This window comes from Fundulus heteroclitus, chromosome 23, assembly GCF_011125445.2.
Source record: "Fundulus heteroclitus isolate FHET01 chromosome 23, MU-UCD_Fhet_4.1, whole genome shotgun sequence".
Taxonomy (NCBI): Eukaryota; Metazoa; Chordata; class Actinopteri; order Cyprinodontiformes; family Fundulidae; genus Fundulus; species Fundulus heteroclitus.
Window position 1 is genome coordinate 30836791 of NC_046383.1, and position 72089 is coordinate 30908879.

Sequence of the window (72089 nt, forward strand, 5' to 3'; positions counted from 1 at the left end):
GCTGCGAATGCTGTTTAAACGTAACCCCGCTAATAGACTGGGTAAGGAAGCCGTTGGGTAACTCCTTAGCATCCAGGCAAACAGCATGCAGACAGCCACAGCGGAGGGGGGGGGGGGGCTGATCTTCTGACAACCATGAAATCAAACGCTGCAGGTTAACTGAACCAAAATGATTTGTGTCTTTTAGGGGCTGGGCCTGACGGAGTGGAGGAGATCAAACGACACGCTTTCTTCTCCACCATCGACTGGAATGTGAGCACAACACACACACACACACACACACACACACACACACACACACACGAGTTTCTCTCTCATTTCTCACGATCCCACATATACGAGCACACATGCAGCTCCGCAGCTTCTGCTGAGGCTTCACACCTTCCAATCGTTTGGCTTCATGACTGGTGGCCATCAGTCCTGGCCACAGCAACTAGGTTTGTGTGTGTGTGTGTGTGTGGGAGTCTGGGCAGCTGTCCAGTTCTCACTGTGTGCGCACTAATAGCCCTGTGTGAGTGTTTAAGAGCCAGCTGGATGCTATTGGCTGGACCTAGCTGTAGAGGGGATTGCAGGGGGTTAATCTGCGAGAGCGCTTGACTTCTCTTGAACGCATGTTCACACTCTCCATCCAGCATGTGTTAGGGTTTGATTTCTGACTCCTGCTTCCTGTGTGTGTGTGTGTGTGCTCCTGCTTCTTTTTTGCCAGAAACTGTTCAGGAGAGAACTTCAGCCTCCGTTCAAGCCCGCAGCCGGTAAACCAGATGACACTTTCTGCTTTGACCCCGAGTTCACTGCAAAAACGCCTAAAGGTAGACGCGCACACACACACACACGCGATCTCGCACATATGCCCTGATTATAACGAGCAGCAGCTCCTGCAGTCATGGAAACAGCACCGGAGTCCTGTCTGTAACTGTATGCGCTGTCTGTCTGTGTGACAACTCGTTTGTATGCTCAGACTCCCCAGGCATCCCACCCAGTGCGAATGCCCATCAGCTCTTCAAAGGCTTCAGTTTTGTTGCTCCAGCTCCGATGGACGAGAACAAGAGCTCCCCGTTGCTCAGCATTCTCCCCATAGTTCAGGTGAACATCCTTTTTACCTTAGCTCTGCTTAAACTCTCCATCATACCTTCACACACGTTAATTAGAAAACAGTGGCCTGCAAAATTTAATTCCAAAAGTCAAATTCGATCAGATTATACAGATTGGTCAAAAAATGTCCCATATAAGGGAACCAGTTGATTGCTCCAATGTCTTGACAAGCAGCAAAAAAAAAAGCTGTAGTTGAACATTGTAAAGTGGGCGAAACATAATGCATTGACTTTTGATTTATTGGAATTAAATAATAAAAATCAGTTTTGGCTTATTTTTTGTCTCACTCAAAGGTAACGAATGAACACTGCTGGGTTGTTTCCAGACAAGTCTTGTCTCATGTTGTTGTGACGGCTGAAGGATGTGAAACTCACTGCCGTCTACTGACTGCTGCCCGTTGCAGGTGCATGGAGGCTCAACCAAGTTCTCTGATCTGTACGAGCTGCAAGAAGACATCGGAGTTGGTTCTTACTCCATCTGTAAACGCTGTGTTCACAGGGTCTCTGGAGCAGATTACGCTGTGAAGGTAACTGCGTTCATGTTTTTAGTCAAAGTCTTTAAGTTATCAGTTGGCTATGAAAACATTACTTAGAAATTTCAGGGATTTGCATAAACTAACTTCATTCATTTCTATTTGAGAGCACAGCTGCTGCACCTTGGCAGTGGATTCATGGCATTAGCACCGTTTTTGAACCTCTGTTTGAACCTTTTTGCAGTAATTATTAAATCTGGTTGTATGAACAGGACCACCAGTAGAGGGCAGTGTAGATTTAGTTTCCAGGAACACTTTAGTGCTGCTCAGTTGCAGAAAAGGTTTCAGCCTTTGTCTGTGCGTGTTTCCCACAGATTATCGATAAAAGCAAGAGGGACCCGTCCGAAGAGATCGAAATCCTGATGCGATACGGACAACACCCGAACATCATCACCCTGAAAGACGTTGGTCACATTTATCTGTGAACTTTCTGAGACTTTTAACAGCTAAGAACAGCCTGATCGACTGACGGGTGTGCGGATGTTGCAGGTGTACGACGAGGGCAGGTATGTGTACCTGGTAACGGAGCTGATGAAGGGCGGGGAGCTGCTGGACCGCATCCTCAGGCAGAAGTTTTTCTCTGAAAGAGAGGCCAGCGCCGTTCTCTACACCATCACAAAGACTGTCGACTACCTCCACTGCCAAGGGGTGAGGCGACGCTGCTGCTCACACATACACATAAGCTGAGGGGGGGTCTTTCGACTCGTCTAAAGTTTCCCCTCCTGCTTCCCCGCAGGTGGTACATCGAGACCTGAAGCCGAGCAACATCCTCTACATGGACGACTCTGGAAATCCCGATTCCATCAGGATCTGTGATTTCGGGTTTGCGAAGCAGCTCCGAGGAGGAAACGGGCTGCTCTTAACCCCTTGTTACACGGCCAACTTTGTGGCACCGGAGGTGAGGGATTAAAAATTACAATCAGGTCCTTAACAGAAAAGTGTTGAGATCTCAGGTTGTTAACGCGTTGTTCTCTGTTTCCGGAAAGGTACTAATGCGGCAAGGCTACGATGCCGCCTGTGATATATGGAGTCTTGGAGTTTTACTATACACCATGCTGGCAGGGTAAGTGTGTGAGGAGGAGTGGCGCACAATGAACAGCAAAGTTATTGCCAAACAAACCAAAAAAAATAATGTTTAGCACTAATTAAAGCGCTGAACGGAGAACAATGAAAAACATTAGAAAATCACCAGAATAAAATAGGTGTCAACAAGAATTAACAACTTAGACGTGGGGGGAAAAAAATCTTGTAACGGATCATTTAAGCAGAATCGTCAAATGCTTGCGTTGTTTTTCTTGGTTGCGCTGCTGTTTTTCTACACGCAGAAGGAAAGAAGCTGAAGTTGAGTCATCAGCCTCCACTTCTCACCTCCTCTTGCTCTGCAAAGGCTGCTTCAGTTGTTAGATCGTTGTGCGGTCGGCACAACGGTCGGGTTTGTCTGTTCAACCTCTTCCTGATTCATCAACTTTACGCAGGTTACGGTCGCTGCTTATATGGCAAAACAATCAAAATAATAACAGTTTTATGCCGGTTAATGTTCATTTTGAGTATTGTTTACGGCTAATATAGTTGATGCTCCCAGAATTCACTTTCTATGAAAGCTCCAGTCTCACATAAGAGACATGATTAAAAAGAGGATTTTTTAATATCACATAAAATGTTGGCCTTCTGAAAAGTATGTGCAGTCGGTACTTGTCCTGGGCTTCTTTTGCATTATGGCACTGCAGCGTGGCATGATGGGAATCAGCCTTTCGGGTTTAGCTCCGGATGGTCTGCTGGTCATATCAAGATCGATAAGGCAGGCACCAAGTTTAAAATCAGCGTCTCCATAAAGCTTGTCAGCAGAGGAAAGCATCAAGTGCTCTGAAATTTCCTGGTAAACCAACTATGGACTTCATGAAAACATTTTGAACCAACAGCAGTAAATGTTATGACTCCCCAAATCATCACTGACACTGGAAACTTTTCACTGGACCTCCACCAGCTTGGATTCTGTGGCTCTCTGCTCTTCCTTCATACCTTAAGACCATATTTTCCAAAAGAATTACAAAACTTACCATCATTATAAAAAGAGGACTTTGGACTAGTGAGCAGCAGTGCAGCCCAGGTTTAAGTGGTTGAGGCGTTGTCTGGGATCCAGGACGCCTTAACAGCAGTTTTAGCTCGTGTCTTGGACACGCCGGTGTCTGGCAGATCTTTAGCCGCTGACTCCACCTTGTTAATGTCCTCTGAACAGTTGAATGGGCTGCGCTTCATAACCCGCTTCAGCCGGTCTTTTTCTTTGTTTTACAGCTTTTTCTACCATGCTTGGTTCTTCCACTCAACTTTCCGTGAATGTGCTAGAACATAGCACCCTGTGAAGAGCTAGCTTCTTTAGCAATGCCGTTTTGTCAGCCTCCCTTTAGAGGGTGTTAATGAGTCTGCTGGACGTCATATCAGACGTTTTCCCCGTGGCTTTTAGGTCATAAAATGTTTGTATTTGACCTTTTGTAATAATCAAATATATAAAAAGCCTTAGTTCAGCAAAGCTTGAAATACACAAGTCTGTGTGAAATAAATTTATTTGACTTTCTGGTTTTGAATATGACTTCAATCCTGGTTTTCAGGTACACACCGTTCGCTAACGGGCCAAAAGACACACCAGAGGAGATTCTTCTGCGGATAGGATCAGGAAAGTTTGCTTTGACGGGTGGAAACTGGGATACGGTGTCAGACTCCTCAAAGGTACGCCGACAGGCACTTCTCAGTTCACTGGCACCTCACCTTCTCAAATCCATTTCCCTTCAGTCTACCCCTAATCCACTCTTTACACCGTATTTGGATATTTTGTCCTGTATTATTTTATATATTTATGTAACTGATTACTGCGAAGGCTGCCATCCTGGACTCAGATATAGGGAGATGGCTTTTAAAGCAAGGACAGCCTGCTCCTCTAATGTATCTAAATGAGGAACGCTGTTCTCTGTTGGGGGAGGGGGAAAAAAACACCCATTTTGTAAATTTGGCAGCGCTGCTGGAACAGGTTGTGTTGTTCCTCGTGCTGACGGAACTGGTTGTTTGTTACAGGACCTGCTGTCCCACATGCTCCACGTAGACCCCCACCAGCGATACACGGCCGAGCAGGTTCTGAAGCATTCCTGGATCACGTGCAGAGATACGCTACCACACTTCCAGCTCACGCGCCACGATGCCCCACATCTCGTCAAAGTGAGTTGCGTTGGAGCGCCCCAGCTGATTGGCTGACTGTTTGACTGCGTCAGTGGTTTCAGATTAAATTACCACATCGCAGTATTGAGCTTCTATAAGAACTAGTTCACGTGAGTTAAAGACGACCGCTCGGCCCGCTGAGCCACAGTCGTGGCTCCTAAACATTTTTACATGACCAACAGCAAAGTAGTCCACAAATGTGATACATGGTTTGAATAAAAAAATCTGAAAAGCTTTTTTTACCAAACATGGCATTTTCCATGTAGGTTAAAACTGCAAATGGGACTTCTGTTGGCTTTCTTTCAACGCCTTTACAAAAAGGTCAGATTTGTTGTTTGACAAATGGTTGTCCTAGCAGCAGATTGTCCAACCTGAGCGCTGGATGTCTACAACTCATCCAGCGATAACTATAACCCTGTTGGCTGTTTCTCTGATTAATGCGCTCCTTGTCCCGACTGTCGGGTGTCAGAGTAAAGTGGGCCGACGAGTAATGAACGTCACACCCTGTATCGTTTTCCTTCTATTTTAGTTTTGTGTTTTTGTCTTGGTTGATCATGTAAAGTCTTATTTATTTATATATATTTATATAATACAGCCAAATACTTATTATTGACATGAAATCTTAAAGTTATGTTCTTCTTTATCCTTAAGTACTTTTTTTCCTATGCTTATTTTCATAGTCTCTCTTTTTTTTCTGATCCTTCATTCCTATTTGCTTCTGATTTTTATTTATTTTTTTTCACAATTAAAGCCTGAACACTATAAAATATAATTAAGTCAGTTACTTTTTAAAAAAATCATTTAGCATCTAAAATGGGCAAAAAAGACAGAACAACACGGGTGGCATGGAAAAGTCTGGACTTTGTGCTTTTCTTTTCATAGTTTCTGTCTTTCCTCGCAGGGAGCCATGGCAGCAACGTATTCAGCGCTGAGTCAGAAGACGAGTCAGCCGGTGCTGGAGCCGGTGGCGGCTTCCAGTTTAGCCCAGAGACGCAGCATGAAGAAACTCACCTCAACAGACATGTAGACACACGGCGCCCATCCTCCGGTTTTAGCCTCCTCCTCCTCCTCGCCAACGCGAATATGCCAACACATGGGAGCATGCAAGCACTCAGAGCCTTGGCCAGTCCAAACCTAACATCTGTTTTTAAAAAGCTATTTATTTGACCCATCGAGCATCAGCACTCACACAAAAACAACAACCCTGCATTGAAGTTGGCCAAAGAGGCATAGAGGACACTCACATATCTGTTACTGCTGGGGAGACAGACCTGTATTTATTTCCACAGCTCTCATATGCACTTACCCTCCTCGCCTTTCATTCATTCTTCCTCATGTCGGGAAGAAACACACCAGCTGACGTTCTCCTTCACTGTGATTGGCTGATTCAAAGCTGCTTCGTCAAACTGTGCCCCCACCCCCTCCCCCAACTGCTCTTCATCATCACTCTGTCATTCCTCTCCCCCCCCCCCCCCCCCCAATTCCCATGTTAGCTTTTCCGCTCTTGAACTTGTTTTCTTCAAAATGAAGTAATGTGTTGCGATGAGGGTGGTGGCAAGATGATATTGACTGAGGTACATATTAAGACTTGTTTCCTCTATGAGACTAAAAACAACAAAAAAAAACATGAAAAGGTTTCTGCTTGTGGCAGATTTAAAAAAAGTCCCTCAGGATCAAAATCAATTACCAGCACTTTTGGGAACATAAATGCATGTTTGAACTGAACTTGTGTTTCATTTCCCTTTCAAACTCTCCATTTGACTCATGTTTGTGATACAACCGAGGTATCAATAAAGGTTACATAAGCTGCTGATGGATAGATGAAAATACCAAGAATTTGAAGGTTATATGATGTTATAATTATAACAGAGACTTTTGAAAAAAATACGAGTGTCTATATAGATATCTATATATAACTATGAATAAATGTGTGATGATAGAGATGAAGAGCATATGGTGGAGGTGGAGGGATTTCTCTGGGGGGGACGGGACGCACCCCGTCGAACCAGAGGCCGAGTTAAAGAAAAATATTTCCATTGATCTCTCTTCAAAAAGACATTGTGGAAATTGTATGATATTGTATTTATTTCATTTGATTTTTAAAATTCTATTTTTTTCTTTCAAGTTCTGTATATATTGACATTAAAGATCATATGGACATGCTTCTGCTGTGATTTATTGAGACAAAGTGTCGTCGATCTGGCAGCGGTTCTGGTTCAGAGAGAGATTTGGTATAATAGTGAGGCACATACAGACCATTGCTTCAAAGACTAAACATTTAGAATTAGCCACAAGTTCATCTAAATAAAACTAGTGCCTCCTGTAGAGATCTTACTTTATATCAGTTATTGAATTTAAAAAAGGGAAACTGGTGGATTTATTCAGCGACTGCACGGATATTTCAAGCTTAAACTGCCGTCGTGCTGCTGTTGAACACCCACAATGCTGCTCATCAATTTAGTTTTACGTATGACCAATAAAATGTTTCTTCATACAGCAATGTTAGGTTATGGTCTACAGATATTGGTGAATTGGCAAGCTGGCTAAACTATCAATCGTTCAGATCCCCAACAAGGAGGTGAAGTTGTTAAAGATGCTGCTTGTTCAGTTATGCATGCAAGAACGTTCCTTAGAAATCTAGGTGGGACAAGGTGCATGAACATCGGGGTTAACTCCAGATGAGGGAATAGTGCAGCAAACCCACTGAAGAGTTTGGGGTGGAGGTGTGGTCTGTAGCTGGAGTCAAGAGCCTCCACACAGACGGATCCTGTACGTGGGGTTGAGCTGTTGCATTCCTTGTGATAAGATGTTTATTAAAAAATATGTCTAAAGCGCCTTACTTGGGGTGGGGGGGGGGAGTACAATACTGTTGATCAGTTGTCCAAAGTCCTCTTTTTTTATTTTGGATAGATCTAATCTCGCTATTTCATTTGGAGAGCAGAATCTGGAGGAAGAGTGGAGAGTCAGGACCCTGGCTGCTGGTGGTCCAGTCTGACGCTTAGTAGAACCCTGTCATCTGCTGGTGTTGGTCCAAGACCAAAGCCATTGCAGCCGTCTACCAGGACATTTTAGAACCCCTCCTTGTCCCCCGTGCTGACAAGCAAATCAGGGTTAGGCTGTGATATAATGGCCCATCCTTTAAACTCCAAAATCAAAGTTGTTACAATATTTCCATGTTGTAACTCTGGAGGAGCTGCAAAGGTGCATAGCTCGGGTTGGAGAATTTGTTGTCTATTCAACAAATCTGACTTATGTAGGAGTGACAAGGTAAAAAGCCACACAAAGTCCCCCTTCTTGATCCATGAAGTAGCAAATGTGGAAGTACGTGTCCTGGTCATAGATCCAAACAGAAACATTTTGGCTTACACCGTATGAGGTGAAAAGCTAACCCGACACCATCCCTCCATCCGCAAAGTAAAACACCCCCACCTGGCAGCACCATGACGGGGCGCTCTGCTTCAGCAGGGACAGGACACACAGACAGAATCAGTAAAGGTCTATCCTGGAGGAAACCCTGCTAGATGCTGCGAAAGACTTGAGACTCGGGGGCAGAATCACCTGACAGGATGACGACCTTAAACAAGTCAGAGAGGGGTGTTAGAGTGGCCCAGTCAAAGTTCAGACTTAAAGGATCTGTTGGAAAAACGTTTAATAATATATGCAAGTATTGTCCAGATATTTTTAGAAGGATAAAGCAGCAAAAGGTCTTCCCAACCAATTTTTGTATCAAAAAATTGTAAAAGCCATTTGAGTTGGCCAGGCATACTGAAGTCATAATAAAACACATGGTTTCAATGTTTATTTAGATGAAGTCACCAATAACTTCATCATTACTTTTATTCGCCATTAGGTAAAAGTTCAAGCGGATCAAATGTTTTGAGATTGCAAAGGGGAAAATTCAGTTTAACTGAGATTCAGTTTTCTGACCTTTGGGGTGTGCGCTCCCCAAAACCATCCAGAATGGCAGAAACATGCACTATATATATATATATATATATATATATATATATATATATATATATATATATATATATATATATAAACGTGACATTTTGTGAGGCAAATATTCTACATGAACGTTTACGGCGGAATCAATATGTCAAGGTCCTGGGCATATCAAATGTTTTACAGGGAGTGAACCTGAAAGAAGCAGGAAATGTGTGCAAGGCGCTGACATTTCTTCTTGTAAAGAAAGGGCGAAGAACTTCTTATCCGTCTTTATGATTTCCAATGAAACAACGATTTCCAGTCTCCATGTAGCTGGTATTTTGCTTCTTCCTGAGGCAAAGTTTTTGGCTGCTGGCTGCATGCCTCGCCCGCTTGTTGCCCGCTTTCACTCAGCTTGAGTTGGAGCTGTGGATAGTTCTTCTAAAAGGAGACAGATGCCAGCAGAGGTCAAAGGGTCACACCTTTCATTTTAGCAGTTAGATCCGTCTTATAAATACATAAGTAAGCTCGGGTTCAGTCCGTTTTGCGAAGACTTGTTTTTGTTGTCGTTTTCTGGGATTTTCAGGCTTCGTTAAAAAAATGAAAGCACATGCTGATGAGCCTCCTCCCCTGCCTTTGTTTCCTCCTGATCCTGTGCAGATGTAAAAGGAGCTGCAGCCGCCACTAGGTGGTGTCACCATCCAGTTCATGGTCCAACACATCCTCCTGCCCTGGGCCTGCTTCTTATGGAAATGATCAGTCTCGCCTGCTTCCATTTTGTCTGACCAGTGCCGACCCCCCCGCAGCCCCCCCAACAGCCAGCACCCCTCCACCTCCCTGAAGCCCCACGAGTATCTGAGCCCCTCTAAACAATGGCTCCCTAAAGGACCGATGTGTGCGTTTGTGTCAGAGCTGTCACATGCAGACAGCAGAGGACACGGATGTGGTCGGCCAGGAGAGCAGATGGATTGACGGACTGCTCCCGTCAGTGCGCAAACACACCGAACACACACTGCGGCCTGGAGAGCAGCTGTTGTCCCCCCACCCCACCCCACCGCTGTCTTCCCTTCCTCCCCTGGATTAGATGCATTTCGCAGTCAGCCCAGGAGCCGAGAGGTAAACAGTGGGGCTAATTGCTTTGACATACTGCTCTTTGTTTTGGCCTCCTGGTGCTAATCAAGCGCTCGCCTAATAAGTCTGGCCTGGCGAGGCAAAAGCGCCATCCGCCGCCGTCTGCTAGGGGCTGCGAGGAAGGACGTAAGGGGCCCCGCTCTGCAAAGTGATGCAGGGTGTGTGTGGTGGGGGGGTTGCTCATCACTCAGGGTTCCCACACTGCTGCTGAGGCTGGGTAGCGCCCCGCTCAGGTGTGAATCTATTTATCCTCATTAACAAGCCTCTCCCCGAAGTCGGCCAATTAACACGCGGCTCCTAATGAAGCCATTAGCTGTCAGATGAGGTAGAGGCAGCGCTTGTCACCGGTCCACTCTCTCTCTCTCTCTCTCTCTCTCTCTCTCTCTCTCTCTCTCTCTCTCTCTCTCTCTCTCTCTCTCTCTGTACGTGCGTGTGTGTGTGTGTGCGTGAGAGTGCGTGCGTGTTGGTAATAAAAGCAAGGGAATTAATGGAGTGAGCGTGTGTGATAATGAGTTAATGTGGAACAAGCAGGACGAGCAGTGATCATCCCTCTGTTTCAAATGAAGATATCAGACACAGTGATTTACTCACTCTGAGCCACAAACAGCAACCGTCTCCATCTCTTAGGCTGCGTGTGTGTGTGTGTGTGTGTGTGTGGGGGGGGGGGGGGGGGGGGTTAACAGACGTGCTGGCAGTCTGGCGACAGATCTCCTCTAAACACGCTGGTTAGATATATGACCTCTTAATTTGCGGGCGTGCAGCCGTGTGTGTCCACCTAACATCAGAGCGGAGCGTGCAGCCTCAGAAGAACAAACTGTAGTTGTCACTTTGGCTTCCCCTAATGGAGCAATCATGATGCTCGCGCACGGCGGCAGCAGCGGTGGCGTTTGAACGGTCGCGCTGATTGCCGAGACGCGTGCGTGCGTGCGCGCCACGGCCTCAGCAGCCAGAGATGACGGGACTACAGAGGCCGCCGGCCCCTCTTCTGAAATCGCAGCAAAGCGTGAAGAGATGCGGCGTCCCGAGGAAGCATTTCAACCCCTAAAACACTTCCATATTTGATCACCTTACAACAAAAAAAAAAAAAACTTCACCCATTGTTGAGAGAGACCAGCACAAACTACAGTGCTGCTTAGTTGTTAGGTTGGAAGTGACTTAGGAGCAGGAATCCTTAAAAAGGACTTTTGTCCAGAGTTAAAGTTTTGGGGAAACTCACAGCAGTTACGTTATGAAGCTTTGAAGATCTCATGGAGCGCTGCTCAATCCATCAGTTGAAAGTGGAAAGAGCTGCAAACCTACCAAGACATGGTTGTCCACCGGAGCTGACGGAGGCCGGGCGGGGGGAGCGCTCGTCAGAGGAGAGGCCAGGAGACCGCTGGTAACTCTGGAGGAGCTGCAGAGCAGATTGTCACGCCTGCAGCTCATAGGTAAAGACACGACATCAACGCCGCGAGGAGCTCCGTTTAAAGTTTGCCAGATCCCGCGTAGAGGACACAGCCAACATGCAAGAAGGTGCTCCGGTCAGATCAGACCAACTTTCTGGTCGACGGTGCTGTTATGGTAAATCATTTTTTTCTGGTGTGTCCCGCTTTGCTTCAGGAAAACCTTTCTGGATTATCCTCTCTTTCTGCAGCCGTCGCTCTCTGCCAGAAACCAGCTGTAGTTGGTCAACAGTCCACCCTGTGTTAGTGCACAAGGCGGTGGCAGCGTCATGCTCTGGGGACGCGTTTCTTCGACAGGTACAGGGAGGCTGGTCAGAGTCGACGAGAAGATGAAGGGGGCAAAATTCATTAATCTTGAAGGAAAACCCGCTAAAGGCCGTCAAAAACGTCTCACAACAATCCTAACGTCACAGCCAGAGCTAGTTGTCTCAGATTAAAACACATTCATATGATTAAGGGTTCAAGTACAGCGCTTTATCAAGTCCGACAACCCCGAAGCGCTTTACAGTGCAATCAGTCACACATTCACACCCTGACGGTGGTGAGCCATGTTAGGAGCCACAGCTGGCCTGGGGCAGACTGACCACCGCCAGAAGGTAATGCAGGTAAAGTGTATTGCCCAAGGACACAATGACCGAGATGGTCGGAACGGGGGATTAAATCGGCAACATGCCAGTTACAGGACACCGTCGTCCCTAAATCAGGACAAGACTCTGTCCTGATCCAAGGCCCCGATTCAAGACAAGACCTGAATCAAATTGAGAACCTTTGGCAAAGTGGGGAATTACTGAAACATTCTCCGTCCATTCTGAGGAAGCTTGAGCTATTTGAAAAGACGAATGGGCAAAAATAAAAGCCTTTAAAAGCAAAAACTACAACAACAACAACAAAAACAAACTTGGATCCATTCGCTTCCACTCCACAATCACGCATTACTTTTAACTGGTCTGTCGTAGATAATCACAATTAAGTGCAGCAACGCTGATAGGGTGATAAAATGTGAAATGATTCAAGGGTGTGAATACTTTTTTAAAAGTGCTTTACATGTATCGGGGTCCTGCAGAGTCATAGAACCCCTAGAGAACCATTTCTGACTATTTTATTCTGCCACTTGTTTCCGCTGGATTTTGATCCCCTTCTCTCACTTCCTCTGGCCTTAAAGCTTGTCGGCCCCCGTCAAAAGATGCCAGCCGAGGACATGAGATTGATTTTAGGCTTCACCATTAATCCTGTTGCTCAGCTCTCTCCATTTCTCTCTCTCTCTTCTTCACACCTCCCTCCTCCCTTTCTCATTCACACTGCTTCCTTTCCTCCTGTCTTTTCAGTTACACTTGATTCAGAGCCAAGTCTCTGCTCATGCATTATAAATACAAAAAACAAAAAAAAAAACGACAAAAAAAAAACAGCTCCTCTGCCCTCAGGTCAGTTACCAAGTTTGGTGTTATTCGCCATGAAGCTGATTCCACGCTCTGCTCAATTTTTATTTATTTTTTTAAGTCAACAAAAGAGCACTGACAGTATGAAGACTTGCTGAGAAAGTGCACTCATCGCCCTTTGCAACAAATGGGAAATATTTTACCCAAAGACGTGTGTTTGTATTATTTAAACATGTAACTAGTCATAAATCTGTCACTCCCAATTGATTGTAAGTGTCACATTCTCACACTGGCTAAACGAGGAAAAACAAGGATTTCTTCACCATCGAGTCTTGGGAAGGTTTTGCCTCCTCGCATGAATGGTAATGCTCGGATTTCTGGAGCCGTGTTTGGAGAGTTGATGGTATTTGATGTGTAACAGCTGAGCTTCTCTTGTCACGTTGTGTTTTTAATACATGACGTAAGATTTAGTCTCCACTGAATGAACGATGTTATACTAGAATGAATGAAGCAGCTCTGTGTTTTTGGAAAGCGTTGTAATAACTGCATCATAACACTTGTTTTCCTTCAATCACAAGGAAAAATAGATTGTTTTTCAAACGTGTCCCCTATTTATGGTTCGAGGCAAACACTATTATGAGGTTCAAGATTGCAGAATGTGCGTAACTTTTAGCTGTGATGACTGTTAAGGGACTCCAAGAATGAAGGATTTTTCCTTTGTACAATGACAAGTAGTATATTTGTCAACCATTGGGCCACCATTCAGAAAACTCTGGTAGAAAACAAAACACGTACCGTATTTTTTGGATTGTAAGTCGTTCTGGAATATAAATCACATCAGTCAAAAAAATGTATCATAAAGAGGAAAAAAATAAGTCACTACTATAAATCACACCGGACTATACGCATTTATTTAGAGATTTGTTTCACACAGTCCAAGACTAAAAACTGATATTTAATCTGGATAGCCAGTTTATTAAATTGCACAGCTGCATTCACAGCTGGCTGAACATACCTGGGAGGTTGAATCGGATAAATTAGCACAAGCCAGCAACTGCAGCTGGGCAGGTTCTTGTTGGCGCATTTCAGCGTAACGGCTCATTATGTTGAAAGTTATGCTGAAATTGGACCGACAGCGTGACGGTGCTACGTGCTAAGCTAACAGTATGACTATGATGTTTCAGAGCAACATAAAGTTCACGTGCATCAGTGAAGTTTTAAACCGCTCAGACAACAGCCCGGGCTAACACTAGTATAGCTGTTATCAGCTTCACGGACAGCCCAATAACAGGGTTCTATGGCGGTCTGGACCCTTCGAGCTGCGTGAATCCATACTGAAACAGCGAAAGCACATCCAAACGTGTGTTCAGTCTTTGTTGTCTATAAGTTAATATATCACATAATTTTTAAGTGGTACAATAGCAGCATATAGTTTCACAAGCCTAGAAAGCCATCATGTGGCTATAGAGGGTAATGTTTACTTGTTGGTTCATGGTTAATATGAATTAGCATATAAAATGGATATATAAGTTGCAGGAACTATGAAAAAAGTGTGACTTATAGTCCGAAAAACACACTATTTTGTTTTTGAAAAAATTGGCAATTAATGCATTTAAAAAAAAAATGTTTTGAGCTGTTAAAAGCTCTTGGGCGCCCCCTGCTGACCCGGTGCTGCTCACTTGTGCCACTGGCCGTTGGTGTTTTGGGGTAGTAAATAAGTGAGAACATTTTTTTGCACATTTTACTAGCATAATGAGCACTTTAACGTAAAATGAGGACCTTTTTTTGGTCCACAACGTTTTTATGGGCTAGGGGTAAAGGTTAGGTTTAGGGTTAGGGTCAGTGTAAAGCCTGCTTTATGCTTGACATAGCTACGGGGTCTGTGCTGCCATTTGACGTCATTTTTGCATCCACGCCCCTCCGTGTGGCCAAAAGTTTCCAATTCACGCACTTAGGAAAAGTCTTGACTAGACAGACAGTCCAGCGTGGAAAGAAATGGTGGACGAGCAAGCTTCTGGTGGAGGTGCGTAAATACAGACATCTTTATGATTTAGCTCAAAAAGATCACCGTGATCAACAAATTGTTAACAATTCCAGGACAGAAATGCTAGAAACGACTGTGTTCTACTTTTACGCATAGTGGGGTATAGTACGCTTGGCATATGGGCGTAACGCTGCCCTCTAGAGTCTAGGAGAATAGTGTTACTTCAGAGGAAAAGCCGCACAGCGCATTAATGCTGCATACGTGCTCCACACGTCAAGCATGGAGCAACCTTGAAGTCTAAGTGTTGTACCGAAAAAATATCCTGAAAACCGTTGAATAACTCCCGGAACAAGGTAAACTTTGAATATCCATGTATCAAAAGTGTTCAAATTAAGTTTAAAAATGAAATATCGCACATGTTTTACACCGATTATGGTATTTCACGTTTGAGTGTTGCCTCCGTTTACGATCGGCCATTTCCGACGTGTGACGCCAGTTCAAGAACACCGAGAACGCGCGAATCAAACTTGCATAGAAACACACATTGTTTACATTGTAAAACCGGTACGGCGAACCAGGATATATATGCATGTTCTTTCACACACCAAATCTGCGGATCCACGTGTACTTTGAGCAAGCGCTTATAAAAAATATCGCCAAACTAATTACAAGATAAAATGCCTTCTAGGTGCGTAGTTGTTGGCTGAAGTGCAGACCGCGGTGAAGTTGGTTTGACATTGGACATTCAAGCTCCACGGAGTCAGCGGGATCTAGCTCACGGTTGATCCGCTTGAAGGACTCCGATTTCGGCCAGCGTCTCTCAGCTGCTCCCTCCTCTCATACGCGGTGGGACCGTCAACAAACCTGATTTGGTTTTTGTTTCTCAAGAGTGCGCCGCTGACTCCGCGGAGCTTGAATGACCAATGTCAAACCAACTTCACCGCAGTCTAGTGCAGGCCAGAAAGTAGCGCTACATACTTGGCCGGTGGATCAAAATGTCCGAAAGAAATGGGATAAATTCGTAAAAGAAACATGAAAGGACTGGATTGCCGGCAGTGACTAAAGTGTTTTATGCAATTCACACTTCACGAGCGAGGAAAGTCGTAGTGTTAGCAGACAGTGTTATTGCCGGATGCATGGTACTCGTTCTGTGTGTGACGTCTCATGCCAGATCGACTGATTGAGCAATGTTCGGGCTCATTCGCATATACAGCAAGTTTTATCGAAATTACTTACAAACGGCGCACATAATTCACATATAATATACATTTCTTTACTCTGGTGACTATTTGAATGCATCTGCGTTAAAATACATTTTACGTGTGACTTAGACTTTAAGATGTGTGCGTGCGTGTGTGCATGTGTGTGCGCACAATGGTTTATGGTAGCATAGAAGGAGACCAAACGAAAGCAGATCCTGTACTTTGATTTTGAGACATATCAAGAAGGTTTCCTTAGGTCAGAGACGACAGAGCGAGTTAAAACAGATTTCCCAGTTTTGTAGAACTTGGATTAACGACTCGCAACTAGCAACCTGCCCGCTGACTCTCTCAACCTTTTACTACTGTTCAATAAACACTCTTTGCTCCTATCTAATTAAATAGAAACAGGATGTTGTTTGTCCTTTCTTTGACCTCCTGCTTTGTCTGTTGTACTGTAAACATCACAGTACATAGGTTCCCCTCAGGCTCTCTGGACCATCTTTGAGATGCTGTGCCTTGTCATATCTCTCGTCATAAAGCTCAGGTCAGATGTTTTGGGGAATAAAAGAATCTTTAGAACAGGTTGATGCTCTGCTTTTCAGACTACATTTAAATGCAACAATATGCATAAATAAGATGTAATCATGAAAATGGCTTCGAGTCAGCCTCCGCCTGTAAACAACTCTGCCAGTACTTCTGACTCTCTGCTGCTGTACTGTCCTGTCTGATCATCAGTCACTGAACATCTGATTCGGGCTCAATTACCTGCTGAAGAACGGAGCTGAGTCATGCAACTTGAAGCATTTTGAAAAAAAAAAAAATAATTAGCTGAAGGTTATCATTTCATGCCTCTGAAGTATGCTTTCATCTTTCACCTGTTCTTGTTTTCCTCACGGTTCTCTGAAGTCAATCATTTTTCCACTGGTGAGTAATTCACGTGGAGAGGCTGGTTGTGTTTTAAAAGCGCGTTTTGGTGGTTGTGGTTGAGTTTTTTTTTCTTCTTTTTTTTTTTTTTTTTTTGGTTTGCTCTTTTAGATCCGGGCTGTGTTGGAGATGGAAGAGGCTCAAGGATACTGCAGTGCTGCCCTGGACCTTGGCTCGCTTTGCTGTTTCCTCGGCTCTGCCTCCTCTCCCTTCCAGGGTCATGTTGTTTCGGTTCGTCTCCTCCTTCTTCCACCCTGAGAAATCCAGGATTATTTCAAACTAAAACAGATGGATGGAATCAATCAGCCATGCTTTTACTTTTCTCTTCTTCTACATAACCGCCCTCTTTCACCTCCACCCTCACACCCTCTCTCTGTGTCTCCCCCACCCCCCTCTCTCAGGGCTGCAGACTGAGGAGATGCATAAATTCAGACACATTAGTATTCCAGTCAGGCTCTCCATTTCAAGGCAAGGCCTAGCACCCTTCCGCCTTCCCTCCTTTCCTCTCCTCTTCTCCTCTTCTCCTCTCTCCTTCTTTCTCTCCTTCCTTCTTCACCCCTCCCCTCCCCTCCTCCGGATCTATTTTTGAATGATTTAAGCAGTCCTGCATCCACGGGTCGACTTCTTCCCAACACCATCCCTGAATTATTTTTAGCCAGCATCTTTATTTATTTATCTATTTATGTAGATTCTGTCTGTTTCGCCCTTGCACGGCCAATTATATACACAGCTGTAGTCTTTGAAATGAGATTCATCTGCTTCTGATTGTGTGTGTGTGTGTGTGAGAGAGAGTGTGTGTGAGTGTGTGTCATTGTGTTTTTTGCTGTCAGGCCCAGCAGCCCAGGCGATAAATCACGCATGTCTGATTGAGGAGGGCAGAGGGCCCGGACAATAACATTTCAGTGGAGCTGCAAAGAGAGCAACGTCTGAGATTTAGCTGTGACCAAGGTCCCATCCAACCGCTGGAACATTTTAAAGCTGCCCGTCATATGACGGTTTCACCTTTGAGGAGGTTTAAAGCAATAGAAATAAGTGGCTGGGTTCGTTGGATTTTTGACCACATCATTTAGGAATAAGTTCAACCTGAATTGTTTTATTTGGATTTGTCATCGATTTGTGTTTAATTCATTTATATATTTTATTTTGTTCGCCCTTATTTTCCCGACCCAGAAACATGTTAAAATATGTATGTAATTATGATGAGTATTTAAAAGCATTTTTTTGGAAGAAGAAAATTTGCCATTGGTTTTATTCCATAATTAAACAGCAATGATAATAATAATAATAATAATAATAATAATAATAATAATAATAATAATAATAATAATAATAATAATAATAAATGCTATTAAAATATATTTTAAATCATGAAAATACTCCTGTACTGATTATATACTTTAAATTAATTACAAATGCTACTTCTACTACTGATAATAATATTAAATGTTCAAGAAGTTTTATAATTCAAATAGAAGTCAAGAAACAACTGTACGAATTCTATCCTACAAACAGTAAAATAAATATATTTCAGAAATGTTTATCATCAAAGTTCAAAGCATTCTGTGACTAAAGCAGTCCTTTTTTCTGATTTCATTGTATAATGATATTTACATTTTGACAATTAGCAGTTTTAAACTACATAATTTCTAAACTGAATCGTAAACTCATGAAAAGTTAGCAACCTTGAGCAAGGAGAACCTACTTATTATTATTATCAATAATAATAATAATAATAATAATAATAATAATAATAATAATAATAATAATAATAATAATAATAATAATAACTTAACTTAGAAATCCAATTTTCCTTTAGACAGTAAACCATTGTATCAGGAAATTGTTTATTACAACATACATCGTTTATTTCAAAACATAATACAAGCTTTATACTGAAAATAAATAATTACTCGAGCTGTCATCGAAATTTTGGAATAAAAGCGCCCAAACGGTTCCATCTTACTGAAAATAGGCAGTTTTTTTCTTCTTTCTTTTTTTCTTTCTTTCAAAACATTGCTAATTAAGTGCATGAATAAACTAACATAATTTGCTTAAATTAATGACTCGAAAGGGTAGATATATATATAAAACTGTACAATATCAGAGAAAAATACTGAACCGAGTATAACAGGAGTATTGGAGGTTATAAAAAATTTTGGGATACTGATCGTCCAGTAAAATTATAGGCAGGTGTACAGCGTCGTTAAAACCCCCCCTACGTCTTTTGAAATCGTCCCGGCTCTGTTTGTTTCACAGTCCACGCACAGTTTTTATGGTCGGAATGAAGAAAACCAAGAACAAAACAACAAATTTAAAAAAAAGAAGAAAAAAGCTGAGAATGAGGGAGAGGTGGAAATAAAACAAAACAACCCTCCAAGTGCTCTTTATGTTGCAGATTCACTACATCTTATATAATGTTTGCATATGGGAAAAAAAAAAAACATAATTACCGTTTTGTTGTAATTAAAAAAAATAGCAACATATCAGTTAACTGAAAAGTGATTTTTTTTTTTTTTTAGTCTGACGCCACTGGTGATCCAAATAAAACACAGCATGTGTGGGGAAAAGCCCAACAAGTCAAAACAGGACATCAGTTCCCATGTTAGCAATTATTATAGAGCTGATGGGAGATGGTGACACAAACCAAAGGCGCTGGCAGGTATATAATCAGGCACATTTTTGTATTTATATCCGTGATGGAGGAAACAAAGCGAGCTCCAAAAGGGATCTGAAATGTGATGGAGTAATGCCCTCATGACAGTTAGAAAAAGGACGAAGGCTGAGCGGGTTTCTCTGTCACTCTTATCGGGATTCAGTGCTGGAGGCAGCGGCGGAGGCTGCGAGCTGGTCTCGCCCTGCCCGTGCGTCCCTTCGCTCCAGAGTCCGTAACCGGGGCTCCTCCGCGCGCGCGGTCAGAGATCGTGGCACGAGGACGTGTCGCCCGCGCTCCCGCTGTGCGAGTAAGGTCCCTCGTGCGGCGGCGGCGGCGGCTCCCCGGGCGGCGTCATCCTCTTCTCCTTCTGCCTCCGGTTGCAGAACCAAACGCGCACCACCTCCTTCTCCAGCTGCAGCGAGTCCGCCAGCGAGGTGATCTCCTGCGCCGACGGCTTGGGACACTTGAGGAAGTGCGTCTCCAGGACCCCCTTTACGCTCACCTCGATGGACGTCCTCTTCTTCCTCTTCCTCCCCTGAGCTGCGATCTTGTCTATGCTGCTGGAGCTGCCCGTGGACGAGTCCGCCTCCTCCAGCCACTTGTTCAGCAGCGGCTTTAGTTTGCACATGTTTTTAAAGCTCAGCTGCAGGGCCTCGAACCTGCAGATGGTCGTCTGGGAAAACACGTTGCCGTACAGCGTGCCCAGCGCCAGACCCACGTCCGCCTGCGTAAAGCCCAGCTTGATTCTCCTCTGCTTGAACTGCTTGGCAAAGTGCTCCAGCTCGTCCGAGGTCGGCGTCTCCTCGTCCGAGTGGTCGTGGCAGTGGTGCCCGCCGAGGTCGCTGTGCTCGGGGCTGAGCGTGTCCCTGAGGCCCGGGTGCATGCCTTGGCCCTGTGGGTTGGCCGGGGGCGTGAGGCCGCCGTGGTCCAGCATGCCGTTGACGGTGAAGCCCGTCTGGGAGTAGATGTTGATCTGCTGCCCGCTGGTGATGGAGGAGTTGTGGGACACCGGGGTCCCCCAGGCTCCCGGGTGGCTCCCGTGGTTGTTGTGGTGCGGGGAGTGATGCGCGACATGCGGGGAGCGGTGATGGATGATGCCGAGCTGCAGGTCCTCTCTGCCGGGCTTCACGTCCTGCTGCTCCATGGAAGTTGACCAGGGGCTGCCCTCCGACAGGCTGCTCGCCCACTGGTGCCCGAGGGGGTGCCCGTTGCTCTGGACGCTCTGCAGGTAGTCGCTCTGGAGCAGCTTCTGGTGTCCTCTGTAGGGGCTCGCAGGCTGCATGGCCTGGCTGTCCGCGTGGATCATGGAGCTGGGGCTGAGCAGGGTGTAGGGGCTGGAGGCAGCTGTGGCCATGCTGGCTGCTGAACCCCACTAATGGTACTGAATGGAGGCAGCAGCTCAGCCTCTGACATCTCCCTCTCTCTGGAGCCCCTCTGCAGCCTGGCACTGACTGACAAGCTCCACCACCACTCACACGCCGACAGACGACACGTCTCCACCAATGACGGCCGCAGATAGCCGAGCCTCCGCCTCTGGAATCAGAACTCTGAATGGTAAGGGGTTACGGAGGCAGACGAACCGGAAGTGTGTCGCGCAGCACTGATCGACTGGGTCTGGCTAGAGAGCGTGGAGCGCGGTTCCTGTTTATTAATTAAAGTTTCCAACTGATTTACGCGCGCCTTTATTGCTGCTCCCGTCACCCTTGAGCGCGTGCGAAGAAAGGGATTAAAGCGCAACGGCATTTCTTAGACGTGCCAGCACTTAAATTAGAGGGATACAATCAAACCAAGAGCAGTTCTCACTGCTAATTATTAACTTAACAGGGGAAAGTAATTATCAGGTGTTTGTGGAAAGACGCGCTTTTACGCATATTTTTTTTTTTTTTACGCACAGGTCATTTCGAAACCTTCCTTGTTTCTGGCAAGTAAAAAACTGTAAATTGCGTGAAATGTAACATTCAAAGTATTTTTTTTTTTTTTAAAAAAAAGAAAAATTCTTGCTTTTTTTGTACACGAAAATCTGCAAAGACTGAGATGTATTTTTATCCAACCCCTTATACTTTAACACCACTGAATGCAATCCAACCCCTCCAACTGCCATCAGAAGTCGAGTTATTTGTAATCAGTGTCTACTTGTGATTTAATCTACAGTCAGTTGTCCTGTGAAGCCCTCAGAGGTTTAATAGAGAACAAACAGCATCATGGAGATCATGGAGACCAGAGAGCACACGGGATGGGTCAGTATTAATCAAAAGACAGCCAAGAGGTCATTTTGTAACTCTAAAGGAGCTGTAAAGACTCAAAGCTCAGGTGCAAGGATCGGACAGAGAAGTCCAAAAATGAATCCTATTGGCACGTGTGCAAAACACTGCGGCAAAGACAACTAAAAATGCCAGTCACCTTGTTTGCACCCCTAACTGTGAAACATGATGGTGGAAGCATCCCGCTGTGGCACTTCTTTTCTTCTGTATGAGCAGTGAAGCTGGTCAGGGTGATGGGAAGTCAGGTGGAACCAAATAAGGGTAAGTGTCGAGGAAAAAGGCTGCAAAGACTTGGTTACTGTGGCTGATATTTACTTTCTAGTAGGCTTAAACGTAAGGACAGAACTATGGGATGGTTTAGATCAAAGCATCTGTTAGAATGGATCAGCCAATGCCCCCATCTCCATCCAATCCAAAATCTGGGTTGGAGTGAGCTGTATTTGAAAATTCACACAGGCATTTCCCATCTGGTATGGTTGAGATTGAGCTGTTTTGCAAAGATGGAAGGGCAAACATTTCTGTCTCCAACGCTGGTAGAGGCCCACCACCAAAAACACTAGATGCAAATGCAATGAAATGCAGTTCGACAAAGTATGGACTGCAGGAAAACTCATGCCGCACCGTTCAGATTTTTGTCTAAAACGATCTTTCGAAAGTTACACATCATTCATTTCGTTCCGCTGTGCAGTTCCGGAACACCTCGCGTTGATCTGTCACATATAGAGAAGCAAACTTTTCAAGGTTATGGACAATGTGGCAAGGCACTGCATGTTGAGCAGCTGCGCCACATTTCTCTGCTGCTGCAGTTGCGCTCGCCGGTGATCACTGTAAAAAAAGAACTCGGGAAGTTGTTGTCACTTAAGCCGAGTCCCTCACAGTTATTATGCACCGCGTTTGCATATCTCCCAGCTCATACAGCTGCGTGATTGCATTTGCCATTAGAAGGCTGCGTCACAGTCCCCCCCTTATTGGTTTGAAATTCCATTAAACATATTGCTCGAGCTCCCAGGTTAAGCTTGATTTAAATTTGCATACATTTTCATACATTTGGGAGAAATAAAAAGAAGGCTGCAGCAGCCACCAGAAAGTCATTAAAGAGCGCCCGGGAAGAGGGCAGAGGCAGAAGCAGCGCCGAGGAGACCGGAGAAGAGGCCGGAGCAGGTGAGCCGACTGAGCCGGGCCGGAGTGCAGGCTGGGCCGCAGGAAGGAGGACGGGGCCTCGGGGTGGATGGAGCATGATGCAAAACGCATGCAAGTATACGAATGGGGAAACGGGGGGGAAAAAATGTTTGGTGTTGTCTAATTCCTGCGTGGAGCTGTGCGTAAATTCTTAATAGCCAGCTCTTTAAATTTGGTCTCAAAGTGGCTGAATATTTGATGTGAAAGGCGATGTTGTTCCACTGGCCTAGATTTGGCGAACCGGGTTGATTCGTTATTGTTTGTTTTTTTTGTTAGTTTTTTTGTGTGTTTTTTTTTTTTTTTTTTTTTTTTTTTTTTGGGGGGGGGGGGGGGGGGGGGGGGGGGGTAAAAGATGGTGGCGGTTGTTGTAAACGCGCACCACAATCGGTGGCAGCAGTTTTTCAATAAGGGACCCACCTTTTCATACATGTCATGTTGAATGACACGCCTCGTCGGAATTAAAGGTTTTGAAAATTGATTAAAATATAGACTACACGCTGAATATTTTTTTCATCTGAAACGTTTCATTCAGGGGCATTAGGAAGGGAAAAGATAATCTATTTGCGTCTTTTTTCTTCATGTTTTTTGCATTTTAAATTTAATTTTATTTGTTTTTTTGTTGTTTTTGCAAAGAGGAATCTGCGTTTGTTTTCTGTGGCGCATAAAGAAGGAGCAGGACTTGGAGGGAGAGAGAAAGGGAGAGAGAGAAAGAGAGAGAGAGAGAGTGAGGGAGAGAGGGGGTTGTTTCGCTCTCCATAGTCTAAGTTTCTAAGTGTAACAGATGCTTCTCTAGAAACGCTCCTTGTGCCGACTCCCTTTTATTCGCGTCGACATTTTTCTGCCGCCGAGCGCGTTTCCATAGCGAGGCGAATAAAAGGCAAATCCCCGCTCCGCGCCTCCAATAAAGGGCCCATTCACAGATAACCCGAGCCAGCCCCGCTACACTTGCAGCCTCCTCTCCATACAAGGTGCACATTACTGGCGAACAACTGCAACTAATGAGCTATCATTTCTTTAATTTCGCCTTTGTGGGGGCGCTTGTTCGCGCTTGTTTATCACGTTTTGTTGTTTGTGTTTGTTTGGCGGCTGGGGGTGAATTTTTAAATGATTGTCTTGTGACTCGGGCGCTTTACAGTTTATTTGCAGGGGAGTAAATAAACCGATCAGTCAGCAGTAAACTAGACGTGTTCATTGGGAGCTCAGACCTGTTAATACAATAAATACGCTTGTTTTATTAATCTATATAAATTGATGGAATAATCTGCATACCTTTTATTTGGGTAGATGCTAATCAATATGTGTGAGTTTAAATGATCCAAGATTTACAACTAAAATACATCTAAATTAATAAAATTCCATATAATTAAAAAAATCTATAGTTTCCCAACAAGATTCGTTAAATTAAAACCCAACAGCCAGTTAATAAGATCACTTTACTAAATTGAGCTCCATTTTAATTATTTAAATAAAAACGTAAACTCTGCTAAATCAATAGCTATAAAGCAACAAAATAATAGCTGATCAAAAATTCCCCAGACTCATAGCGATGCATCGGTTTTATTATTGCAGTAACCGATATATGACCAAGCCAGTGTTATGCAAACAATCTCTTTAACCACCACAGAACCCTCTACTGGACCCTCCACAGCAGTAGAGTTATGACCATCACTCTGTTCCTTTCATAAAGTTTTGTCGTCATGTTGAAAAAATAAATAAATAGCTAAACATAACTGTCTTGTCATTACTGTATTAAATGTTACTGAATTAGTAATTCACATTTAAAATCAATTTCGACAAGGTGGCATGCAAACCTTTTCCCTGCCAACCACAGCTAAGAAGTGTCCATTGACTTCTCCAGAGTGTTGGAGCCCAAGTCACCAGCTAGACCAACTCCAGCATTAGCGCGGTCACTAAGTCAGCTAAAGCTGGATGAAGGCTGAAATGTTTTTGCTCCGACACAGAAACCTTCACATCCACAAGTCTTATAACAGCTCATAACTGAGATGATAAATGTATCCATACTAAGAACATTTCAGCCTTACTGTTCTCTGTAGGACACAGGATCAAATAGGCTAACTGCTGGGTGAAAATAATGTTTAGGTAGGATTTGTTATTAAAAAGTGATTTACGTTACATTTGAAACAGTTTTGAATGCTAAATCTAAACCCTAATATGCTTAATTAAAACAATTTAAGAGGCTAATATTGTGACTACTCCTACCTTAAAAGTTCCCCTTTTAGCTAGTTTGACTTTAGCATTAGCGCTAAACTAGCTCAAACCTAAGGTTGAACTCAAACCTAAATTCTTGCTCCTACACAGAAGCATTTTCTACTGCAAGTCTCAATACTTTTTAACTTAACCTGATGAATTCATTTGTAATAAAATCCATTTGGGCATAATAGGCTCAGGGATCTGTTGTGGATAACTCTCATTATAAATAAGAATAACAACTGACAGAAACACCATCTCCATTTAGGATTTCTTACTAAAATGATTGAAAACCAATTCTTGGATATATAGTTATAGGTAATATACTTCACTAAACTGTAAAGAATTGTTATGGTTAATATTCAATACCCTCCTCCCTTTTTTTTTACAGAGCATGGCACAATGCTTCTACCAGCCTTTTAATTAATACTTCAATTAACATGATCAAGATTAATTAGAGCTCTAGATTAATTGTTTCATCATAATTACTATTTAATTTTTAAGATTTGTCAAATTAAATTGCTTCCTGGCTGCAGGTATTTTATATTCTGTCAGGAAATTTAAATGTTCAGGCCCTATCCTTAAGAAAAGCTAACATATTTATAAGGGTAATCGCAAGAGTGCCGGTTTGTGTTAATATTTCAAACTTTCAGGGTTTTTTCCTTAGAAAAATCGCATGGCTCGGTTCAGTCATTGTGGGGTTTTATTTTTTTTATTTATTTTTTTCACCTTTCAAATTAAGATTAGGAATTTGTTGTTTGTTATAGAAATTCAAACATGCAACCGAATTGGGCTGGGCGATTTCTGCTTCATTTAGTTTTTTTTTTTTTTTTTGGTTTTGATGTTCCACCCTGCAGCTTCCAGCTCTGTGCTGCAGCTCACAGATAAATCAGGCTTTAGTCTGCCATTGAGAGCGCCTTGGGCCTCAGGGTGGGACCTGTCACTTTCAGTGTCGTGACCTTTCTGGAAACTTTCCCCCATAGAGCCTAAAATCCGCCCCTTGCTGCCAACAGTTCAAGGCCGCTTATTTATTTATTTACATATGTGTGACACAAAGGGTTATATAATTGCTATTGTTTTTTTCCCTCCCAGATCCACACTGAGTAAAATGGAAAAATAAACTATAGCTCTTTGATTCCCCCCCCCCCCCCCAACATGTAGATGTCTTGTTTGCTCTTTGAAAAAAAAAGAGAGTCTTTGTCATCTCTCAGTCTAAACTAAGTTGTTCTGCTGGCTGCCAGACAGAAAAATCGATACTCCCATTAACCCGTGACGTCGCTAATAAAGGACAGCTCCAGCATGTCCAGACAGGACAAACCCCAGCCTCACATCATTTCTGTGACAAGCTGTTTGTTTATGCGATTAGCCTGCCCCTAAAACGTCATCTAAAGTGTCGCAGGAAACAGTGTCCAACACAAAAATTGCTCTGCCCCACTATGTGTGTGTGTGTGTGTGTGTCCAGCCGAGGTTATGAGAGGTAGAATACACCAGACACACTGGAGAGTGAACGTACTGCAACTGTACTATGCATGAGAGCGGGGTGCAATTGTTACCGCTGCACTGCCAGACCCTGCGTGCTTCATTGAGATTAGAAGTTTGTGTTTTATTTACCTCCATTTTCAGACATACATATTCATGGTAAAAAGAATGTACTCCCCTTTTACTTTAGGAGTTTTGGGTTTGTCTCTGTGTTTATATCTAGGGCACCCTCCGGTTTTCTCAACCTTTTCATTTTTGGCTCTTTTATGTTTAATAGTGACATGTTAGAATCTGTAATAAGTGATTTTTTAGATTATAGGTTACATTGTATAATCGTATTACCTGTTAAAGACCAGACACTTGAAACGTAACTTACAGAGGGAGCATTTTCTCCAGCATGACAGTATCTCAGCCTCACGAGTCTCTGAAAGCACTTTTTCTACCAACCGGAAATCCTTTTTGCTTGTCTTTAAATTAAATAGATGGGCTTTTACAGGAGGACAAAGGCAGAGAAAAGACAGGAACAAAAGTGAAATAGAAGTACATGAAAATTAGAATAAATGAAAATGCAAAGCAAAACAAAGAGAAAAGGAAAATGAACGACAAAACAAAACAGTACCAAAACAAAAAAGAAAAGACATAAAAGAAAAATAAAATAAAACATCTTAAAATAATACCAAACAAGAAAGAAAAGAAAGACAAACAAGAACAAAAAAAATTAACAAATAAAATAATATAAAATAAACAAGCAACACAAAACAAAATAAAGAAATAAAATAAAAATAAAATGCAAAGAAAACAAAAAATAAAATCCATGATAAAACTTTACCAGGACGGGTGTTTGCCATACACACTCCAACAAGCAGAAATGCCTGCTTTGTCAGAATTAAAAACAATAGTTTAAAAATAATTCTTCACATGAAGACAAATTGTACAAAGTGATAATACAAGAACACTTCTCCTGATTTACACAATCTTTATACCATAAAACTTGTTATTTATTATCTAGACCAGCGGGAAATGAGGCATTTTTTCAAGCTGCATGAAAATAAGCTCAAGGCCGATTTTAGACAGTCAAATAAAGCTCCTACTTTCAAAGTATACTGCCAGATTTGTGTTCATAGAAGTTGGCTGGGGGTGGGGTGAAAAGTACCCTCTTTAATGCTAGTCTAAGGTTCGCATTTAGTGTTACGGTTATAATGAAGATTCCAGTATCAAAAGCTTTTGGGTTTGTAATTGTTCAGAGAAAAAGTTCTGGCTCTGCATCATGCGGGCCTGGAGTCAAAGAGGTTCAGGTTTCGTGATTTTATACAAACCCTAACTCTCTTTGCCAAAGCAAATGTTGGAAAACGAGTTTTTATGTTTTAATTAGGAAAGAATTGAAACACCTGAATGCTTGTTCAATAAAGGCGGCGCTTGTGGAATGGATTAGTCACAGGTCATGTCTGTGTGGTTCACTGTTTCAGGTGCTGTTTGATCCACCAGGAGAGCCTGGTCCATCGTTCCTGAGTCAGTCAAGGAGCCACTTTTGGTAAATAAAAAAAAAAAAACAACATAATTGACATTACAGTTTACCACCTGTTAAACGTCAATCCGCTCACACAAATACAGAGCCTCCTGGAGAGAGAGAGAGAGCACTGGAAGAGGAAAACGTGGAGAAACCCAAACGGGTGCTCTCCAGCACCTCTCCACCTCCTCCCTCGTCTTCTCCTCTTCCGAGCCGAGAGCGGAGAGGGACTCGTTGCCGAGGCCTCCGATGGATGGCACCTCCGCGCCGAGCAGAAAAGAGGCCAAAGTTGCTCCAAAAAAACTTCCCAGATGAAATCGGCTTCCCTCCTGGAAATCTCGCTAACAAGTCAAACGCGGTCGATGTTTAATGAATGGGCCCCGCGAGTTTCGGTGCAGGATGTGAGCAAGTTCTCTGCCACCGCTACACAACCAGCCAACATACTTTCCCCCTGTGGAGAACAAACCCACCCACCCACACACACACACACACACATACACACATACACACACACACACACACACACACACACACACACACACACACACACACACACACACACACACACACACACACGCACGCACACCGACAGGTCCCTCTGAAGGAGCAGGCGGAGCAGTTGCACATCTGCATTTCAAACGCAGACTCTCTGGGATTCATTATTAATTAGCCTGCTGAGCCCTGGAGGACTGGTGATGCTGCCGTCTCTCTCTCGCACACAGCAAAACACACGAAAAGGCTCACGCACAGACACACACGCCCGCACACACTCCCCGTGACCCCTGTGCCCCCTCTACACTTTAGAAAGTCCTCGGCAGAATACTGAGCCAGGCAGGAGCGTTGCTTTCCTCCGTCCAATCGCGTCGCATCTTCCTAATGCCTGGTAAGGATGATGAATTACACGGGCAGATTGCTTCTTATGCTGTGTTTTATTCAATATACACGTTCAACACAGCGGAGTCTGGAGCGTTGCCTCAGTCAGCGTTACAAAGCCTCTCTGTATTTCGGCGCTGCTGTTTCTTTGAAGCAAAATAAGTTGCGTTTTGTTTGCCTCTAATTTGGGACTGCGTTTCCGTAGCGCGATCTCCTGCCTCAGCAGCAGCAGCAGCAGCAGCAGACAGAGGCAGATCAGAAACGCACTCAGCGGTTATGCATGAGCAACGTCTCCAGGGTCCGAGAGAGACATCAAAAAAGCGCTGCGGCGGGAACGCTCTGTCCACAATGCACGTCCCACCGGTGTGCAAGAAGTTGAGCTGCCTGCGCGGTTTACCAAAATAAACACAGCGCAAAGGAAAGAAATTTCCCCGTGCTGCAGGTTTTAGCCTGTTGAGGAGCTCCACGGCGGGATTAGTATGCAGCGAGCGGAGGCAGAGATCATTGAAGAGCGTCAGATTCTGTCGTACTTGTGATTGGGTTGTGAGATGACTTCTAATACAGTAGGATGCGTCTTCCTCTCGGTTCAGATCCGGCTCGCACGCCCAATGAACTTCTCCAGCGCAAATTAGAGCACGACGAGATAAGAAAAGAAAGGTGCTGAGAAAATGATACATGGTTTTCGAAAGGTTTTTACAAATATAAATTCAAAAGAGGTGGCTCGCATTTGCATTCAGACCCTCCCCGACTCGATGGTTTCTACAAATACCGTTTGATGCTGTTGTAGCTGCAAGTCTTCAGGGCATGCCTCTGTCGGCTTCGCACGTCTTGACACTCGCATCTTATTCCCATTCTTCTTCACAAAATCGCCTCAGCTCAGTCGGATTGGATGGAGGGCATCTGTTAATGGCAAGGTGCCACAGAATCCCAATAGGAATAAGGTCTCGACTTTGGTTGGGCCAATCTAATACCCCGACCATTAAACCATTAAACAGCAGCTCTGGGGTTGTTTTCCCAATAGAAGGTGAATCTCCGCTCAAGTCTCAAACCTTTTGATGGATATCTTTCAGGATTGCTTATGACATCACCTATCATTTCATCAGTTCTGTACAGGTTCCCTGTCCCTGCTGAGGAGGAGCATTCCCACAGCAGGATGCTGCTACCACCATGCTTCACTGCAGACATGGTCCCATCAGAGTGAAGCGTAACATCAGTGTTTTGAGTGAAGGCAACAGTAGAGAGTCTTTGTCTCGTTTGACCAGAGCAACTTCTTCCACTTGTTTGCTGTGGCTATTGGCCACTTGCTAACAGGAAAACGTATGGCTTTGTTTCAGTAATAGTCTTTCTTCTTGCCGCTCTGCCACCGAGGCCAGATTTGTTGTTGGACACAACGGATAGCAGTCGATTTTAACTAGTGTTGCGCCGATGCCATTTTTTGGCCCCGATACCTGGCCGTGCAGTATTGGCCGATACTGATACCATCTGTTTGAAATTGATGTGTGTGTGTATATGAAGAACTGCATACTACTTAGGGTAGTAGAACTTTTTATTGCCTACCTGGAATGGGTGACAATAGTTGAATAAAACTTTTGGCTCTCAAAGGCCAAAATAGTGCAACATTCGTGGAATTATAACATGTATAATAGTAATGCAACAGTAAGACAGTAAAATTACATTAATAATTGAATAATCTCTTTTAAACCCTGAGTTTTGGCTCTCAAATGCCAAAATAGTGCAACTTTCATGAACTTGTATAACATGTATAATACTAGTCGGGAGAGAGAAGGCTGCGTTCAAGTGACATACAAACATCAAAATGGTATCGATGCCTATTTGTTGGTACTCGCTGATACTGATACCACCATTTTAGTGCTGGATCGGAGCCCCGTCCCATACTGGTGTCGGTGCAACACTAATTTTAACACATTCTCCCACCTGAGGTGTGGATCTCTGCAGCTCCTCCAGCCTTTGCACCAACCTCTTGGCTGCTTCTCTGTCTAGTGCTCTGTTTGGTTGTCCTTTCAGTTCAGGTGGATAACGTCGTTATTCCTGAAAGGTAGTCACTGTTTGATAAATAGGTGACTTCAGGAGGCAACCGTGGCCACACTTTCAGGGGTATCAGAGCGTTTACTGAAAAACCATACACAGCATCGCTTGCCTTCCAGTTCACAGCGAAGGGCGATTTTGTGTTGGTTTGTCAAACAGCATCCAGAAAAGTTTGTTGTTCTGATGTGACCGAATGTAAAAATAAATAAATAAAGGGGGAATGGATCCATCCATCCATGCATCCATGCATGGCTCCAGAATGATTAAGACTGCCACTGGAGTTGCAGGTGGGCGGTCTGTGATCTCTCAGCACACATCATCACCTCTCCAACTGCTTCCCTCCAGGGCTCCAGCATGGGCCCAGTTAAGCTCTGGCAGCAATTTGAATGTAATTGCATAAGTGAGCAAGACACCACCACCATCACCGTCTGCCTGCAGACTCTTTCATGTAAGTTTCGGTGGCTTCAAGCTGCAGCTCAGCTGTCACCTTCCATCTCCATTCAAACCAACATACAGTAAAGCGCTCTCGCGTTCAGCCGCATCGACTGGTTCGGCGTCCGAGCCAGCGGCCGGACCCTCCACCGGAACGCTTCCTGGTTTGGGACAGAAGGCTGAGTGGTCCTACGGGCTGGGATCCGAAGGGGGAAAAGGCCGCCTCTCTGCAACACAGCCTGGCCTTTGTTGGATGTAGAGGAAGAATCTGGGCCAATCGCAAAAAATCTGCACAAATGTTGTTACAAGGTCTCGCTACGAAAGGGAATTCTCGTTCCCCCGTTTGGACATTCCCCTTGGTCCGTCCTTTCTTTCAAAGAATCGTACATATGATTTTTGGTTTCATACCAATTCCACCTGGAGTCTCGGAGCAAAGAATAACAAATACGGGAAAGATTTCATCCAGAATAATATGTTTATCCAGAGACCTGTGGACTTAGGAAGGAATGGCCCCCCTGTGATGTGGTCTGCTGCCAGTGTGTGTGCAAGTGTGTGTGTGTGTCTGTTTGAATGGGATTGTGTGTGTGGGTTCCTGTGTGTTTGGGTTGGACGTGTGAGACGGGTGAAGAGACTCTCCACCCCCCGGGGCCAGGAACTCTGGGTACAGAGGAAGAGAGACCAACACACTCTCAGATTTCCAAAGGGTGTGTGTGTGTGTGTGTGTGTGTGTGTGTGTGTGTGTGTGTGTGTGTGGGTCTTTGTGTGAACACTGAAGTGTATCTGTGATACAGGATGTGACACAAGGTGGGCAAACAGGGAGGGCGCTGGTGTTGTAGAGGCTGGGAGTATCTCGGTAATGCTTACCGAAAAGAAAACTATTTCCTTTTTCGCAGGAAAATACAAAATCTAACCTTTCTTTTTTTTTTTTTGTACCTCTAGTTGTGCCGTTCTAACAAGCAAACAGTTTGTTGTGTCGTTGAAAGCACCCGATCAATAGTGCTCTGCAAAAGTCTTCTGTAAGATCGCAAGCACAAACTTCAGTGTCTTTTTTCGTCAGGGTTTTATGTTATAGATCAACATAAATACAGGCCAGAGTTGTGAAGTGGGAGGAAAAGCGTCCAGAATTTCAATACAGGACATGAAACGTAGAGTTTGCATTTGTATTTAACCCCACAACCTTTTGCTGCAGTTACAGCGAAAGGTTACGGGGTCTTTTGAGTAATGTCTCTACCAGCTTTGCACATATAGAGACACAAACTCACGCCCACTTTGTATGTAAAATAGTCCAAGATCTATAATGTTGGATGGAGAGGGTCTGGGATGAGCAAAAGTCAAGTCTGACGTTCTGGCTGCATGTTTAGGGCTGTTTTCCTCCACCCTGGTCTCAGGTCCTTTGCAGCCTCTGAAAGGTTCTCACCCAGGTTTTTAGTTCCACCCATCTTCTCAACAACTCTCACCAGCATACCTGCTACAACTAAAGAAAACTATCCCCACAGCACGAAGCTGCCACCACCATGTTTCACCTTTTATGCATTGTTCATTTTTCCCCACACACTCCATTTTACTTATAGTTACCAAGGGCCTGCTGGTTGCTTCTTTTGGTAATGGTCTCCTCTCCCCAGGTGAGATGAAACACCATGTATTGGTAGGTCAGATTAGCTTTTTTTGGATGGAATAGTACTCCATGAGAAGTTTAAAATAAAATTGTTGGATCTTTTTTTTTTTTTTTTACCCAACCGTAGTTAAACTTCCCCACAACTTTCTCCCGGACTCTTCTGCTTTATTTTTCGGCTGTCGTGATGGTGCTCACTCATTAATCATTCATTTATAACAACAAGCTGTATTTATGCTGCGATTAAATCACACAAAGGTGGATCTTCTCTTCACGTTGTACTATTTTGTGTTGACCTCTCTCATAAAGTTCTAATAAAGTACCTTGGTGTGTGCTGACCAGGACTATGTGTGTGTTTTTTTCTTTTACTTAGCTCTCATTTTCACGGATGACCAAGTCTTAGAAGGAAAGTCATTACTGTCCACAGCCTTTAAAGCAACATGTTATATGACCTGCAGTTTTTGCCAGCATGACGACACATGATAACAGACATGTTGAGCATGAAATTGTTACAAGATATCTCCCTCAAACTTTAAACATTTCTCACATAACTCAGCTGAATGATTTCACCACCAATCATAAGGGCCTGGTTTCTTGGCTGACAGATAAACAAAAGAGGTTTACAGCTTTTCATCATGTTCTTCCAGAGCAACCTGTCTGTGATGTTACAGGAAATGACCTAAATGACCTGAGTGATCTACCTGGTCTACTAGATTTAAGTGCAAGAAAGACATGCCTTTGTACTTTAATAATGACAAGACAGCTTCAGTTCTGAGCAGGTAAATGTAAACTTCTTTTTACCTTAGGAGGTAACCTAATTAGTGATGCAGTCATAATGATCAGTTTCTGTTGCTGCTCAGGGTTCAAATGAGGGCTAATGAGGAACAAATCATGAACAAGTTCAGGCCTGACACATTTTTAGATAATTCTATATATATATATATATATATATATATATATATATATATATATATATATATATATATATATATATATATATATATAATCATTTTGCAGCAAACTAACATTATATACTATATACCGTAGGATTCTTAGTGTTTTGATCAGTTTCATAACTCTCCTTATTCTTTCTTCAGTAGCTGTGCAAAATGATGTGCACCTCACGAGAAACTAATGAACTAAGTATGAACACTTTTAATGTCTACAAAAAAAGTATTATTATTATTATTATTATTATTATTATTATTATTATTAGTAGTAGTAGTAGTAGTAGTAGTAGTAGTAGTAGTACTAAAGGCTGTCTGTCAGTTCATACCCCCCAAACTTTAAAACCTGTTTGGTTTGCTGGTTTCCATGTTATCTAGCTGGCTGATGTTCCAGTTTTAAAAGACAGAAAGCAGGTACACAGAGAGGTGAAGGAGTGAACTGAAATAATGTACTTGTATTCCAGGAAGTGAAACCAATCAAAAGTGTTGGTGAATTTGTCTTACCACTTACATGCCACCCTGGTGAGGGTACACAGTACCCCAGCATGTGCTCCTTTATCCTTTTATTCTTCACATTTGATTCTTCTCAGCGTCGTATAAGACCGGTGGGGAATCAGCATGAAGTAGAGTAGAAATCTTCACGTGAGCAGAGTTTGACGCTGACTGAACTTTGATGTTGGAACAGTTCTTTACCCCCTTTTTTTCCCTCGTGCTGATGAACCTGAGCAGATGCTGATCGATGGCATAAGAAGCTGTAGGTCAGTGATTGCTCAGAGACCCTAATATTAGGATCTAAAGACTCTCTTCAGCATCAGCACCTGTGCAAGTATAAATCTTCTAACACAGATTTCCAAGAGCTTTCAAAGTTGTGGTCCCTCTATGCTCAAGTTGTGAGTCTCATTTAAGCACGGTCTGCCATTACACTGACCGTGGAACGTGATTCATACAAACTAGTGCTGCTGGGCTTCTTCTGGGCTTGGATCTTAGAGGTTAGACATCGTGTTACTATGATACCTGTTTGCTTTTTAGCTTTGAGAATCTTCTTATTTATTTCATTCCCACAGAGAAGCTGCTGAGAGCCTCCTGGTAACACCGGAGAGGCTGCAGAGATCCACAGCTCAGGTGGAGAAATCTCTTGACAGGACGTCTTAATGTCAACAAATCTGCCGTTTATTAAGCAGATTGTAGAAATAAAGTCATAAAGTTCGGAAAACTAGCGCTGCACATCACCCTGAACCCACTGTCTCCACAGTGAAACACGGTGGTGGCTGCATTATGCTATAGGATGCTCTGTAGCAGGAAGAGGGAAGTGGTTCAGAGTTGATGTGAAGATGGTTGGCGCTAAATACTGGCACTACGAGAGGAATCTCTAGCCTAAACACACAGCCAGAGTCCTGAGGGTATGGTTTGGAACAAAGGATATCTACGTGTGGGAACGGCTCAGACAAAGTCCAGAACTGAATCCAGTTGAAAATTAACATTGACAGATGCTCTCCATCCAAACTGCCAGAAGAACGGAGGGAAAAAAACTCTCTCTAGTTCTGCAAAGCTAGAAGAGAAATACCCCAAAACACCTGGAGCTGTAATCGCCACAAAAGCTGGTTTTAAGAAGTATAACTCTGGGGGGCTGAGTACAAATACACACCAATTTTTACAATTCTTTGTTATTTTGCGTTGGTCAGTCGCAATAAGTTACAACTCTTTTACGGCGCTGTAGGCAGCTCTTTGTTGGATAGCAAATATAAGAAAAAAAAACAGGTTCCATCTTATTTTCTAACACAGAATCTGAGTACTTTATAAAAGTTGGCATTAGACGGGCAATGGATTAAAATGAGTTATTTTACTTTTGTTCGCTCCTCTTTTTGTGTTGCAAGAGTTTTAACTCAATTGTGGTGTTTATTCAAATGAAACGACAACCGGTTCCGACACGATCCATTTCAAGTTGAACTCAGGCCTGTGTTGTGCTCAGATGAAACATATATTAACATATCCATCTCAGATGCAAAGCTCTGCGTTTCCCGCGACTAATGCTAACCTGTTGTTGAAACTAATTCTCACGGCCATAAAAGACGAGCTAAAACCGTCGTCGAGGCTTTACGTTTCACGCCCAAGGAAGATTTTGTCATTTTGCTTGCAGCTCTTCTTGTGTATTATTGATCTGGGGTTATTTTGCGGTGATGTCATTGCTTCCAATGATAATGCTAATGCATTTAAAGGACGGCCTGGCAGGAGAACGAGAAATTATTTGAAAAACAAGAGCTTCCTCTGAGACAAAGTGACTGCCTCTTGCCCGGCTATCCGTAATGTGACCAAATGACTGTAGCTGAAGGACTGAAGCCCACTCTCTCTTTCCCTCTCTTCTCCTGCTCCGACTCTGTCTCCTTGGCTATGAAAGAAGGTCTTATTGAAGCTGTGTCAGCTGTCTCAAGGGCATCCAGAACAAAGATGCTTTTCACCCCTCTGCATATCCTCATCTCAACGCTCACATCCTCACCTCTCACTCTCTTGTCTCTCCCGTCTCTGCCTGTTTATTCGAATTCCCACATCAGGCACGCTTCTCGTCTGGCTCTGCGCTTTTACTTCCTCTGTTCCCTCATCGCCTCCTAGCTCTGGCCTTTTTTTTGGCAGCTTTGTCAGACGACTTCCACGGGACGGGAGAGAATGAATCTCTCGGCAAGTTTCGTGCTTTTAGACTAAAGGCGCGGGTGTATTTGTGACCGGCTAGCCTTTGGTAAAGTGCGGTGTGTGTGTGTGTGTGTGTGAATCTGTGCCTGGCAGAGGGTGGAGGCAGGAGGAGCGCGGGACGTATGAAGGCAGCAGCAGCTGGTGGAGATACACAGTGTCAGGAGAGATCGGGGAGAGAGGGAGAGAGAGAGAGAGAGAGAGAGAGAGAGAGAGAGAGAGAGAGAGAGAGAGAGAGGACAACAGAGGATGCCTCCTTGGCCGGCTGCGTGGAAGGGGGACAGTGGAGCATAACAAACAGGATCCACCTTTCTGCTTGGCTAATTTTCCCCATTAAAACAACCCAGCAGGAGCCTCAGCAGTCCACCAGCTGGAACAGAGGTTATTTTAGAGCCTGTCTTTCACCAAGGCGCATGCCTGTGTGTGTGTGTGTGTGTGTGTGTGTGTGTGTGTGTGTGTGTGTGTGTGTGTGTGTGTGTCACTTGCGTCTATTTTGCCGTTTGAATCTGGAGTTAAGGGAAGCATAAAGATCCTCCACAGGAACGGTTTCAATACACTGATATTAATTTCCTTCTCTCCGGTGATGCATAAAGAAATAAAACCTCCACAGTTGTCTCCTCTGCGTCTGTCTGTGTGTGTGTGTGTGTGTGTGTGTGTGTGTTTTTTATCCTTCTAGGCATCTCTATAATGTGTTCGCCACTGATATTGATGTATGTGCCCACATTTGCCCAGTCATCTCTTTATGTGGCTAAAGTCATCAGCCCTCCTCTCATACATCTCAGTCAGATCCTAAACTAATCCCCAACCCTGCTACTCTGACAAGAAAATCCCCGATTTTAATGCATGCACACACGTCTCTCTCAGCCGCCGGCCACACACACACACACACACATCCCCAACTCTCTCTCTCTGACACACACACACACACACACACACACACACACACATACACACACGCACGCACGCACACACTCCTTCACCTCTCTGTGTACCTGCTTTCAGCAACGAATGCCTTGCACAGATATTGCAGTTTTCTTTTAAGGTGAGAGCCGCCTCACTGTTTGTGTTTCTGGAAAGGTACGCTGGCTGCTCTAATATTTTCTTTCTCCTTTTGTTAACAGAAGAGTTTGGCAGCGCACGCTCCTTCCTTGTGGTCGAACCGAAAATTCTGCCGCAGATCCCATCAGAGAGGAAATATTTGTGATTTAGGGGAAATTATTCAGTAATGCAGTTTTCCCCTTAAAGAATCGCATGTGGATGATTAAAGCTTTCCCACTTCCCGGTTCTGAAAGCGTCTCAGCTACTGATGGCACAGTGTAACAAATCTCACTGGTTTGGTGGTTATTCCTGCTTCTTTCTCATGCTGCACTGGGGATGGGCCTGTTTTAACGGTTGCTATGATAATGTTTTCAACACGATTTCTGTCATAAAATAAAATCAGCATTGAAACTGTTTTGTGATCACTGCATTATTAGAAACTACTTGCCTCAAACGCACCCTTTCTGAGACGGCAGTGAAGGCACGGTGGCGATGCGTCCACCAACAGAGAGCAACAAGTGTTGGACCTACTTGGGTTCTAGGGTTTATAACCGGGCCATGGAGGCCTGTTGAAGACGTTCTCGTCTCCATGCAGAAGCAAACATGGCCTCCAGTGGGTGTTAGCTGCTCAGCACCTAACGCTAAGTAGGTTACCGTTTAGCTGGATATTTACAGTCTACAGAATGGTCTTTTGAATTTAACACTTTGTCATATTTGTTGTTTACTTTTTGGAGCCCCAGTTTTGAAGCAGACGGTCTGCTTGTACACAACAGGATAGCAAAAATAAACAAAAAAATAAAATAAAATAAAATAAAATAATGCAGTTTTATCAAAAGCATTGACAGCACAGATGAACTGAGACATAACTTCCTCCAAATCTTCACAGTTTACAGCTTCAAGCATGTCTAATGAGCACGGTACCAGTGTAAAGGCTGGGTTTGTGGCCCATTCGGGCTCCAGTGTGGCAGTGACGTCATTTATTAAAGGACTGGGTTACCTTTCTCTTTTACCAGCACCACTAACGGGCCTCTTACTATCAGGGAGTCTGCAGCAAAACTTTTGCTGTTGTGGGTTGAAGATTTTCTGATGAACACTCCCAGAATATTATTTGTTATCTAGTTTTCATTCCTCTTACAGATTTCTCATTAGGAAAATCTTTAGGAAAAGAGCAAAATCTTTTTTCTTTGATTTAAAATTTCATTTAAAAGTCTCTGTTTTTATCATTAAAAACACTCAGATTCTAGAGTAACAAATGTGACCTCTAAACTGGAAAAGGGGACAGCTATAAGACCCTTAGGTGATGATGCTAACCACCAACAATTTGTTAAGGTTTTCATTGCAATAACTAAAGAATATAACATTAACATTGACCAATCTTTGGTCTGTGCATCAAATGAAACGTCTTTTTTTTTGCTCCTTCTGACTGAACTGTTTGTTTTGACACAGCTCCTCTCTGATTTTTGCCGGCATACCTGACGGAGCGATCTGTTGAGGGTTTCCTGAGCGTCGTGCTGCAGACACACACTGGGCAGTTAGACATATAGACTCCATGCCAGGACTTCTCATTAATATTTATAGCAGCAAAGTCGTAATCTCTTGTGGTGGGCCTGGGTTTATTTCTCAGGAAATTATATCACTGCAACATTTTTTTTTTTACTCAAATGTTGCTGCATTCAAAGACGTTCCATCTTTTAAACCTATGTGTTTTTATCATGATGATGATAAGAAATCTTCATAAATTATGTTGGAGATAAATATCAGCTAAATAGCATTAAAAAAAACATTTAAACTTGGTTCTTTTTTTTCACCTGGCCGCATGCAGTTGTTTTAGTTTTTTTTATTTAAATAGTGCTCCAACGAGGGCTCCAGATGGATTATTTTAACGCCGTGATAAAAACTAGCAGTGGGAACATTGTATTCTGCCAACAGATAACATTCAAGCTACGGCCAGCAGAAATGTAGCGAACACTTTCAACAAATCTGCGGCATTTAAAAGGCTTGGAGAGATTTGCGTCCTTACAGCCCAGAATTCCCTCTGTCCTCCAGCTCTTGCAGAGGCGATTTGAATAAAAAATTTACATAGGTCATGACCACCCAATCTGATGGGCTGGCGATGGAGCCCCACATTCAGCTCTGAGCCAATAGGAAGGACATCAAAAGAAGTAATGCAAAATCCTTTCTATAGTGCATCTTTGCTGCTAGTAAAAGCTCAAGCTAGAAACCGGAGATAAGTGTGGCGTTTTGCAGCCAGCGTTGCACTAGATGTCCATTAAATAAATTCGAGCAAGGAAATTGCTGTGAGAATGAATAAACATAGCCAGCTCTATTGTAATCTGGAAGACCCGATCACCCGATCCAAGGCCACCCGTCAACATGATAAATTATTTGGTGAGAATTTATGGTTATCTGTGCAGAATCACCAGGTGGCGTCTTCGAAGCGTAGAATGTCACGATAACAACGCAGTAGAAGGACTTTTACTGGATTACTTTTTTAAATAACACAAGCAAAACCTCCCAATAACCCGTGCATCTCCAGCAGTTAATTTCTAATCACACGTGACTTTTGAAGGCCTTTTGGTCACACTGCATTTTTCATTTCGGGGTGTCAGAGTATAGGGGGCTGAATGGAAATGCACATGTTTTTGTCTTATAAAGTGTTAAAAACCTTGCATGACTCTCCTTCTTCTTCACCATGCGCTTCTTCATTTCGGTCCACCAAATTAAATCCTCAATGAAACAAAATGAAGCGTGTGGTTGAGAAAAGAAAAAGTTCAGGAGGCAGTGGCGGCTTGTCAGTAGGGGGCGCTCCTGTGCTGCCCCTATCAAAGATGGGTGAATAAGTGTAGTAAGTGTAATGTATCACATTTGTTCTCTTATAAAATGTGTCTGACTTTTTATTTTCCCATGCTACTTGGTTTCTGATTGGATAATTTAAGATGTATCCTTAACTAGAGTTTAGTGTTGTAATCCCCAACCTCTATGTCCCCCCCCCCCCCCCCATCACCACCACCACCCCTACCGAGAATCTTTTACGAGCCATCAGTGTCAGAGGGTTTGAAATTTTTTTTTTTACAAGACAGCCTAAGTGAATTCTTGGGAGAAAAGACGAAGAACCTGTTCTTAATGATGTTTTTTCAATCATAAATTGAGTTGTTTATTTTAGGAAATGATGGAATAAATATTAATATTAACTCCAGTCGTTTTCTAGTTATTCCTGACATGACCCATATTCTAATAGATGCTTATACACAACATACTCATTTGTTTCAAACATTCAGGTGTATGCAGTCTTAGTCAATGAATTAGAAGATTATTAAAAAGTTAATTTATGTCGGTAAATTAATTCAGTAAATAAAAGACAGTGTAGATGATTTACACACAGACTGACATTTCTTTCCGTTAATTATGATGAGTAAAACTTACAAACACAGTAACATTTAAGACTAGAATATTGCATCAGGCCAATAAAAAAATAATTCCTGTTATTAAGGATGTTATTTTCAAAAGGTACTTTTAATCTGATGAACGAGGTCGTCGGAAAGCATATTCTAATTTATCGAACATGACTGAACAGTTTATATGCGATGTTTATGTTAAAAATCTCTGATCTAGGCTTCATCTCAGATTGTATTATCTGTGAAGGCTTTGGCTTATTTTATGTTTTTTTCTTCATGTGGTTAAATCCTGTTTAATTTTGTCTCAGGTGGATTTTTAGAGATTGCAGTTTGATCGTATCCGGCTTTGTTACGGCAGCCTGTCATAAAAAGCCAAAGTCTGAACTGGAAAGCTTAATGTAAACAGCTTTTCACATCGTTTTAGAGAAAAATGAACATCCCTACCCTTAGTCTTAAAAGGAAATGTCTGAGCTTAGGGAGGAACAGAAGGGTTTATGCAACACGTTCCTCATGTCGGAGTTTCCGCTAACATCGTCAGGAAAGAGATTTAGGATTTATTTCTAGTGCCATAAAGATATTCAAGCATCAGCGCAGAAGGACTGTAGCCATATTTCAGTTTTTTTGTTTGTTTGTTTTTCATTTATATATTGTTATATTGAATGTATGATGCTGATTATTGTATCCTCAGTTTCCCAATGGGGCAAAATATTTGTTTTATCACTAAAATTAAAGGAGGAACACTTGTTTATATATGAGTTTATATTAACTTGAAATATCTCTGTGTTGGTCATGAACACTAGTACAACCATGTCTTAAATATTTTAAAATGCTAACTTCTGTCATGTCGTCCTTGCTGTTTAAAGTTCTTTCAATGAGATGTAAGAAAAAGTGCTGCCCCCACCTCCACCTGTTGCTGTACACTGTTTGTCAGCTGGCTGAATGAAGGTGATTCTCCTTTTCCAGAGCACAAAAGAAAGTCAAATTTGGTTGTTCGGAAATACTTCTAGTCACAAGAAATCACAGACAGTAAAGGCAGAGACCACCCATCCCTCTGGTTCATGTAACTTTATTTTAAAACAAAAAGCTAAAAGCTGACAGTCTGTAAAGCAGCAGGTTGCAGGCTAGTTACCCAAGCAGAAAACCTGAATATTACTTTAACTAACAATTCTCTATAAAGTGCAAATATATTCTACACAATTAGCTATTGCTAGATTTATTCTATAATTTTGGTAAGTCTGTTAGTAGAAATTAAAAACAGCAATACATCAATGTAACTGTGTTATTGTAACTGAAATAATCAATGCAAATATTTTGAGAGTAATTAGATTAGACATTAGACATTAGACATTAAGGTATTTAATATTATCACACTGCGGGGATCTCACACCTGCCCATTATTTCTATGTGTAACGGTCGCTTTTAATATCAAAGTCTATAAATTTGGCTTGATTTTTATGAAATGTAAATAATTCACAAAAAACTCCACGTTTGCAATTTAATAATGTAAATTTGTACTTAGGCTCTCAAAGGATATATGAGATGCATTTGTTTATTGACAAAATAAATAAATGAAATTAAATCCTTGTAGTTCACGACGAGATCTTGAATTAAATCTTACACATGCCTGTGTTTGGTCGGGTGCGGCCTCAGTGAGATGTCTAATTGAGATTCAACCCGCTGAGATCCCCTGAAAACACGACTACAAACACAGACGTTTGAGCCCAGACGCCAATTATTTCCTACTGGGCAGTCAAGATGTTTGCCAGCTCTTACATATTGGTACTTTAACACTGTTGATGATCACTGTGACACTTTCTTTTCAATTTCTGTATTTTATTGCGTAATAACGCTGTTAATAAAACTACACTATTGATCTATCAACCTTTTCATGCTGCCAGATGAAACACAAATGGCTTGACAGAGGTTACACACAGAAGGGCTGGCATGAAACTGTTAAAACGCACATTAAAATGATCAAACAGACAAAATAAGTATTTGTATTGATATTATGAACTATGAAGAATTGAAAGAGAGGGATAAATCAATTAATTAGAGGACATGAGGAACTGTGGGAACTAATCATGGAGATTAAACACTAGAAAATTGTGTTTTTATTAAAACAAAATGAAATAAAATAAATGAGATGTTTAAAAACAATAAAGTTATTGCATCCTAGAGCCATACATATTTTGCCATTAACAGAAACTTTAACAGCAAACAGTAAACTTTTAAGTAATAAATGACAATATTATCAAAAATGCATGACAGCAATTATCATGATTCTTAACAACTTCCAGAGCAAAACCTATATAAAAAAAACAATAAACGTTATGACCCTACATATGAAACTAAAATGTAAATAAAATAATGAACTGTGAGAGATAATAAATAGCTGTGAACCTCAACAAAAAGCCAGACCGAATAGATGGGATTTTGGTTTCGCTTCGGAAAAGTTGTAACTCTGCCGATAATCGCTTTGCTTTCATTCGCACTTGCTGCATGTGAATAATTACAGTTCAGTAGCTTAAACACGCAGAAATACGGCTTCCTGCATCGAAAAGGTCTGAAAACACATTATTGTTTTAATTTAGATGCTTTTTGGTTTGGCGTTGCGACATGTATTAAGTGAATGGGCCGTCTGTATTTACCAGAGAACACCGATCAGGTGCAGCTGACCTTGGTTTGTGTGTGAGAATGTGTGTGTGTATGTGTGCAAAAGGTAACACACACACACACACACACACACACACACACACACACACACACACACACACACACACACACACACACGACATGTATGGTGAAACTGACAAATGGAGGTACAGCGGCTCACTTAGATGGTAAATGTGTGTGCATGCGCAACACTTAGTGGCCGGTCAATGATAAAAGATTGATTTCATCCTCCTTCTCTCACACTTTACAACACACACCCACACACACACATGCACACACACATGCATATAGTGCAATATGAGTGATGCGATTCAGCACACCTCTCGGCAGCCACTCTGCTTTCCATCCCGTTGCCTGAGCAGAATACTAATCACTGGATCACATTACCGAGAGAGAAGAGGGAGAGGTCTCTGCTACCACATAAAAAAAAAAAAAGCAAAAGAAGAGGCTTAGAACGGCGTGAGTTATATCAGATAACAGAAGCATAAAGGTGTGCGTCACAGACTCGCATCTATACACCTTCCTGTGAGCAGCATGCTGATACTGTGGGTTCAGAGATGGAAAAAGTCCTGCTCGGGCGGAAGCAGGAGTGAACTGCAGGGCGGGAAAAATGCTGGGAATAAGAGATGAGATCTTAGGAAAAGAGTTTTGGTGAAAGCAGGTAACAGAGCCAGTATCACGCGGTCGAAGACAGAGTCAGTTCAGCCGCACATCGGGACACATCTGTGTGACGCTGGGAAAAGTTTTACTTAAAAATCGGATGGTTTTTCCCTCTGTGATTCCAAGCAGGTGGGCCCTCCTTTCATGCAGCCACAGGGTGTCGTTTGTATTGCATTACCGCTGATAAACTGAGCTTTCTTTCCCTAAGGGTAGAACCTTAAGAGTAATATACTAATTCCAATCAATCTGTCTGAGGCGTAGTTGGATATCCGGTTAAAATCAAGCTTTTAAAAAGTTACGATTTCAAAAGTGCCCAAACTTTCCTTCCCATTGGTGCCGCAGCTTAAAGCCCTTTAAAATGAGAACGTTCTGAAACGACGGGGGATCTTTGCAGGTGTATTGAGTTTAGACTTACACAGCATCCCACCCTCCACCAACTGTTGCTGGGCACTGCTGCTCAGCCGGCTGAAAAAGGGTGCCGACACATTCAGTTGTTTGGAAATATTTGCAGTGATGGAGTTGGAATGCAAGTTACTAAACAAGCCTCACCCTTCGCCCTTATGAAAGTAAGAATGTTTTAAACTGAAGTCGACGAGCTACAGCATCTGGCAAACAGCTGGCTACCTGACCAACTAACCAGCTCATATCTGCTTGGTCTACTTTCCTTACTCTGTAGAGAGCAGAACTGATAAAAGGGACAATATTCTAGATTTCTGTTTCCAAAAGTGAAACTGTGGCATTTTTACCCAAGGTCATCGTACCATAGGAACATTAAACCAGCACATGTCTAGTCTGACCCTTTTATGACCCCTTCCATGCATATTAATGACACACTATGCACTTCAGCCAGACATGATGCCATTTCTGCAGCACCATGCGAGTCTCATCATTTAATCTATTAAACAGCATTATGTCCTCGATTGGTGCATATGACTGTGAAGCTAAACACACGAGCCATTTTTTTTTATTTATATTATCTTCATTGCCTATCCAGTTACAAGGATGCTCCTTCTGGATGTTTCTGCGGGTAAAGCTCAATTTCCTGTGCAAGTCGAGAAAACCCGAGATCCAGCGAGTTTTGAAGAAGAGTGGCGTTCTTTGGTATTTTGTTTCTGAGCATTTGGAAGCTGTAGGTGTTGGCAGGTGCTACTGCTGCGGCTACGCTGGGTGGTGTTTGTTACGTCAACACGTGTTGATGTAACAAGCGGAGGTCTCCAACAATGCAGCGTAACAATGCGGGAAGAATAATTTAACTTTTGCTGTCAGATTCATCTGGTTCTAATAGTATGTCTGAAACGAGCACACGGCTGACCACTGTTATTTATTTATTTTTTTTTAAACAATACCTTCTAAAATCCTTCTTGTGGCCAGAGTTACTTATGTCATTACTAATCAAGACGTACTTAACAAATATTACCTGTTAAATATGCTTTACAAAGTGAAAGAATTGAATTTACTCCACAGAGTCTGTGTGAATCCAATTCACTGAAGGCAAAATGATAAAGCAGAAAATTATAATAATAAAAATTATTGAAATAGTTGACATACAAGAAACCTTTAGAGATTTGAAGTAAAGCAGAATTTTAACCTGGACAAGACAAGTCTAGGGACCTGATAACCTCATTCAGACATTGCGGTCGGTGGACTGCATTGTTTGCTGCCATGGGATGTATTTACACATGCATCTATGTATGCTTGCTTTTATTGTTAATAAAAAAAACCACGTTAAGTAAAAGAGGAAAGCTTTTCTCCAGGTTCTAACGTGTATGTTGTTGACGTATTGTTAAGGGTGGGACACCAGGACAGTGGACTTTGCTCAAACCGGAGAAGACGATCCCAAACCTTTATGGCATTCACAAAATAAACTTGACTTTCTTAGACACGTTGAAGTCATTAGAGTAGCTAACACCAAAGACTACTTTCTGTTGCCCATAAATGTGCACTTCCAGGACTTAACAGACCTTTTTTTTTTGCCAAATAGTGCTTGTATTCATAGTTGCTACCTTTAAAGTATAGCGACTAGAAGAAAAATATGAAGTACTTTTCATTCTGGCGGGCATTAAAAGGCAACCTGTGTTCATTACATTTAGTCCCCCTCGCTGCGGTGATTGGAAATAATGTGTCGCGAACAACGACTCAAACTAGAGCTCCCTTCCCAACCAGCCTGAATCAACCTCTGTCGCCCGTTTCTACAGTGCACCGTCCTCTCTTCTCGGTTGGCTTTAGGAACATACCCAAACTCACTCAAAATCTCACACATTTTTTTCCCCTCCTCAACCCCATACCCACACCCCCCCACCCCCCCCACCCCCAAACCCCATGCTGAAGCAATTATGTCCAGTGTGTGAGTCTTCACAAGTGGTGTGAGGGTGATTGATGATGCTGTCAGCGCGGGGAACATGTTTTAACGTCAGAATAATCTGCCTGCTAATATATTACATCCACTGGATAGGGTTCAATCATTACTAATAGCACCGCTAAGTTGGTGAGAGGGGGAGCACGTGCCTCAGAGTGTGTGTGTGTTTGTGTTTGTGTCTGCGTGTGTGTGTGTGTGTCTCATTAATCAGAGAAGAAGTGAAGGCAGAGAAATCTGGTAAACGCAAACTAATAAACAAGTAAGGAAGGGAGAAAGGTGTTTGCTTCTTACATAATTGCCCCCGTCGTACCCCGCAGTCGGGGCGAATCGGCCGAGGAGCCGCCATTGTGAGCGCGGGAGTCTTACCACCTCTTGGTATAATATCGTCTTATGATATGAAAGGGCGGGAGAAGAATGGAGCACAATGGCATCAGGCGCCTGAGAAAGACGCGGCCTTGTGGCGTCTAATCCGCGCCGTCTAATCTCTCAAATTGCTGTGACGTTTGATGAGGGGGGTGGGGGGGGGGTGGAATCGAGTCGGTGTGAGGAGAGAAACCTTTCTTTTTTAGCTCTTTGCTGATGTGTGGAGCAAAGATCCAGCTGTGTGCTCCCCTCCTCTCAGCTCCTGAACAAATCCTTCTTTAAATACAAGCTGCGTTGTTTACAGCAGCTCCCTGCCTCCAGACACCATCCGCTCCTCCGCCTCTCTTCATTTATTTGACATTGCTCTCTTATCTGCCATGCATGCTCCTGATCAGATGCATGCACCACCGCCCCCCCCCCCCCCGACTCCCACCCCGCCCCCCGCTTTCTATTACCACAGTTAGGTAAAATATGCATGTAGCCGGACTTGTATATACATACTGGGGAGCATGGCAGAAGGAATAAAGTGAGAATAAACATCGCTGAAATGTGTGCGTCAGTCTGTGTGCATAACGGGGGGGAAATCTCTGGGGAAAGGTGGTATATTCTGCTGGTGTCAGCTGGTTCCTGGCCTGCAGATGAATATATATGTGTGTGTGTGTGTGTGTGTGTGTGTGTGTGTGTACATGCAAACAAAGGCACCCTTCACAAACAGCCCATAAACAGATTAGCTCGTCTGCAGAGAAACAAAGGGTTAAGAGAGATTGGAAATTTCACAGAGAAGGGGTGGGTGTACATTTGGGGTAGTGTTTGTGTGCAGCGTGGAGGGTGAGCGGGAGGGGGGGGGGGGGGGGGGGGCGGCGCGGCGGTGGAGCGTTGTGATCCTTCTCCCTAATACTGTGTGGAGAATCTCCTCGCTGGGCTCAGCTGCCAATTCTCCTCACTGTAACAGTCCCATTCTCCTCCTCAGCCCCGTGAAACAATGAAGCCATGCTTTTCTGAGCATCTCCGCACAAAGAGCCCCGGCACTGAGACAGACGCTCAGAGTGAACTGAGACACAGCGCCGGGACAATAGACTAAGAACGGTTTTGTTTGCCATTGTGCTGCGTGTTTGTGAGGACAAAAACAGTTCTGAGGGCGAGCGACTTCCCCAAACCCCCCCCCCCCCCCCACCCCCTCCTCCATTGTTGCAACTTTAAGAGGATGTAGAGTTTACAGAAGGAGGAATGGGTTTCATTGGAGAATTTCTCTGAGTCACATCTGGACACGCACACACACAGGAAATATGTTTTTAGCTGTTTTGACATGATGCATCCTCTAGGTGGCCTCTACCGAGACCTTAGGACCGGGAAGCTGTACGGTCACCTTAAAGACGGATATAAAAATGCACCAAAGTGTTTCCCTGTCTACCGGTGGCAATGAACGCTGAGCCAGTCTAACCCCACCGGACCTCCTCCCTGGGACCTCGAGCCAGTCACGACAGCTGAAACAAGCCCTTTATCTACAGTGGCTTATTAAGCTAATTCAATTAGCGTGTTGTGATTTCTGAACCCAAATACGATTAGCCTGCTATTACCATGTTATCAGGGTCCCTCGTTACAGTAACAGCAGGTTACTTCTGGCTGCCGCGTCGGCGCTTTTCCTCTCGCTCGGGTCTTCCGCATATTTGTTAACTCCTGATTTGCTACCTGGCACAGTTGGCGCTCAGCATATGATGAGTTCTTAGTGAGAGAAGTTTGTCTCGTAGCAAACGTCTCTGAGGTGGAAAAACAAAACAAAAAGCGTTCTCACATTTTGTCAGATTAAAAACGCAATCTGTGGTGTATTTTATTGGGATTTCATGTGGCAGACCAATACCAAGCAGTGATCATTTTGAAGTGAAGGAGGATGATGATGATGATGATGATGATGATGATGATGCATGCTTTGCAATTGTTATATGCAACAAAACAAAAAAAAACTGAAATGTGTGGCATGTACTTTTATCCGGTCCTGCAGAATCAGTACTTTGCAGAACCACTGCAAAGTCTTTCGGAGTATGTGTCCGCCAGCGTTGCACGACTGCGAACAGAAAATTCTTGCAACAAATCTGTATTTGATTTAAACATGAACTTTTTTATCGGGTCACTCCAGCACCTGAATTTGCTTTGATTTAGACAATCCCACTGTAGTTCTGGATGTACGGTTAAGGCCCTGGTCCTGCAGGATGGTAAACCTCGTCCCCAGTCTCAAGTCATTTGCAGCCTTTAACAGTCTGAGAGACACGAGTACTTTTGCAAAGCACTTCATCGGCTTCTTTGTGGTTGCCGCTCTTTGCTTAGGCTGTTGTGGCCAACAGTTTTAGACTATACTGTTGAATTGGAAACCTGTTTTCAGAAAGAAAGCTGACAACATCCGTGTAACCGGATACAAAACTGTCAGCAACTGTCAGCCCATCACTGATTTTTTTTTGTGTGCAAGATTGCTCTATTTATTGCACACAACTGCAGACGTGGCGGGGGCAGTCACTCGAAAACTTTTATTTCAGGTTTCTGATGTGTCATGAACTAAGGTGTGGTTTTTGTCTGAGGTGCAGAGATGAAAAGGTGGAGCTGTGTTTCAGTCGCAGCAGTTAGAGAGAGCGATTAGCATCGCTGTGGGGCATTATTAGTCTGTCTCCCTCTACTTAGCAGAACCGCGCTGAACCCCCAGACAGCCAGAGTCCAACAGGATGATGCTGACAAGTAGTTGGCCCTTTTTGTTTTTCCAAAAAAAGCCATTTTATGCCAGTTGCTGATACTTTTCCCCACAAGAAAGTAGAAGAATGTGTGGCCATCGATTTGTTTTGAATTAAACAAAGCAGAAAATGACACAATGTGCTGCAGTTATATGCATGTATATACATATAAATATATATATATATATATATATATATATATATATATATATATATATATATATATATATATATATACATATATATAAATGGCAAACACCTAGAATAACACAGAATGTTATTTATTAAAAAAAAGGTTGGGGCACATATCGAGTAACCTTGCCTGCCAGATGAATTCTCGCGGTATTTGTCCGTTCAAGTGCTACACATTATCAATCTGGCTGGCCAGGTTATATATCGTGTGATGTAGGGCTCTTTTGTCCTTGAAAATCACTGTTCTACAAATTTTACATGCATCCCTGCTCCAACACATAGCACAGCATCATTCACACCTTGATAGTTTTCTCATTGAAATACATTTATATAAAAAAAGAAAAGAAAACAACTTCAGATGTTGTGAAAAAGGATGAAGGATCAAATCGATCTAAAAAGTGAAAGTGCTGCAGTTTAAATGCTTGACGGACAGATAATGTGTATGTAACCGTGTTATGAAATACATAAGAACGTTATAAGTTTAATGTTTGTAGATAAAAAAGACTCCCTCTCTGCAGTCGACATGAACCTGTGTGAACACAGCGCTCCTTGTTTACCAGCTGGCCAAAGACTGACCGTGGCTGGCTTCAGTGGCGAGAGTAGGATGTGGGCAGAGTGGACGGAAGGAGGTCACCTCAGTGAGTGGTTGAAGAGCAGCCTATGTAGCCTCCACATGCATCCAGCGGTGCTCTGAACCTTCTTCCTCCCACACTTTGCTGAAACAGAGACCAGCTTAGGAAGTCAGATGGTCTCCCTGAGCCTGTGATTAATATACTGGAGCTGCTCTCTACCACCTCCACACCACACTGTCCTCACCTCCAATTAGCATGCTAATGAACCTGCATATGTGTGACCATGTGTATAGGAGCGTGTGTGTGTGTGTGTGTGTGTGTGTGTGTGTGTGTGTGTGTGTGTGTGTGTGTGTTTCACCTGAGGGCTATTTCCCACTGTGTAGCATAAACAGGAATAGGCTGCTGCTCAGCTAACAAAGACTTGTGAATTCTCTTGTTATGATTTCAAAAGGTTATGAACACAGGAAGCACGGTTACATACTTTTCTTTATAAAAGAACCACATCTAATATGTATATATAAATAATATAATATATAAAACACAAAACGTTCAGAAAGTTCTGCTATAAAACTTTTTAAATTACATTGACGTTTATGCACAAGTTCACTTTTAGCACGTTTAAACAAAGTGAGTCATTATGACTAACAGTCACAGCGTTTTCTTTGCATCTAGTGTGTCTGTGTGCAGTACAGACAAACAATGCATGCACACGCTCACATCTAAAGGCGATTGAAAGTGGCTAGTTTGTATAACGTATGTTTTTGGGATGGTGAGGGAAGTGCGGAAAGAGAACATCTAAACCTGCACACAGAAAAGCAGCAGCTGGGATTCAATCTCCCACTCCCGTCTTGCTGCAAGGAACAGCGCTAACATAGCACTGCTGTCAGAGTTAAATCATTAAAATGGCAACATCTAATAAAATGTTTGCCAACAAACAGTTAAAGTTGGACAAAAAAAGTAAATTTTAAGATAAGCTAAGGACTACCAGGTAAAAAGCCTGATGTAATTTTTGTTCTCTTCCCCTTGTCTTGTCTTGGCATGTCAGACCCACCATATGGAGACGCTTTTTGCCTACATGTGCCCGCGCAGCCTTGCTCTCCAGAAAGGATATCTCCAGATGGCATCATAGTTGCGTGGATGACTTGATTAAATCAGGGTTGCATCAGGCCAGTAGACAGGTCGCATTAATGAACTATGACCCCGACCTTCTGGATTATTTGTGTGGGTGCCTGTCTGTAAAGTAGCATTGTGTGTAGGCCAGGTGTGTGTGTTTAAAGAACTTATAAAATGACAATGAGGTTTTGCAGGGGGTTTGTTTCCTCTGGTCATATCTGTAGCGCCTGCCTCGTTATCGGCTTCTTTTAAAAGCTATTTGCTGTTAAAGGCTGACGTTTGCTGTTAAGTTTATGGTACTCTCTGTTGTTACCTCTTCCTCTATATTTTACTCCTTTCAATATCCTGTCCTCTGCGCAGGGTGCTTCTTCTTTGTAGGTGTCGAAACGACCCAGGTTTTAACTAGTTGTTTAATAACTGGTAGCTAAACTCCGACAGTAAATACTCAATCTGCTTGATTGTCACCTTTATGGATACCTATTACATCATTTCAGGAACTTATTTCTGGATTCTTGCCTTTGCTAGGTCATAGCTCAATCCCTTGTTTTTTTTTTTTAATAATCCAAATTTTACTTCTCAGTAGTTGTGTCATGGAATAATATTCTATAGAAAGATATTTTCCCTGTGGGGATTTAGGAGGAAATAAAACAAATTACTCTGCTAACTATTTAAAGTGCGTAAATTGAAGACACATAAGAATTTTGAATGTATTAATGCACTACTGACTGACTTGTCCATTAGCACAAATATCCATCCATCCGTTTGTCTGCTGTCTAGACCCTCCTGGGTCTAGTGTCTATCTGCAGCATTCATTAGGGAAGACCTGGACAGGTCACCAGTCCATCACAGGACAACACAGAACAAACAACCATGCAGGCATTCACTCATACTAAGGGGCAATTTAGAGAACGCAATCAACCTAGCAGTCATGTTTCTGGACTGCGGTAGAAAGCCAGATCTTCTGCCTGCAAGGCTGGCACAGACATCACTGAAAACATGTTGTCTGCAAACAGTAGCGTACAGACACTCAACCTGGGCGCAAAATTCATATTAAAGCTGGACTTTGAAATGATGCATGTGAGCTAATCTTTTGTTCAGAGTGGTATGATTATGCAAAAAACTGCATTAACGTTCAAAACCGGAACTGGGTGCACAGGTTTGAGTTTATTGTGAACGTTTGGCCACTCCTCTTATCAGAAATGATTGCGTTTAGTCCGTAAGGCCCATATTTTCGGTGCAGTTCACAAATAATCACATATATTTGAGAGCACAAGCCGGAAGATGATGTAACAACAGTGTCGCTGTCCTCGCTGAAGGCGGTTTTACATTGTCATGGACAGGTTGCAGAACCAAAAAGAAGTATGTTCTTCAAAATTAATACCTTTAAACTGACCGTAATAGAGGCTTTCAAATAGAGTACCACTTACAGTTTTTATTGGTTGCTTTGACCTGTTTGAAGAAACTGGCAACCTTTCAGTTTTCAGCATCACCATCTCTGCAGAGCAAAAGACACCTCTTGCAAATGAGTTAACCCATTTTCATTGGTTTGACTCATTTTCCCCACCCTTTTGCAAAACAGTTAACGCACATGTCATTCATGCAGTCCAAACTCCATTGCTTTAGCTGTGGTAGCAAAACAGAAACCATATGTTCCAAGCTCTTAGAAACTTCTTGATCAGAATGAAATCACTGAAGCACCTGATTGACACTTCTTTGCACAATTTTTCAATTTGCAGTCAGTTTGCAGGCTTTACGTAAAAGGTGCCATGTTGTGTGTTGTTCTTTGCAAGCATGAATGGTCAACGTAAGGCAGATGAGAGTCAGAGTAAGAGGTAGATGGGTAAGGGGAAGAAGATTATGAGGAAGAGGAGTCCGTGTACGAGGTGGCGGTGTAGCTGGAAGGGCTGAAGTTACAGATGAAATTTGGGCAACTATGATTGATCATGTGGTAAATCATGGCCTTTCACTTAGAGGGGATGGACAAAGAGTCCAACCTTTTCTCAATAGAAACACGGTTGCATCCATTGTAAGAGTTTTTCGACGGGACAGCAGGTATTGCTGCTATACAGTATATACACCTCTATCTATTCCTATAGAGGAATTCTTCAGTGCATGGCGATGGAAGGTATATGATCACTGCCCCTATGAGCAGATGCCCTTGCTCAATGCAATGTCTGCTGCTGCACAAGATGTAGATGCAGAAGCATCAAGGAAGGATTTTTCCCTAGGTGCATAGCAAGGGAAAATATTGAATGTGACGTAGATGAGACCATGTGGCCTATTCGTCAGGACAGAATGGACTAGAAGGAACAAACAGCCCTAGTATTTTCTGTTGGAATCTGTCATTTTTGGAATATTTACAGTAATTTGTTTATCTGGAAAAAAAGAATGAAGAATCAATAAAATTTGCATCACAACATATTTGCTTCTGGATTCATTTTTTGCAAAAAGGCAAATTTGACTACAAATGACACTGACATGTAAGCTGCGTACAGTCTTTGGCTACAATGACCAGCAATGCTGCACTGATTCACATTGAGTGTGGTGTTTTGTATTTTTGTTGACCCTTGTGTAACGAATGATTGGAAGGGCTCAAACATTTGTGTGCAAGTTGTGTTGTTTGAAGGCAAAATGTGCTTTTGGATCATATGTTAAATGTTTTGGCAGAGTTGGAGCCTTTTGCAAACAAAATGTTTAATTTTGACCATTGGAGCCACTGTTTAGACCTCTGCGTTAACTGTTTTGAAAAATATGGGTTTTGAGTTGACTGCTGCGTCAAAGCAACCAATAAAAACTGTAATTTTGACCATTGGTGCCACTGTTTAGACCTCTGCGTTAACTGTTTTGAAAAATGTGGGGTTTGAGTTGACTGCTGTGTCAAAGCAACCAATAAAAACTGTAATAAGCATGGTGGTGGCAGCATGATGCCGTGGGCGTGTTTTGTTACCAATGGTACCTGGAACCAAGCAGAATGAACAATAAGAAGGGAAACTTCCTCCGGAATCTTGCAACTCAAATACGCTGAAGCCCATATACATTCAATAAATTACAATATAGCAGAGAAGTTCATCTATTTCAGTAACTCAATTCACTAAGAGAAACACATTATATAGATTAACTCAGACTGATGATGTTTTTAAGCTTTTATTTCTGTTAATTGTGTTTTTTTTTACCACCAGCTAATAAAAACACAGCCTTTAGGATTAGACTATCGCATCTGAGCATTAAAAAAAGCAGCATTTTTCATGCAGAAATGGGGGCTTAAGGAAAAGTATGTTTAATACTTGTTGTTGCTTTTTTTTTTTAAAAAAGGTAAACAAACAAGCCTTTTAGAAATGCGACACATTCAATGAATTCAAGCTTGTGCATCTGATTCTTGTTTTTTTAATAATTGGGGCTATCATCAGTCCCATTGTTCAAATATAGAGTAAAAAGACCAAATGTGAATATGACGTTTGTGGCAATGATGAGGGCATATCAACTTCACAGTCACAGCTTCTGTGTGACTGAACATCATGAACAATCAGCTTTTATTAGCCTCAATGACTCGACAGAGGAATCTGCTTCCAGCAAAAAAGCTTTCCCCGTGCTCAAAGTGAGTAAAAAACCAAACCCATCTCTCATCATGTTCAACCTCATTTAACTTTAAACAACCAAAACCCAGCTTGGTTTGCTTTTTATTGTTCACACGACAAAGCTTGAATCTCAGGGGCAACAATTAGAACAAGCACTTGAGCTGTACTGTACTAAACAAACACAATTAAACAAGCACACCTTTTTTTATATTTCCTCCTCAGGATCTTAATTATTAGTAAAAATAACAAACTTTGTTTGCAATCTCACAAAGCCCTGGATTCACTAATCAGGACAAAAAAAAAGGAGCACATGAAAGAGACTTGCTTTGCTTTGATACATACATACAAGACGCTGACCATGGGATTATGTGCCACTGATAAGGTAATTAACAGACTATGATAGTGTAATTAAGCAACCTCGGAGAAGAAAGGCTGCTGGAGTGGCGTGTTGGTGTGCTCATCAAAGCCCGTGGCAGCGCTTTAAAGGCAGGCTAGCCGAGCAGAACGTTTGGTTTGGTGCCTCTGCACAGGAAGCCACACAGGGCCATGAAGAATTAGTTGACGACACCAAATAACTTCATTGTGATGGAAATGCACGCGCCTTTTGGGGTCCTTTTGATTGTGAAAAATGAGCAAAGATCATATCGTCAGCAACACAAAGGCAACGGCGGATACGTGCATTGTCAGAGAGCCAAACGGTCGCTCTTTATATACATCAGGGGGACGGCCTCAACAGATTTCATCCTATGAATGGAACTTGCTTGGATTCACTTAGGTGTTTACCTCTCATCGCTTTATTGAGAATGCATCATTGTGCGGCTCGCCTGGCCGAGTGCACTTCCTCCACCTCCCCCCACCCCCTCCCCTCCTCTCGCTCTGTGAGCACTGAACCAGCACAAATTCTGTTTTATTCTATTTATTTGTTTATTTACTCTTATCTCTTTTCCATTTCAGACGCTCGCTATCAGAGACCTGCAAACCTCAGAAGCCGAGTGGCACGGGAGCTGAGGGTTTGCGTTTGTGTGTGTGTACGACTGTGCGCTCCAGGATGAAATTAAAATACAAATAGAAAGGAAACAGAGGAATCATCACTTTTGTTATCGTCTGCTCTGCGCTTTACAGTTCCCTCTGTTAACAAACTCCTCCAGGGCGCTGAAACAGAAAGCGCTGAAATGAACTCACTCTATGACTCACAGAATATCTTTTAAGTAATATTATGAACACTTGGGAGGATTTACTGCAAAGCCAGTGAAAGTCATTTTAGACGCCGTGCCTATGGTTAGTGCAGTTACACAACTGTATAGCATGATGCAGCTGAGCCAAAGCAGAAAAGAAAACGGGCAAGAATAATTCGTCTCTCGGAAAATGAAGTAAACCTGGTATAAAAATTGTGTAAAACTACAAATAAACTATGTAATATTTAGTGCCTAACAAAAGTACTCATAACCTTTTGTCACATTTTGACACATTACAACCACAAACTTCAGTGTATTTTAGTAGGATTTCATGTTATGGACCAAAACAAAGTGGATAGTTGTGAAGCAGAACAAATGTGTTGTGTCTGAGAGCAGCAATTTAAATCAAGTCTTTTCACAAACTGGACTTTGATTAGGCCATTCTAACACATAAGACAAGATAATACATTTCTTTATTGTACCACAACGGTGAAATTTGGGCGTGACGGTGGCAAAGACACAGACAAAGTCACGCACAGTTTATAGCAATGAAAGAAAAACAAGCTGATCTAATCTGAAGTTAGTTCTAAAGCAACAGAGGATGAGATTGATCAGAAATACCAAAAATAGAAGTAAAATTAATATACTCTGAAGTAAACCGCTTTATTGTGCCTCCGGCTGTATGTTCAGTGTTGTTGTCCTGTTGAAACGTGAACTCTGGTGTCTCCTAAAGCCCCCTAACAGGTTTTGTTACAAGACAGATGTTGAAGAAAAGCATCTTTAAAGGCATACTATGCAACATTTTTCAGTTAATTAATGTGCTCCATACCGTTTTGGATGATTAAATGAGTCATTTCAGGTCAAACAAAGGTTTTCTCGGCCACACTGGGGGTCTGTGGGGGAAATACCGTACTTGCAATTGCAAGAGCTCTCGGCCCGCACACAGTCGGTCTTGCTTTACGGCGAGAACTCCATGTGTTTTTGCCCTGCCATTCACTATATGCACGCGCGAAAGCAACAACAAAGAACCGCGTGTTAACGTCAAATAAACATGCAAGCATATCGAGTTTTATTATTATTATTATTATTTTTTTTTTTATGTTGGCGAGATGCTACCGTGGCAGCGGCGGCGAGGCGGCGGCTGCAGCTTGGCGAGGCGGTGGCGGTAGCGTCTGGCCAGCATAAAATAATAATTATAATAATAATAATAATAATAATAATAAAACAGGCGAGGCGGCCGCGGCCGCGGCCAAGATAGCGCTGCGGGAAGCTTGATGTTCATACCTTCACTGTGTTAGTCATTGTTTGTACTGCCGTTTTTTCCACTTTTCGTTGCGTTCGCCTGTCTGCTAAGCTCAAAACAACCGCGCCTGGCTTGACGGAGAAACCAGAACAGCTGAGCATCTTTACGACAGTGCACTTTTACTTTCGCCCTCTGGGGGGAGCCTCGCTGGAAAATCAACCCCGGTTGCATAGTATACCTTTAAAACACAAATTTTAACTGTGGACATATTGTCTTCAAGGTATTGAGCGGTCTTGGTTCTTTTGTCACACATAAAATTTGGAATATGCAACAGAAAGTTCAGTTTTGCTCTTGTCTGATCAGAGCACCTTCTTCCACGTGTTTTCTGTGTCTCCTCTTGGCTTGTGGCAAACTACCAACAGGACATCCTATGGCTTCCTTCCAACAATGGCTTTTTGTTTTTACCACTGCGCCAGACTTTTAGAGTGTGTGACTTACAGTTGTTGCATTGAGAGATTCTCACACCTGAGCTGTTGGTCTCTGCAGCTCCTTCAGAGTTACCATGGGCCTCTTGGCCATGTCTTTGAATAAAGCTCCCATTGCCCAACCTGTCAGTTTAGGTAAGTGGCTAAAAAAGTCCACCTCCTCATGTCTTTGTAGATTTGCTGTTGTCCCACCCTCTTTCCATATTTAGATGATGGATCTAACAGCGCTTTGTGATTTGCTCAAAACTGGGATAACATTTTATAACCTAAACCTGCTTTAAACTTCTCTACCTGGCTACCGTGTTCCTACGTCTCATTTAATGTTCTCTCAAATACTTCTAAAGTATTACAATGTCAATCACGATCATTCAGAAGAACCCAAGTGAAAGCAGAGTACAGCAAAGAATGGGTGAAAACATTGAGCGTGAAGGTTGGGAAGGTGATCACTGGAACGGGAACATGTGAGTCGGATGATCTGAATATTTCACAGCTGTGGCTGAGCATAAAATGAGGGAGCCGAGTGGAGAAATTGCACCATACAAGGAAAAATTGAGGCTCAGATGAACAATATCTAATAGTTTTAAGTGCATTGAAGACACAGACGTTTTAAAAAGTAGGCACGTACTGATAACCATAAATTTGGATAGGAAAAAAACAAATTAACGAGAAAAGGCAAGGCCAAAAAAGACAAAGCAAGTCAAGAACAGGTCTTACAAGAAATCAGTCCATGGGAGCAAACAAATCAAAACAAAGCCTCTTCAACTCAGGACTGTTTAGTTATGAAGAACTTAAATAAATAAAAAAAACACTATTTACTAATTTGGCCCCTCTGGACAATTAATGCACTTTATCTTATTTACAAGTATCAGATTTAAAAGGCTTACCCCAAATATAAACTATTATTTCTCATAAAGAACATCCACTGTCTTCCTTCCACTTCCCAACTATGCACTACTTTATGTTGGAACCTACTCGTCTAAAGGGTATGAATACTTTTCCGAGGCGCCGCGCTGTTTTCTGAACACAAGAACACTCACCTCTTTAAACTGGCTTGTAATTTGGACACAGATATGTGTCTTTTCATTTGTTAATGAACCCCCCGTGGAAGAGGATTCAGCGTGGCGGAGGAGCAAACCTTCAACCGCCGCCTGATTTCCTTTTCCCTCAAGTGTGTGTGGGCGTGTGAGGGAGTCTGGTCCGCTCAGGAGGGGAGCGGGAGTGATCTCACCCAGAATTTGAAGCGTTGCTTTGATCTGCCCAAGCCAAACAGGGGAGGGAGAGAGAGAGAGAGAGAGAGAGAGAGAGAGAGAGAGAGAGAGAGAGAGAGAGAGAGAGAGAGAGAGAGAGAGAGAGAGGATTAAATATCCCTGAGTCGGGCCATCACAACTTTCTCTCACCACCCTCCGTCCCCTCCTTCCATCCCTCTTTCCTCCTCTCCTTTCCTCCTGCTCTGGTTATCACTGAGTCTCCAGAGAGGCTGGAGGGGAACGAGAGCTCCAGAGGATGAGAAGAGGAGACAAGAAATGAAAAGTGAGGCTTTTTGGTTTTTAAAGCAAGAGGACTCGGACGGTGTTACCCTTGCAAAGCTACTTTTTTGGATGGGTCACAGTTCTGTCTTCTTTGGACGTATGTGTGTGTGTGTTCAAAGAGGTATTGTCCGGGGGGTCACGAGGGAACGGCTGGGATCTCACATGAGGCAGGATTTATTTAAGAGTTAGTAGGTTGTCCGAGAGGAAAGGATTTGTTTAAGAAAGTGGGGGGTGAAAGGAGTTGGAGGGGATGGAGGGATGTGAAAACGGCCAGATGAAAGAGTGCAGGAGGTCTGAGTTGTTGTGCTTACCCCCGTGCTCTCAGAGGTGCCCCCCGGTTCACTTCCGACTCGCGCAAATCTCTAGGAAACCGTTTTATTAAAAGACATTCCTCTCCGACCACACGATAGTTTGCTTTGATCCACACACACACACACAAAAAAAGTTATTACACTGCAAAGGGATTTTTTGTTTCCTCTTCCTTGCTTTTTCGTTTGTCGCTGTTTAGGTGTCTGGGTCAGGATATTCTGGCAAGGCGCCATAAACAGCGAGTCAGTGATGAAAGATCTCCTTTCAGCCTGAAAACAAGCCTTTTCAGGAAGCCACTAGGAGAACCGGAGCTCTTTAGTGAGTAACCGGCCGTTTGCTTTATGAGACAGGTGCAGTTTAAACCCTAACAGTAACGCTAAAACACTGTTAAGAAAAACTAAGCAGGTCCCTCTTTAAAAGGAGACAGCTTTGTCTCCATGACATTTACCTGTACGAAAAAAGGTGATATTTATATATATATATATATATATATATATATATATATATATATATATATATATATATATATATATATATATACCCCTATATATACAAACATATATATATATATACATATATATATATATATATATATATATATATATATATATATATATATATATATATATATACAGGACTGTCTCAGAAAATTAGAATATTGTGATAAAGTTCTTTATTTTCTGTAATGCAATTAAAAAACATGAAATGTCACACATTCTGGATTCATTACAAATCAACTGAAATATCGCAAGCCTTTTATTGTTTTAATATCGCTGATTATGGCTTACAGCTGAAGAAAACTCAAAAATCCTATCTCAAAATATTAGAATATCATGAAAAAGTATACTAGTAGGTTATTCAACTAATCACTTGAATCGTCTAATTAACTGGAAACACTGCAGGGTTTCCTGAGCCTTGAAAAACACTCAGCTTGGTTCAGTAAACTAAATCACAAGTATGGTAGTGGTTAAGAGACGACATAAGATTCTCACAGTAACTGGTGTACTGACCATGGCATTACTGTCCTTGATTGGCCTGCCAATTCCCCTGACCTGAACCCCATAGAGAATTTGTGGGGTATTGTGAAGAAGAAGCTGAAAGACACCAGAGCCAACAATGCAAATGAGCTAAAGGCCGCTATTGAAGCATCCTGGGCATCCATAACACCTCAGCAATGCCACAGGCTGATTGCCTCCATGCCACGCCGCATTGATGCAGTATTCTGTGCAAAAGGATTCCCAACCAAGTACTGAGTGCATTAATGGACATTTTCAAATGTTTGATTTTGTTTTGCTGGTATAATTTTTTTTTTTACTTGATCTGAGGAAATATTCTAATTTTGAGATAGGATTTTTGAGTTTTCTTCAGCTGTACGCCATAATCAGCGATATTAAAACAATAAAAGGCTTGCGATATTTCAGGTGATTTGTAATGAATCCAGAATGTATGACATTTCATGTTTTTTAATTGCATTACAGAAAATAAACAACTTTATCACAATATTCTAATTTTCTGAGACAGTCCTGTATATATATATATATATATATATATATATATATATATATATATATATATATATAGATAGATAGATAGATAGATAGATAGATAGATAGATAGATAGATAGATAGATAAAAAATAGTTTATTCTGAGCTTTGGAGAAATTGTGTTTTAAAACAGATATTCAGCCAGTTTTACAGACAGTGGCGGCTTCAAAGCGACAGCTTTTTCTACAAATGCTCAAATTCTGTAAATATTACTAAAAGATAATTCTCTGGTTCGTTTTGACCTCTCGCTTAATAAAGGAAACAATGGAAACATTCATGAAGAGATAGAAGATTGATTTTTCCTGTGGTTCCTTCAAAGAGTTGCTGGACTAACAGCCGTGCATAAATCAACATTTCCCATTATGACAACACAAGAATGATCGTTAAACGGCACGACACGATATCTGCCGCAACCAAAACTTGACCACTCTTAATCTATCTCATTCCTATTGTTAGCATTGCTGTGAAGCTAATTAAAAGTGTAATTAAGCTCTCTTTTGAATGTTATAAGAAGTATGCCACAGTGTAGCTTTACAAATGCAAAAGCTACAGTTTGAGAGCTAAAAGACACGACGTGAGACGAAATGATAGAAAACTTTATCAGACGGATGAATCAGTTGTAAGTTAAATAGTTCCTTTGGATTCATAACAAAATACATTAGCTTTAGGGTTATTTACTAATTTTCCGAAGTCTCTACAACATGCCGTCAAACATATGATATTAAATGGCAAATAAGTTCTTCTGGTTTTCAGAAGGTTTTCAGAGCCGTACTCATCTTTCCTTACTACCTTCCTTACTTGAAGCTAGCTCATGCTTCAGAATAGCGGTGCAGACAAAATTAAAGTAATAGCATATGTAATGAGATTAATTCCCAGTTTTTCAGGCTGCAGTTATACAACATTCTGCTTGAACGTTGTAATTGTCAGCTGAACATCCTCAAAGTTTATTGTCTTCCTTTCTCCTTGCCTCCTCCTCGTTACAAGCCTGTTATTGTTAACTCATCAGCAGGGTCAAAGTCTGAAAGCACACATTACAACACAGTCAAAAGATCATGTTGCACAATTTGAATAAATACAAGGCAATTTGTCATTGTCATGTCAGAGCAGGCCCGTTCTCTCTCTGCCTCGGCCGGCTCTCTCATCCTCTTTCTCCTTCTCCTCCCTGCCCCCCGCCTCTCCTCCACAACCCTGCCTCCTGTGTCCCAGCCCAGCAGCAGGAAGCTGTAATGGTGATTGTATTAACCTCTTGTAGAAAACACTGACCTTTGCTGCTGTTCAGCTCAAGGTAATGGTGGAACAGCACAAACCGAGACATCGCATTTGTTTCCACTCTCGCTGCAGGATAACAGGCAAGGTTGATCATTTTTTGGAGGATCTAATCTTGGTTATGTTTCCAACAACGGTAGCAACAGTAGCGACTGGTAACGCAGCACTGGGTTTTTACCAGTTTCATTTTTATCTGTTAGTGATAGAACACAAAATCTTGTTTTTTTTTCAACTTAACTTTCTGGCTTTATAAACAATGTTATGAATAAGTTTAAATTAATTCAAATGATATGTGTCAGTTTTCATACAACAGTATTGCAGTTTGCATGTTACCTTCACAAAGCAAAAAAAAAAAAAAAAAAAAGTACTCCATGCATTTTTTAGCCATGATATACAATTAGTTGTATACTTGAAGTCTCTACGAGTGCAGCAAATCTGAATATAGTTTATGCAGGTGCTGCGTAGTTTATGTTGTTTTTGGGTACTTGTTTAGTTACAGTATTTGCTGTGGAGCTGCTACACAGGTACATGGACTTCCAGCTTAACAATTTCGTGAATCCACCGTTTTTATTATTTCCGCTGCACTTTTGTATTCCAAGCTGAAGGACGCCGAAGCTACAATTGGATATGTCATTGGTTGTTCACTAGAACGTGCCCCAGCAAAAATGGCTGAATGGGGTGGAGTGGACTGCCATGTGACCTGGAGGGGGGCGGGGTGTAAAGTGCCTCCTTTAGATTTAAAGAGACAGCACCCAAACGAGTTGCTCGCAGACACACTTCAGAACAGGGGTAAAAAGATGCACGTGGGGGTAAACAATGAATTCAGACCAAAGCATTGCAGTTCCACTTTGAATAGACCGCAACTTAATGATTGCATTGTGAAAAGAAAGAAAGAAAGAACTGAAAGCATGATATGTCCCCTTTAAATGCCCAGCTCTGCAGTTTGAAGCCTATTTATGAGAGTTTTTGTTTTCCTGTTCCACTGGCTCGTAATGGCCGCACACCGCACGACTCTGCTCACTTACGAGTGTTTCGGGAACAGTTTTTCTCTGGGCCACCACTTGCGGCTCGAGAGGAGAATCGAGAAGAGTTTTCAGGTAACGCCTCTGTTTTCAGTGATTAACCACAGGACCAGGAGAAATGAGAAGGTTTTCTCCAAGGAGATCCAGAAAAACTGAAGAGCAACACATTTATATTAAGAACCTCTATGAACAGAGAGAGTCAAACCAAAACATACATTTATTATATTCAAACCATGAACCACGTCTGAAGGGTAAAAAAAAAAAAAGAAAAAGGACAGTTCAGCATTCTATACCCAGATGCGCTGTATAAAATCCATGGATTCTGTCTGTCATGAACACTGTAAGTTGTTTCTGAAGTATCCATCCATCCACCTCTTATGGCAAGGCAGCGACCGTCTGCCTTTCCCTTTCCTTTTCTGTATAAAGACTCAGAGGACCCGGGAGGAGCTTCGCAGAGTTACCCCACTGAAAGGAGTCTGAGCTCGGTCGAGCAGCACGCTCCATCTACCGACAGAGCAGCCCACAGTCTGTTAGTATAAGCACACAATCAAACCGATTAGAAATAATATCACTGTGGTTAAAATCTTTTAACCTATTAACGTGTTCTCCTCGCTCCTGCAATGGCAGAGGCAAAAGAGCTAAAATAAAGCTTCAAACATTAACTATCCATCCATCCATCCATCCATCCATCCATCCATCCATCCATCCATCCATCCATCCATTTTCTGACTCGCTTAATCCCTCATGGGGTCATGAGGGTTGCTAGTGCCTATCTCCTGCTGTCAACGGGTGAGAGGCGGGGTACACCCTGGACAGGTTGCCAGTCTGTCGCAGGGCAAAACAGAGACAGACAACCATTCACGCACACACTCACACCTAAGGACAATTTAGAGAGACCAATTAACCTAACGGTTAATTAATTATTGTTTTTGGACTGTGGGAGGAAGCCGGAGTACCCGGAGAGAACCCACGCATGCACAGGGAGAACTTGCAAACTCCATGCAGAAAGACCCAGGGTTGGATTAAATATTAACTACATGTCTAAATTCCCCCGGGCAAAATAGCAGTGTAGAGCAGCTCCAGCCGCTCTACAGAGGCTTGTAAGCAAAGCCCAGGAGGCATTTCTCTCTTCCAGGCCTTTCTAGGCTGGTTGAGTCACTAAAACTGATGAAAATAACCCAAGCTGAGTAAGGCGGGCTGTACCTTATGGATCCTTCCGCTCAAATTTGTTGTGGTAATAATAATAATAATAATAATAATAATCATAATAATAATAATAATAATACATTTTATTTGTAATGCAATTTACATTTGATACCAAACCTCAAAGTGCAGAGGCAGACAGATTAAAACAGCAAACATCAACAAAACAGTCTTTAAAAACAAAAGAAAAAAAATATACATTAAGAAAGAAGCTTTAGTCAGCATAAGCTTTCCTGAAAAGGAACGTTTTAAGACCTTTCTTAAAAGTGTGAACCATCTTTGGAGATCTGAGTTGGTCCGAAAGGGCGTTCCAGAGACGAGGAGCTGCAGCCGCAAAGGCTGTGTCGTCCATCGTTCTAAGCCTCGTCCTCGGCAGGACCAGACAGGGCTGTTGGGCTGACCAGGTCCGGGTGGATGTTTGGGGTGTGAGCAGTTCAGAATGAGGTGTCGGTGCATTGTGGGTAGGATGCCGGTGATGTGCTTGCGTTTCTGCACCCTCATCAGGATCCTGGCGGCGCTGTTCTGGACGTACTGGAGCTTTTGAAGACTCCTGCCAGGAATCCCGCTGAGGAGTGCATTACAATAGTCCAACCTGGAGGAGACAAAGGCATGGACGAGCTTTTGCGAAAGGTGGTGATGTGGTTGTAAAAGGAGAGCTGGGGGTCAAACTTAACACCCAGGTAATTAAGAGAGGGAGAAAGGGGAATGATATGGCCAAGGAATGAAAGTGAGGAGATAGGGGAGGAGTGCAGTTGGTGAGAATTACCAATTTGGATGGCTTCTATATTAGAGAAATTGAGCTGCAGGTTACACAACTCACACAAAGTAGGTGGACCCTTGTGGTGTACCTCAAGGGTCCAGCTACTTTGTTGCCATTACACATGCCATTGGGATTGGGATTTAGGAAGTACAATATATAATTTAGCTGTTATGCTGATGACATCTAAATTAGCATCCTTTTGAAAAAAATTAAGTTCTCTGTCTGACTGCAGCTTCTCTAACTGTCTACAATATAAAAGACTGTTTAACAAGTTTTTTTTAACATTCAATGTTTAGAAATCCCACTTCTTTGTATAAGTAAACTGATATCCTTAGTCCCATTGCTTTTCATTGTCCTCCCATTGGTAATCTTGGAGTGCTTTTAGACAGTTTAATTAGAGAGGCCAGTGAGACAGCTGTCAGTTTTTATCAGTCACATCAAATTTGCTAAAGCAACATATTATTCTTCCTCTAAAAAAGACCTCAAATAACTTATTCATGCTTTCATCACCCCAAGACTGCACCGATGCAGTTTTCCTCTTCTTTCCACTGGAGTTTGTCCAGCATGCTGCAGCCCATCTTTTAACATTTGTTAGAAGACATGATCAAATACCTCCAGTTTTAGCATATTTATTCTGCCTGCTGATATCTTTCTGTATTGATTTAGAAATTATTTTAGCTACTTTGAAAGCTTTAAATGGTTTGGGACCCCAAGTTATTTAATCAAGACTAATGTAACCCCAAATGAGCACAGACATCTTCCAGCCAGATGTTCTTTGACTGCTCCTAGACTTTGAACATCCTGCCACTTGATATTCCCACTGTTGGCTCTGTAATGCAATATGTAAACTTAAATTTTCAAACTGGCTTTTAATTTGAAATTAGCTTGGGTGTCATCAGGACTTTCACAAATTGTTATGGTCACCCATGGTTTTAGTTTGCTTTTGGTCAGTTTTAGCATATTTACTTGTTTTAGGTTCATTTGTTTGTTTTTCTTCGCATGACATTAATTCTTATTTGTTTTTAACTGAGTTTTAAAGTCGTCTGGCCGGCTTTGTGTTTAAATTGTGCTGCTGAAATGAAATAGACACCGACATTGAGCTCTGCCTCTATAGATCAGAAAACGCGGCACCTGAAAGGAAAGCTATGAGGCAAAATGATGGAAGCTTAAAAGCTTGTTTAATTCAACTCCAATTGGGGCAAAGGTTACTGGTTGTTACCCACTGGATAGTTTTAAAATAATTTTTAGATATGGCTTGACTGGGTTGTGCAGCAGCTATATTATATCAGTGTAGTACCTAATGTTTTTATCCATAAAATGAAACAGCTGAATAAACTTACCCCAGGAAACATAATTCCAGGCTTTTACAGTTTACTTGTATTATTGGACAAAATCCAAACAAGATGAGCGCTGAAGTTTTTTTGTGGTTAACTGGAATGTTTTAAGTCGGAAAATTGATATGAGTCCATCTGGAACTGAGAAACCCTTTAACTCTATTCTTTGTAGCAATCAGATTCCCTTTAAAATGCTTATGACAATGCATGAAACTCAAAATGCACACTAGAAACAGCTGGGTGTGAAAACAAACAATGTGTGTTATTTTGTTAACCTAGACCAAATATGGATCAATTCAGCTATGAGTTTATTTATTTCAAGAAAGTAGGAAAACAGGTTTGAACCGGGACACTGGGTTGGGTTTTCAATTCCATCCATCCATCCATCCATCCATCCATCCATCCATCCAAACATTGTCCTCTGCTTATCCGAGACTGGGTTGTGGCGGACAACAGGTCCAGGACAAAAAAAAACAGAGATTCCTCTTTCCAGGCTGTCCACGTAAACTTACAGGCCAAACAAGGAGAGCCCTGATCAGAGATGCAGCCAAGAGGCCCATGGAGACTCTGGATGAACTGCAGAGATCCACCGCTCAGGTGGGGGGGGGATTTGTCGACAGGACAATTATCAGTCGTGCACAGCACAAATGTGGTCTTTATGGAAGAGTGACAAGAAGAAAGCCATTGTTGAAAGAAAATCATAAGAGGTCCCGTTTGCAGTTTGGCAGAAGCCTTGTTGGGGACACAGCAAACGTGGAAGAAGGTGCTTTGGTCAGACGAGACCAAAGTTAAACTCTTTGGCCAAAATGCAAAATGCTATGTGTGATGGAGAACTAACACTACATTTCTCTGAACAGAGCATCCCCACTGTCAATATGGTGGAGGCAGCATCACGCTCTGGGGGTGCTTCTCTTCAGCAGGGACAGGGAAGATGGTCAGAGTTGATGGGAAGATGGATGGAGCCAAATGAGAGGGTAATCTTGGAAGAAAACCTGTTGGAGTCAGCAAAAGACTTGAGACTGGGCCAGAGGTTCACCTTCCAGCAGGAGTACGACCCGGAACATAAAGCCAGGAGTACAATGGAAATGTTTAAAACAAAACACAGTCATGTGATAGAATGGCCCAGTCAAAGTCCAGACCTGAACCCAATCGAGAATCTGTGGGAAGATCTAAAAAACTGCTGTTCAGATACCCTCTCCATCTAACCTGGATGGGCAAAAAGTTCAGTCAGTAAATGTGCAAAGCTGTTCAGTTTTTTATTTGTAAAAAAAAAAAAAAAAAGAAAGACATCACGCACCATTGTCTTTCTACTTGACAATTGTCTCACAGAACTCTAGTAAAATATACTTTGTGGTTATAATTTGGTAATATGTGGAAAAGTTCAAGGGGTATGAATACTTTTGCCAGCCACCGTATTTCATCTTGAGAAAGCGGTTCAGCGAAGTGTGATCAGGTTGTTCTAGAGTTCAAAAAAGGTGGTCTGTGAAGAACATGAGGCCCTTTCTAGTTAGTCTAGTTTCTAGGAAAAAACACTTCAGTCCTAAATGATATTTTTTTCTTTTTGCTTATTCGCAAGTTATCAAAGATCCAAATCTGGTAAACTGCATTCTAATTTATTTCCTTCTATTATAGACTTTTCTTTCTTACTTTCCTTACATTGCCCTGAAAAACACTATAAGCAGAAAAATGTCCATTAAAAGTATCTGTTCAATGGAGTACAACAAATTTTTATCTACTGTATGCCTCTTTTGGGATGATGACGGTCAAGAAACCAAAGTATTTATAACTGTCTGTAGATCATTAAGAGTATCTGGACTCAAGTACAGAACAGTGAAACTGTAAGTATGTAGGTTATAAGTGCACTACTGTTAAAAACTAATTTTGCGCCCACTAAGTCTCTCAGCTGCACTTAACCGAGACATTTTTTTTTTACAGTCTAATGCAATATTTTGATAGCTAATACAGATGTTTTTTTTAAAAGAAGTCATAAAAACCTTTCCAAGAACAGTTTTGACAGACACTAACCCAGCTGACGAATAAAATAACTAAAACTAAATCTCCTGGTTCCCTTCGCACTGACCTCTGGATCATTGATACAGACACATTGGAAGGCTATAGGGAGCCGACACACCAGAGACTACAGCCAACTTGGACAAACACGACTCAGTGCCATGATGCTACAGCGTGAGTCATGAGGAGCTGAGGTCAGAGCACAGATCAAAATACGTTAAGAGGAAGAGAAAGGAAGCACCTGGTTATACGGGCATCTGGGAGATCCCGGTGTACTTTCCAAGATGGTATGAAGGTATGAGGAGAGAAGATTTACTACGGAGAGCGGTAGGCATTTGTTAATTAAAATTTCGATATGCGTTCTCAAGTTGCATGCTTCAATTAATTTGTAGTCACGTAATTGCTTTCTTAAAAAGATACTCGCTTCAGTCACATGAGAAGTAAAGCTGTGGACTTCAGCTAGTGACCTCTAGAAAGCCCAAGGCTAGAAATAGTCTGCATAGAATTCCAAAAACATTTCTAATTCAAGCTGTCTCTGTACTGAACACAACAGAAGACACCGCAGAGCAAATAAAACAAACAAACAAAAAAAAAAACAGACTTTTCCCATTTGATCTTACCCAAAGTCACACGAAGATCTCTGTCACTGTTAAAAGGGTCTAGTCACGTACTAATGAGTATATTAGTACTGTGTTACTATTTGTAATAACTTTACACATTTCTATGACAGTGGCTCACTCCGGTTGCATGCACATACAAGGTTTTCTGATTAAATTGTTGTGCCCTGTTGGCTTATTATATTTTATTTCTGTGTTTACACTTTGCTTTTTTGCTATATTTGTTAGTAAACAAATCGCTTTTGTGTGGATTTACAAAAACAAAACCACGTGACCGAAAAGTACGATGTTGCGCAAGCGCCAATGAGTAAGCAAGGAGAAGCAACGGACATGCATACGACGTTGAAATGATGTGATAATGAATAAACACAATCATAAGCATATGTTCATTCTCACCCGTGAAAGGTAATGCCTGAGGATCTGGTTTGTACTATAAATCGGCGGGTGCAAATCCACCCAAGCACATGAATGAGGCATTTTCTCCAAATCGCTCCACTGCGCCACCGCCAAAATGCTGTCGACCTGAGATTCAGTGCTCAACGTGGCATCTTCGTATATACGTATGTCTGTGATGGAGCCGAGCGCGTCAGCAATGCCCAGCAGAGGTGTGAAAAGAAAGAGGTAAAGTAACCCTGACCCTGTAGTTCAGGTTGGTCTTCAACCAGGTCGAGCTACAAGGCGTTGCACGCTGGTCTACTGGATCTTACAGTAGCAGCGTCAACTGCCATCCTACTTTCCGACAGCCCCGAGGTACTGCATAAATAATGTTTATGTCTGCTGATCGCACTTGATGCTGAGATCTTTTCAGGCTCACAGAGGACTAAAACTATCAGGACAAAGACTTGGTGTACCGTATTTTCCAGACTATAAGTCGCAGTTTTTTTCATAGTTTGGTCGGGGGGTGCGACTTATACTCTGGAGCGACTTACGTGTGAAATTATTACACATTGTTACCGGTATATCATTACACCTGTTATTTTCACACCAAACCACAAGAGGGCGCTCTAGGCCTGTGTTGAATCAGACGTAAGCGACGTAGAAGCAGAAGTGCCGCATCTTCTACCTCCGTATTTAACGGAGTTATTTGAAAGTGGCACAGAGGGTGAAGATTTCACTGGATTTTAGTTATTTAGAGTGACACGGGCGCTTTGGTGAACTTTTTCACATGTTATTTATGCTATAGTTATCTGAATAGCTTTTAATATGTTATGTTAACATACCAGGTGCGTTCTCAGTTGTGTCATGTAGCGTAAGCTAACCGTACAATTATTCAGCCTGTTGTTGCCTCCGTTCTATTTTTATTTAAAATTGCCTTTCAAGATGACATGGCTGTTCTTGATGTATATTATCAAATAAATTTCCCCCAAAAATGCGACTTATACTCCAGATATATGACTGATATATGTTTTTTTCCTTCTTTATTATGCATTTTATGGCTGGTGCAACTTGTACTCCGGAGCAACCTATAGTCCGAAAAATACGGTATTTTGTTTTATTTATAGATGAATGTTCTTTGTGTTTTCTTTTTGTAGTCAAAATATGTGACTAGACTCCTTTAAAGCAATTCTTGTTTGTGGTTGTGCTGACAGACAACATGAGTAAGTTTTCAACCTCTTTCCGTACTTTGACGTTTATTGCAGCAGAAAATACGACAGTACTGCCATAAAGAAAAACATTTTTGTCAACGCATTTGGTGATCTTGTTTTGAGGATGATTTAGGTAAATTTCTTTTAAAAAAAATCCTTTGTTATTTCGAGACATCATGCAAAGAATGTCTCCTTTTAGTTGTATAAAATATTTTCCCATATTTTCTTTATCGTTTTCTACCCCCTTACTCTCCCTCCCTCTCTCCTCCAAGTGAATCCTTATCAGTGCTTCAGGGACTGACTGACATTCACACGGACGCTAATGACACCACAGGATGTTTCCCTCTCTGCTCTCCCCTCTTGCCTCGCTCTGCCTATCTGTTTCTGTTTCTCATTTGTGCTACTTTTCCTCTTGTTCTCGCTTCCTGGGCAATTAGACAGAAGGAGAAGTCCCAGTTGGTTCATGGTGGTAATCAAACATCTTTTTCTTGTCCATTTAACATTGGGATTAATTTCCTACAAGGTTAATTAAAGAGGCCCATCAGATAGAACTGATTACCTCAAAGGTTACTGTAGCACCGCTGGCTGCTCACTGTTTCCGTTCCTGCGTATGAATAACTGGTGTATTTAACGGGGGCCGATATAGCCGACATAC

The 72089-nt window shown here is 42.4% G+C and overlaps 2 protein-coding genes and 1 long non-coding RNA gene across 3 annotated transcripts in view; 2 read left to right on the forward strand and 1 right to left on the reverse strand.

Moving 5' to 3' along the window:
- rps6kal (ribosomal protein S6 kinase a, like) overlaps positions 1-6994 on the forward strand; it is a 15331-nt gene extending 8337 nt beyond the window's left edge. Inside the window, 12 exon segments of the mRNA XM_036127223.1 lie at positions 1-41; positions 188-252; positions 707-809; positions 959-1083; positions 1496-1618; positions 1939-2028; positions 2114-2272; positions 2361-2522; positions 2611-2687; positions 4231-4348; positions 4691-4831; positions 5733-6994. The exon segment at positions 1-41 is cut by the window's left edge and continues 48 nt beyond it. Coding sequence (XP_035983116.1) covers positions 1-41; positions 188-252; positions 707-809; positions 959-1083; positions 1496-1618; positions 1939-2028; positions 2114-2272; positions 2361-2522; positions 2611-2687; positions 4231-4348; positions 4691-4831; positions 5733-5858 — 1330 coding nt within the window. The 3' untranslated portion in view covers positions 5859-6994.
- Positions 6995-18639: 11645 nt separating this feature from the next.
- Positions 18640-20963, reverse strand: LOC105929157 (POU domain, class 3, transcription factor 4). Its single transcript, XM_012866808.3, has one exon. It carries the CDS (start codon positions 20822-20824, stop codon positions 19730-19732), a length of 1095 nt encoding a protein of 364 aa, XP_012722262.1. The 5' UTR covers positions 20825-20963; the 3' UTR covers positions 18640-19729.
- A 1476-nt stretch (positions 20964-22439) lies between these two features.
- Positions 22440-30454, forward strand: LOC118557462. The gene is made up of 3 exons (XR_004927878.1): positions 22440-22892; positions 28064-28128; positions 28209-30454. It is a non-coding gene; the product is annotated as an uncharacterized LOC118557462 (long non-coding RNA).
- Positions 30455-72089: the final 41635 nt, after the last annotated feature.

Coding starts and splice junctions, on each gene's coding strand:
- LOC105929157 (XM_012866808.3), bottom strand. CDS start 20,824: ATGGCCACAGCTGCCTCCAGCCCCTACACCCTGCTCAGCCCCAGCTCC.